This window comes from Phalacrocorax aristotelis, chromosome 1 (genome assembly GCF_949628215.1).
Source record: "Phalacrocorax aristotelis chromosome 1, bGulAri2.1, whole genome shotgun sequence".
Lineage (NCBI taxonomy): Eukaryota > Metazoa > Chordata > Aves > Suliformes > Phalacrocoracidae > Phalacrocorax > Phalacrocorax aristotelis.
The window spans coordinates 79,555,379-79,627,467 of NC_134276.1; the positions used below are offsets into that span (position 1 = coordinate 79,555,379).

The window sequence follows — 72,089 nt, forward strand, 5'->3', positions numbered from 1 at the left end:
GTCATCCTTGTAGTTATCATTAGTTCTACTTTCAGCCACCATTTCACAGGAACCAGACTGTGTAGGTGGATGATGTCCGAAAAAAGAACTTTGTACCAGATTAATAAATTATTTTATTATGTAGAACTGCTTGATGAATACATGGTGAAACAGCTGTTATCTTGGTGACAGGAGCTGTCTGAACTCCGCTAACTCTACGCAGTAAATTTCAGGACAGAATGAGGCATTATAACAAGAGAAATTAGGTATTCAGAGGGACTATCCAAACCATTTAAATCTGCCATAAAATATAGTAACTATTAATAGTCCTGTAGCAAAGGAGAGAATCAGACATTATTTTGACCAGTTTCTGGTGTGCTTCTCGTGCACCTGAGAAGTCTGAAAGATGTAGAACTTCTCTCTAAGCTCCACACTTTGTATTATAAATAGACAAAATGTTTTGGCCTAGTATTTATGAAGCAGAATCCTGCGGGTTTCTTCATGCTCCTAGGAACAGTTGGTAGACAACCGTGTGCCCACACATCCTTTATTATTTTAAACACACTTAAAGGCTACAAAGGCATAGAAGGTATCAGCACTAATTTTGCACTGCATATCCTTGGTTTACTTTCTTGGTATTCTTCCAGTGAGTTACAAGCAAAAAATGTAACTATAAAAGGATAGAAAGTCATGGCTACAGCACAGTTTGGGAAGAGGTCATTTGTACTCATCAGGTAAAAGTTGCATACATAGAGTGCTGAAACTGAGGGACTAAGATTAAAAACATTCTGAATACGTAAAATTTTCCCAAATAGGTGGCAACAAGGCTGTGCCCTCAGTGGTAGTTCAGGGAGAGTAGATGGATTGAAGTGCAAACCCTGAAGAATAGTGTTTAGGCAGGTAGGTTGACCTTAGCTCTGGTGGAGATAGCAATCTTCATATGAAGGTATAAATACATGAGTTTGTTTGCACTTGTTCTTTAACTCCTCTCTCGGTGTGATGTGTTCCTTTGAGAAAATGTTCTGTAAAGCAATCTAGATGGTCTCCATGGCCAATGTTACCAGGCACAAGAGTGAAATATCCTATGGGTAGCTGGGTAGATGCTTTTTGAAAACTAACAGAACACAAGTATGGTCAGTTTTTTATCAGCACAGTAAGGCTGCAGGAGTCCATGAAGAAAGCAAAGTATATACTGTTCACTTAGGTGTGGTGAAGTTACAATCTTCAATTAAAAGGGACTGGAATGAAATCAGATGTGTTTGTTTCCTGTTTCATCAAAACTTTCACAGTTTTGTGCGAGTACCCAATCCTATACAGAAGATGGTTCTACAATACCGTACTGCAAATAGGAGATGAGTGAAGGCTTCAGTGTGTAAAATGTCAGCACAAGCTAAGTAAAAAGAGTGTATGAACTGAAATTCCTGAGATGAAAAATGTAATGCCCAGAATGTTCAACTAAATCCCTACAAACTTTGAAAGACTATATAATAAATTATGTTAAGAAATAATTATTTCAGTTTTGTGAAAAACTGTTGTAACACTGTTGATTCATAGATTTATTTTTTTTTAACACACAACCTCAATAAAAATTTTATTGTCATTCTCGTACGCTGTGATATTTTATGAAATTTAATGAACTTAGGTGTCCACTACTACAGGATTTAGAACTTGAAAAAACCTGAGAGTGTTTGTGGCCAACCATCCTCCTGTCCTAACTGACCTAGATGTGTTGTGGATCATAAAAAAACCCACACATTGCCCACATATTTAGAGCCCAAATTAAAAAATCGTTCTGACTAACTTCTGTAATAAAATGACTGGATTTTTAGCCACAGGGGGATCAGTCATTGTCCACTCTATCTTGAATTTAGCAAGGCTTTTGGCACTGCCTCTTAGAGCATTTTCATGTACAACTTAGGTCATTGTGTTCTGGATGGGTGGGCACTCAGACAGGTAACAATCTGATCAGATAGTTTGACCCAGAGAGCCATGGTCCTGTGGCAAGTGCTGTACCGGACACCAATCTGTCCTGAGACCTGTGTCATTTAGCATCTTTAATCAGTGATGTTGAGGCAATGGTGAAGAACACACTCATCACAGACTGATGGTGACACTAAAATGCAGGGTGGGAGTGGGACGTACTGACTGATATGTTAGAGGGCACAGAGCTGCCATCCAAAGGAACCCAAAGAGGCTGAAGGAATTGGCCAACAGGAACCCCATGAAGTTCAACAAGGGCAAATGTCAAGGCATTACCTCAGGGAGGGAAAAGCTCCTGCAAAAACACTGGCTGGGGACAGCAGGGCTGGGGAGTAGCTCTGCAGGAAGACCTTTGGGGTGGTGGTGGACAGTGAGTTGAACATGAACCCATGGTGTGCCATGGCAGCAAGGGTGTCCAACAGCTCCTGAGCTGTATGAACAGGGGCACAGCCTGTAGATTGAAGGAAAAGATTATCCCTTCATATATGGCACTTGTCAGGCCACATCTAGATGCTGCATTCAGCTGTGGGCCCCAGCACAGGAAAGACATGGACATACTGGAGGGAGCTCAGTGGAGGACCCCTAAGGTGCTGGGGCCAGAGCACTTGCCCCATAACTAGATGCTGGAGGAGCAGGGTTGGTTCAACCTAGAGAAGGGGTGGCTTTAGAGGCACCTAACAGCCCCTCCGTGCTTATGAAGGGTCATTGAGGAGCCAGAGTCAGGCTCCTCATGGTGCTGCAGGGGATGTTGAGACACAACAGGCACAAGTTGCAGCAAAAGAGGTTCAGACTTGGTATAAGGAGTAAATTTTCCTCATGAGGCTAGTGAGACAGTGGAGCAGGTTACCCCAAGATTCTGTGTTTTTTCTGTCGTCAGAGAAGGCACTGACTGGATTAAGTTGCGAACAGCCTGATCGTTCCCCAGAGCTGGTCCTGACTTGGTGGGGGGTGCACTAGAGACCTCCTGAGCTCCTGTCCTGCTTGAGTTATCCTGTGATTTCTATGATCATTCAGACACCGAAGAAAGTGGAACATGTTCGCTGTTCTTTTGGCTCTGGATAGCAGATATAATCTTGCATATGTCAGAAGATCCTATTACAGATGCTAAAGTTGTCACTCATTAATTCCAAAGTTGTGTAAAGAATCTAAGCAGCACAGAAGTGGAGAGGATCCAACCTGTCCTTAGAAAAGAAAACTATGCCAGGTAATTTTAAAAGGTGTTAAAAGATTATGCTTCCAAGGAGATTTAATAACTACCTGTTTTCAATGAATGAAATGTATATATAAGAAAATAAATATATATATATAAAAGTAATAATCTGTTAGGGAAAGTTTTGAATAAGACTGTTTTATTCAAAATAAATCCCCTTTACAGACTCTGTAATAGATTGTGCTCCCTAAAAATACATCCTTTTTAGGTTTTTGTTTCCTTTTCTATGCTTCTATCTTCCTAGTCTATCCTATTCTGTTATTTCATTTGCCGTACTTCTCCCTTCTCCCTCTCCTCTTTCCATTGTTTCTCTGCATATTTACTTGTTGCTACAAGTTATTGATAATTTCGAGCTATAATTTTGTACAACTCTTAATAATGATGCCATTCAACTTATATCAGTAATTGTTTGCTATGTAATGATCATTTGTTTCTCTTTTTTTTTTTAATTGCAGAAAACAGACAGCATGTATGTACTTAACAGCTACTTATTAACCCCAGGGTATTAGAGAAAATGAATGCTTAACGGTCACAAATTTCGCAAGTCATTACTTGGTTTCTATTTGATATTCATTAGTAAGATTTTAAAGGCCTGTCCACAAGCAATGAAAATGTATTACTACATGAATAATTTTCATGCATGGCAATGTCTTAAGAACTGTTCAGCATTGTAAATGTGTTCTTCTTAGTGCAATTTTAAAACTTACAAAGAGCACCATTAGTGAGATATTTTTACATAAGTTCATATTGTTCAGTTATTTTATTGTAGAAGGTAAAAATAGGTATTATAGCAGAAAATCCAGGGAGCAAAAAAATAGGTAAAAATCTTGTACAATTCCCCTCAGCTATGTGGGGTATGGGGGACTGTTCTTCATAGAGGCTACTGTGCAATAGCACTGAAGATCTCAGCCAAAGTCTTGGAACATAGCTGGAAATGGGAACCTGTAGAAATTTGTCATTTGAAGATTCAAACAGAGATAGTATTTTGGGTTTTGCATATTGTAGATAACAATTTTGATGTGCAGATAGATCCAGACAATATTCTTATGCTGAAGATTGGTTATTACAAGTGCCCTTGACAAAAACATAACTTCGAAACATATATTCAGATGAATTTTTCTATTTACAGACATGTATTTTACTTTCTCTTAGTTTTCCAGCCCATATTGCTAAAATTCAGAAAAAAAATCTAGGTACAATCCTATAATCCAGCATTTCTTCCAAAAAGAATTTAAGATAAATATTTCAATATGTTACTTTTCCAAAAAGAAAATCAGACAGACACTAATTTTCCCTGTGAGTAGAAGGATGCTAGATTTCAAATTAGATACCAATGAAATTGTCTATATTTTTGCATTTGTAAAGCATAGCACACATCATAATCTGTTGCTCACTGAACCAATGTTTCAAAAATTCTTGTAACAGAAGTGAGAGAACCACATATAATAAAAAATAAATACTTTTAAACCTCAGTTTATTATGACTCATATCCCCCTGACTCTTCAAAACTGGTTTAGAGGGTGGACCTTGCTATCAGGGTGTTATAAATAACCAATCAGCTCTGAAGAAAAATGCTGTCTGTACAAAAATGAAGGGGAGACAATTCTGACTGGATTCTAGAGGATTCTAAGTTTTGGTTAGTTTTGGTCAAATGTCCCAGTTAACTATCTGAATTTATGAGACTTTTTCAAGAATTATGAAACATTGCTGTTGTAGTTAAAAATTAGAAAGGTATATCAGAAATAATTTCTAAAATATGTTCTTAACTGAGATAGTCAACCTGTGCTATCTAACAAAAGATAAAACAGAAGTGATGAGGACAGATTGTTTTCTCATCCAGACTTACAATTTAAGCTCAATGCCACATTTTTCCACCATCTTTCACTTGGATGCTTAAATAAACAAAATTAATTGTTGTTTAATGTCACTTAAAAATACATGTCTGTCTTTCTATATCCTAAATGAGGCCTTAGAAGGACTGTAAGGGTAATTTTTAATTTTAGAGGAAATGCCAAGCCTACATTACACTGGTTCAACGCAGCAAGCTCTCTCTAAAAGAGGATATAAACTGCATATTCAGAATATAGCATATAAGCCCATGCAAACCTGTTTTTTACTCCATGCTTGACATATTTTTAACTCTATGTAATACTACTTGTCTGATCTATGCTTGATCTTGTTATGAAATAAGAGCTTGCTTGGATCAGGTGGAACCAGATGAAATTCACTTAGAGTGAGGCAGGGGTACCATGGCTCATCCCACCAGTGACACACATCTGTGACAGAAGAATGGGACAAGACCAATCCACACAAACCCAGACTTCTTCCCTTCCAGGACCAGGACAAGCCCGATCACCTGACTTGCCTGCAGGGAAACTCACTTCTTCACATAGCTACAAAGACAAAACATCTGTAGCAATTAGATGCGTATGGCTATGACTAAATATAACTACAAATATATGTATGTGTTTATAAAATAAAGTAGTGCATGCTGGCTATATGATTGTGTCATTTGGGCTCATTTTCCCTCATGAGCCAGTACTGTAATCTCATACATAACAAGAAGAAGGTACAAGAAATTTTCTTACAGCAGTGGTTCATTATCTCCAGTTAATGAAGTCTGATGGCCTCTTGTAATATTATAACACATCTCTGTAATGCCACCTTCAGGCTTCAGTTACCTACAGTGAATAAAATTCCCACGGCACATCTTTTTGGTTTGTATCTTCCTATAGCAGAACAGGTTGAAAACGTGGAATCTGAATATTTAATTATACTCACTAACATAAGGAATGTAAGAGCCAATTAAACTCAGATTGTCACATATTTTTACTCTTAATTGATGCCTTTGTTTTTTGAGTTTTTTTGATCCATATAAATTCAATTTTTTTTGTTTCAAGTAATTTTCGTCACTTTTTATGACATCTTTCTTTTCTTTCCTGAACAGATGGAAGATGCAGTCCCTTTTCTGAAGATTTTGTCCTTCTAGATGTAGCATAAAAGACATAACCAGAATCATCTAAGACATTCCAGTCTCTATTCCCTTATTCTCTTACATCATATTGGCTAGGCCATTCAAAAGTAACCCAGTATTTAAAAACACAAAAATCATACCATATTTCAGGAAAATATGAGGAATATTCCAGTTGATTCAACTCAAGTAATTCCTTTTATATATTTCTATCAAATGGAGAGAAGAAAAAGAAACACTTGGTGATGAAAAGAAAAGAATTAAAAGAAAAATAAACCAAATCTTCATTTTAGATGCTGCATTTTATTCAACTGCTGTGAGTTGAGAATGGTTACAAGTCTGTTAATAAAATGAGGTGAATGAATAGAGCTTAGATACTATCTTGCAAATGAAGTACCAGTTATGCTCCATAGTCACATTTTCCCATTATTTAACTTATGCTTGCCATATGACTCCTTCATTGCTGATTTCTTTGCTGACTTTCTTTCCATATCTGTTGTTTAGCAGCACATTTTTATGAATACCAAGTCACAAGTTTGCTTTCTGCACATCCTTGACCTAGAAATTCCTTACTAAATGATGACTAAAGGATAAAAACTATGTTCTCATGCCAATGGTTCTAGATTAAGCTGTCCAGATTGTATTCTTATTGTCACTGAAATACTATAAAAAATATTTAAAATGCTTCTGATACTCTATTGTATTCACAGAATTGACTGAGAAGTGTTAAATCCATTGGGCAATTAGAGAGTGGTCTGTGTCAGCCATAACTCCTTGTCATCTTCATACATAATCTGCTCAGCAAATCAATGCAAAACAAGCTGATTTCTAGTTATTGATCGAAACCACTTTACATATAACAAAAAACTGATTCTGACAAATGATAGTGAAAAAGGAAAAGGATGTGTAAATTGCTGTCATTTGACAGCTAGCACCTATATTATTCCCCTACTTACAGAACAGAGCAGGTCATTTTTCATAGTGTTTAAAAGACTAACTGCTGTTTGAATGTTTGTGGATATTAAGCAAAATGATGTGCATTGATGTCCATAACCTTATAGCTTATGTCATTGACCCTATAAGCTACAGAGACCTATGTGATTCCTGTCCTGTAGTTCATGGGCAGTCTCTTAGATTCAAAGCTTATCCTGTTGCCAATGCTGAGATCTTTCTCTCATAAAGTTATAGGAAGGCTGAGGCAACTGAAACTCCAGCTTTGTGATTTTCAGTATCCCGTCAAAAAAGCAGATACTTTCCACCAAATTAAGCTTTGAAGATTTTACAGATGAATGCACAATGATTACAGACAGAAAAAAAAAGGTGATGATAGTGGTTAATTATGACAGATTTCAGTTTCCAATTGAAATTTTAATTTAATGTATCCTGAAGATGGCAAGACATTCCTTCCTCTCTCGTGAGTTTCTCTCTGATGGTAAGCAATTACTGTAAACTGGCAGATAAAGTATCATTTAAGACATTTCAGTTTTCAATAACTGTCATCAAAATCAAAGGGAAAAGAAGAGTCTAGTTTATAGCTGGTAGACTTTGAGTCTATCCATTGCATGCCTCAAAAATGCTGACTACTGAAAACATGAGGTTTTGGGTCATTCTGCCAAATAGTCTTCCCTGTAGTACAATAAAAACTTCAGCCACTGTCACTGCATATCAAAGTCTGCTCTAAAGCCAGGGTATTCCTGAGGTAACCCTTCCTTCATCCCTAGCTTACAGGGCTTTTTTATTTCAGACTCAAGTATTTACACTAACCTAAATGTTACTTCTATAATCTTACTGATTTTGCATATAAATATAAGTGTATACTTCCCTTCCCCTTATGCAGTGCATCTGTGGATTTGTCCCTGACAGCAGGATAATTGACTAGCTGGGATTCAGGGCACATGACTCTAAACAGACATTTCCAGAACTACACTCTACCTCTAAAGACTCTCATCATCCATGAGAAAAGAAACCTAACAATCTCAGGAGTCCAGGCAGTGTACCCTGATGAAAATCAAATACAGTTAAGTGAAAAAGGTTAATAACTACCTTTAAAAGTACCATAAATTGAGACATGTTAACATTTTAATAAGAAGTAGTTAGAAAGGCACTCTACATGCATTTATATTCTTTTAGAAAGGCACTGTACATGCATTCATATTCTTCAACTATTGTTATGTGACATCAATTTCCAGGAAATTGGGAAAATAGGAAATGGGAAAACTAGGAGCGCAGAATAATATATGTTTAGCCAAATATACATTGAAGCTATTTTAAACCACACTTGAAACAATATGTGAAAGATCCCATGCTTTGAAAGAATGCAAATGTGTATCTGAGAAAAAAATACCCTGATTTCATCCACAGATAGAAAGGTTATCTGAGAAAATAAACAGTCCACATATGAAGAAGTTATGTGAAAATGGATGGGCTACAAAATAAGCAGTTTATCTAAGAAAACATACACTGCTGAACAGACCACATTAAAGATAATGAATAGGTCAGGTAGAACCAGCTTTGAACTAAGTATATGAGCATAACAAATCCCACTGAATTTTGCACTTGCCCCTTTTCTTCTGCACAGATTTTTCAAGGTCCTGTAGTATACAGTGACATAAGCATTATTTTACTTTTTATTAAGTGGATTTCTTAAGTGTCTTGTTGAATGTTTTGTTGGCTGGGATTAATTGGTCTGGTTACATTCCTTTAAGAGATGATTTATAAACCTGGGTATAACACGAGACCTAACTCCTGGTTAGACGATACGGAGACCAAGGCTTTAGAGCTCACAACCCATATTGGCTCTGAAGGTTAAATGCAGACTTAGTTTCCTAGTTCTGCTGTGAACCTAGGACTCAGAGCCTGAAATCTCTTGCGCTGGTGGCTTCAGGAAAACCTGTGTCACTGATTTCATCTAAGGGTAAAGCAAAGGACTTCTGTACTATGATCTGACAGAAGGGACGAAGGAAACTGTGTGTCCATGAAACCCATTTTTCTTGGTCCAGAGTCATCCCTCCTTTAGTCACGTTCCTTCTTTCACAATTACTTATTCTACTTTTACAGCAAGATGCAAAATACTGAACCTCAGTTCAGCTAGGGCACAAACTATCATCAGAAAATAGCTTCATTTTTAAAAGCTCTAATTTCTCAGTCTCTACTGCTGGTGGGTGATTCCCAGAAAAAAAAAAATAATCTTTGGTAGTAAATAGCACAAACAGCATTAAAAATATAAGAAGAAAATGAAGAGGCAGTTGTTTTTTTTAAGACAGTGTCTCTGTGTCTCTGCATTGTCCTTGCAAAACTGTTGTCTTAATCCACTTTTCCAGTCACAATTGTTTTAGCCCTTAACAGGACTTCCCTCATTTCTTCCACTTTAACTTGATTTTCCCTTAATAGTTGAAGGACGCTTAGACAGCATCACATTAATTTCAGTGGACATTGAGTTTTATCTAATTCAGCAAGCCAGCCTTTGTTAATTAGGCCTCACAGGACGAGTGATTGTGAAGAACATCTCTAACTGTCACTGATCAATACCCGCAACAGAAGCAGTTCTAGCAGTCAATTACTTGTGTTTCTAAGAAGGAAGAAGGGTCCTATTCTTGTTAACTTCCTACACTTTTTTAAAATCACAAGGCCCCTCAGCCTACCTTCCTATCTGGTTCAACCAGCTGCATACAAATTTCATTTCTTCGTTTTAACGCTACAGCAGGTGAATTTGCAGCAAAGTCCTCTGCATCCCAGCAGTGCTGTTTAGCAACATCTTATGCTTCCAAAGCTGTGAGCTTGACTGATGGGGAAGTCAACGCTCCAACAATGCTAGCAGAGATTCACTGTTTAAGCCTAGAGACACGGGCTCTGTTTGATTAGGTCCCAGAAGAATAAGTATATGGAAAGTAATTTAATGTAATGCTACCCTGCAATCCTTCAGAGAAAGGAGGGAGCAGGGAAGAAACTAGATCACAGCCATTAGCATTTGCTGGTCATTTATTTCAGTGAGAATGTATAAATATATATGCATTTGTATAGAACTTTGGGCACTTCCAATGACTGAAAATATTCCTTTCTGCCTTCTAGAACCTGCTTTTCAACAAGCTCCTGGTCTTTTCTGGAGGGATTATGAAGCTGTCATTCTTGCCATTGAGGACTTAGGGTTAAAAACCCCCACTTTCTAAAACCATCGCTGAGTTGTTATAATATGAGATAAACAGCTAATCACTTTAAAAGAGCTGGGGGGGAAATTTTTTCTTTGTTCATGGGAGAGTCCTGAGAATTTAGAAGTTTTCTCATTGCACATCATGCATTTTCAAAATCAGCTGGTGACAAACCAAAGTGCAAGACTGTAAAGAAACTGACTCTTCACTTCTACACTGAAAAGTCAAAGTTTAAAGTGGAATTAACAGTGGAGAGATATTTTCTTTTTTTCTGTTGAGTCCCCTTTGTAGCCTCCTCTTAACAGCTGTTTTTAAGGGCATACAGAAAAACATTGTTAAGTTGTAGGTGAGAGATTATATATTCCGTTGCAATACTAAATGGAGGTATTAGCAGAAGGCTAAACATTCAGTGGAAGATAAACACACCTAACTTTGGATGTTTACATGTGAGCAAGCCAAAGTGCCTAGCAAAGTCAAAGGATTCCTAAGCAATACACTTAACTGAGTTTAGAGCAAAATTCAGCCATTAGACACTCAATTCAGTTGCCCAAACATAGGGTCTGAATGCAGAAATCTGACATGTCTAAGGTATCCTGCCAATCCTCCAGCTGCTGCCCCGGAAGAGCATGTCTCCCACCGTTTTGTGTCACACCTGGACAACTTGTGCTGATGTCCTGGGTGCTGTAGGGCACAGCTCTAGACACACTTTTCTGGGCAATAGCATTGAACCAAACATGCTTGCTTGAGAGTAAGGTGAAATATCCTCTCATCTCCATTGACTTTATTTGTTAGTGGTGGGATCCATTTGATATTTATATCATCATTTGAAATTCTCTAGGCTTTCTAAGACATCTGCACAAAAATCTAAGATATCTGGCTACAAGACTTACAGACGTCAGGCACCTTTTTGAGCAGCAACCCTTGGCCAGGCGGGACACCTGCAACATATGAAAAGATTGAATCTTTTCCTATGTCTCTTGACTGTAGTAGGAGCATAGATGCATAATTTACATGTGACAACTCAATTTAGTTATCTTAGCATTGACCTGAATTCCTCTTAGTGAGACAGAAAAGTAAGCAGTTATGTGCATTACAGTAGTGTCTATAATATCCATCTACTGGAGTATGTGGCTTTATGACAGCTTCACGGTGATCCTCCCAGGACTGATTGATCAGGCTGGGGCTATTCAGGCTCTGTATCACATTATAGCCAAAGATCTGTTGTAGCTCTGATATCTATATGTCATACTAGCAGCAGTTAGAGTAATAGTAGAAATTCTAAATCTAAAAGGGGTTGAAGCTATAGATACTCTGGAACACGTTGGTGCTGACAACAGAATGAGAACTCAAACCTGAGAAGAGAAGAACATTAGAGAAAGGTCAAATTTAAAACTATAGTACAACCTGAAAATTGTTGATACGTATAACAGGTAGTGTAGAAATGAAAGAGGTGACAGGTAATAATTATAAGAAGCTATTTTAAATGGAAGAGCCATACCCTTGACTGCTGTACGTTAGCATGACAATTTTTCAAGATAAGGTCAGGCCAACTGTCCACCAAAATCTAATTATTTATGCAATTTAGGAATTTTGGAGGCTTAAATTTATGAAATTGTTAATGCATAAAATCTTCTACCTACAAGTTTGTGTATCTAGTTTAAATCCCTTCAATACACAAATTCAGATAGAGAATTCCACTTTTCACTAAGGCATGGATGTTATGATGGACTACTGGTATTTTTTACACATCTGCCCATTTAATTTTATCCAAAAGCCACTTATTTTAAACTTCTTACTCTCACCACACCCCTAGTTTCATAAATATTTTGTATCTTATGTGTTAAATGTAAGCTATATTTAAGTTTCAGCATGTAGCTGAAACATTTTTTGGTTTTCATAATTTACCTTCACTTGCCTGTTGTCTGTTTGCTCATCTCTCATTCATGTCTCTTTAGCCCTTTTTCCCAGTCTATGTCACCCTTCCCCTACCACTGAATGATCCTCTATCTCTGATATGTCCCTACAGCCCATTTTCTCTGAGAATCATCTCAGCCATTTTCTCCTTAATAATGATCAACCTGTTCCATCTGCACAATTTTTCCTTACATATCATCTTTGTTACGCCTTTCACTCTAACCTATGTGTGTCATGGAACAGCTGGTGACATCACTGTATTAGCCCTCAGACATTTAAAAATAAAAAAGAATGCTGGAGACTGATATTTAATGTCTCAGTAGTTCAGCAGTTCAAAGCATTTGTTTTAAGAAAAATAAGCTGTTCAGAGTATCTATAGTTGAAAGGTAAGACGCTCATTCAAAAGTATGTTTTTCCCAAATGAAAAGTTACCTTCCTGTTTTATCTATGTCTAACTTCAGAGAACGGTATTTCCTGTCTCTTCCATAACGGTTGCATATCACAAGCAACTATGATGGATTAAAGAAATGCTTTCCATGTTTTATAGGTGTTAACAACTCCATTTACTCATGCAAGTTAACACAAACCCATCCTCTCAAACCTTAAAACAAAAAAACAGTTCTCAAAACACCTTCCAAAGCAATTAAATACTATATTCAAAGGTACCTGCAAAGAACTCTAAGCCAACAACTATTTTCTTATACCCTGTGTTAAATTTTTCAAATCCAAGTTGACCTTAAATTGCTACGTAGTATTATGATTGTAAATAGAGCTATTACACTATTTACAATACTTACCACAACAGAATATATGATCTTGAGAGCCTGAGAGATCTAAAAAATTCTTTGCCAAGTCATTGCTGGCATAAAAAGCTATCAAAAAAAAAAAAAAAAAAGACTGATATTTATTATGGTAATGAGCAGACGTTTTGACAGTAGTGTCAAATGTTTCACATCTGAAATAAAATAAAAGTTTCAGTAATTCCTCTTTTAAAACAAATCAAATTTTATAGTACTGTTGTTATGCAAATTAGCTCTATTAAAAGCACCACTTGCAAGCTTCAGGGGTTTGCAACTTCAACACAAAATCTTACTATATTAAAGAAGTGAAAAATATTGTATTATGTGCCTTTATGTCTTAGAAGTTCACAGTGTGGTAAAGGCAAATAAAATATTCAAAGGGATTTTGATTTGAAACAATATAGCCTTTTTTCATTTTTAAGACAATTAAGACCAGGATATGAAGAAAATAAATTGCAACAGAGAAATAATTTATAGTGGTTATATAAATTTGATTCCTTGGCATTCAGTTTCATGTATGAGATAATGCACACATTATGACTGAAGAAACATGGAGAACGATGAATGATTTAGGACTTAGGAACATTGTTTGCAGAATTCTTAAAAATACATTTTAAATGTCTAAATATAAAAATACATATATAAATATATGAATATATAAAACATATATAAATATATATAACCTAGTAAAGGAGTTTTGATATAATTTGAAAGTAATATTTTGGCAATGTAAATATGATAGAGTAATAATTATTTTAATCATATCTCAGGGGTGATCTGAGCACTGTGTCAGGGGCCAGAATATCAGTTTTTAAAAATTCTAAATAAAATGTGCCGTGCAGAGACTAATCACCCCAACACCCCAGTCCTCTGTCCAAGATTTTTCTCTGAAAAGAGTCTGACTTTTTAAACACAGAAATACTACAGACAAAGTTTCAGCAGTATAACCCAGAACCTGTACGCTAATCTTGGCCTTTAGGCTACACTTAGTTACCGTAGATTCCAAGAACTATTTATTATGAAAAATTTTGTAAGGCAACAAATGGCTTCTACAGATGACTACATCAGAGCAAAGCAGATAATCACAAAAAAGTTTCATACTAAGTACATCTAAAAACCACGAACATTGTAATAAGACATCAAAAAAGAAAATTCAGTTAACATAAAAATCTGCCATGATTGTTTCCTTGTCTTTGATAGTAGTGTTTGAAGGTTCAAAGAGCAAAACTTCATTCAGCAGAATGGCCTGTGTGGAAACCGCTTTGTCTGACAAATCAAAGAGAGAGTCACTAAGGGTGCTAGCAAGAGTGGAAACAGGACAGAGATTCAGTTCTGATCAAAACAGATCTTGTTTGGCAGAAAATGGGCCTTGTTTTCAGAGGTGGAGTAGGGGATAATCTGTAATACTGAAGTTATAAAAAACTCAAGGGTTTGTGGGTTTTTTTACGAGGAGAAAACTGAATTTTATGTCATAGTTGCTAAACATCTACCTTGAGTTTATACTCTCTCATAAACAGCCTCTGCAAAATAATATAAGACTGCATACGAGCAACTAAGCTTAGTGTACTACCCTGATCATTTAATGAATTATTTCATAGTTTCCAAAAACTTCAGAAAATAAGCCACCAAAGAATAAAAGTTAGAAGCTGCCCCACCACAACAAGAGATTTTAAAAAAGCCCAGAGAAGTGAGTTGCCATCTAACTCTTGAATTAGGTTTTTAAATTTTTTGCACATATAAGGCTTTCAAAAAAAGCACAAGGAAGTTCCAACCCTCCCTAAGAGGTTTATGATGCACTCCTAGAACTGCAGCTGTTATTAACATTTTGATAGTAAGTTTATAAATGAAAATATTGGAAAGATTAATTATGACATTAAAACAGTATCCAGTTATGCACCATCACTTTTTCTGTCACTTAAAAGGAGTGAAGAACAGCAACTGTCATTCTCATACTTCAAGAAAAAAGAAAGACCGTAAGGCATGTTGGTAAAAATATTTTACTACTATGTAAAATGAAATTTCTTTATGGGATGATACCGTCTTTCATGGAATCACATATTAAGGAGAAGAAAATTAGCATTAGAGGTTTGAATAGCTGATGAATTGTTTGAAGTTGGATAAGATTTAGCAATACATTTTATATAAAGAAAACATAGTGTTTACTTTTGAGAACTCAACTAGCAGCATTCGTCCTCTGATAAAGAATGTCATCTGCAGAGCTGTTACTAAAGGATCATAGGATCATATATCTTCATCTGTAACTATGAAGATAGATTGCATGAAAAACATCTTATTGCCATTGTTTCTTCATTACTTTCTTCTCCGAGGTCATAGCAACTTCTTACTCCATCTGATACTGTTCGTATGGGATACTATTGAATGTTTAATTTGAAAACAAAAGCATCGTAAATAAGTACTAATTCCAAGTGAACAACTGAAATTGTCTTTCTTTCTATAAGTTTATGTGGAAAGAACATAGAAGAGAATGTTTTCCATTAGAATATCCTCAAGTAAGATTTCTGTTTCAATGTTATTAATGATTCTACATTATCCAACAAACTTCTTGTGAGTAAAGATTATTTTCTATACTTGCATAGCTTTTATCAGCTAGAAGTTATAATAAAACTAATCACACATTTTTATTCTCAGTTATGCTATTTTTTATCTTCTTTTTTGTTTTAAGCCATTTTTGGAAGCTGTTAATCTTCAGTGGAAAATCTGACACTCAAATAGACAAACTGTTGTCCTTTTCTTCAATAATATTTAAGAAACATTACAGTGCAACAAACACCTACTCTGGAGCAGCAAGACTATTTTGAACTGTTCTTGAAACTCAGCAGTTCCAAATGCACACACTGAGCAAATTCTAAATAAGGTTGACAGAGTGGAGAAAGGTCTGCAAGATTATCAGTCTAATGACCTTGTTTATGTTTTACTTTCATCCCAAAATGTCTGTGATACATGAAGTTAGTAGTACAACATAATATTTTGCCCTTATGCAGCAGTTTTAATCTGAGGTGTCAAAGAAGTTTAGCAACATACAATTCATCTCTGTAAAATTGCTTAAGTAAATCTTGTTCCAACCAATTACTTAGGTAAACTGAGGCACATAAGAATATCTACTCTGCAGACAAAAAGAATGGAAAACAATGCACGAAGGAGATCTAGGATGTATCCCTGCCTCTAAATTCATTACCAGCTATATCTGAACTATTCCTATGAGATATTCATCTATTCCGTTTTATTATGTATGTATAAGTCTCCTGCAGGATACTCTACAACATCCCTGTGCAAGCTAATTTGCTGGTTAACTAGAGTTTTGATTAGGAGGTTTCCCTTAAATGTGAAAACTAAATACCTCTTGGAGTGATTGATTTCAATGGCAACTTCTATCTTCTTTGAACATGGAAAATAATTCATTCCTCCTATTTTAACAGCTTTTTCATTTATTTAAAACCTATTAGGTCACCATTTGGTCTTTTATTTCCTAAGATTCCATTGATCATACTTTTTGTTTTCCTGAAGACATTTTCAAATTTTTGACCTTCAGAATTCTTCAGATATTCAGTCCAATCTTGGTATAGTATAAATTTTGCAATAACATTGGTATTTGTATATGTATATATCAGCTGAATATTTGTTTCTTCACAACAGCATGATATTGCTAATGCTGCAAATTACTATAACTACTAGATTGTTTTCTATTGGGAAGACCTGGGTAACATCTCAACAATAAACATCCTGAGTATTTACCCAGTTTTATACCCTTTTAGAATTTTCATTTAAAATATGTTTCTTTACATTCCTTATCTTACATCATGTATGAAAACAGTCAGAATCCTAAGAAACTCAAAATATAAAGTACATCGTTCTTCTTAATTTTCTGAAAACCCTCTTGTGTTTTTTGTAGGAAGAAATTAAGTTTAACGTTGTTTTACATTACTCGGGTTCTTGTTAGCTGTCCTTTATATCTTTTCTAAAATAGGCACTAGGTTTATCCTTCAGTATTCCTCCTTTTATCTTTGAATTCTCCCTCATAACTGTAATTATTTTATTTAGTTTTCTTAGTACTCAAGGGTGAATTAATCACATTAAGATGACTTGAGTGTTTTAAATTTACCAGAGCACTCTCTTCCCATTTCTTATATGTATAGTTCAGACCCCTCACTGTTTTAGCTGTATGATCAGAGCTCAGAACAGTCTCAAGAAAACTAAAACTCATTCAATATTTCAGCCATTCAGCTTAATCTTCAATAGCTTTCCTTCTCCACTGTGTAATGAACTATATCTTTTCCTGTTGTTTTGGTTTTTTCTTCTAATACACTAAGAATGCCGGTTCAGTCCTCTTCTGATGTCTTTGGCTTGAAGTACCTCAGTTTGTGCCTTTCTGATTTTGCTAATATTTTGCTGCTGTTCAATTAGTAAGTCTTAGCCTTTTGTTATGCCTATTTAGCAACTCTATTCCTTTAGTAATTTAGCCTACTATCTAATTTCTGTGTACCTTTTTTTCCTTAGTCTAAGGTTATGCAAGATCTTACATTTTACTCTATCTAAACACATTACATTTCCTATCATTCTTCTTCACAGCAATTTTTTCTGTGTCCCTAATATTGTTTTGTTAAGGAATTACCAGTTCTTTAAAACATCTTATCCCTTAGAATTCCTTCCTATGGCATCTTGCTTCCCAGAGCTCCTTTGCATCTATAGAAACCTATTGTCCATTGTCATTAGTTTGCTTTTTCTTTCTTTCCTTTATAAGGATCAATAATTCTTTTATTTCAAAATTATTCTCATCCAAGTTACTCTTATTTTCAAATTTCCAATATTTCTCCCTAGTGTTTTCAGTTAAGCCTATAAAAACCTTATTTTTGTCCTCCATTTCTCCTTTCAGTATATAAAAAGATCATTCATGCATTTTTGAAACCCAAAGTCTGGTTATATCTACATATATGGAAATACTTCCAGAAATGTATAAGATGCATTTGTCGAGCTGAATAGATCTTCAGACTCCGCTCAGCATGACTCACTTGTGTAGAAGGAAGAACTGGTGCTTCTTTTTAAGATATCCTCATGTAATCTATCAGGACTTTAGTTAGGTGCATATTTAAAAGGGACTGAATTAGTATATCACTACACTGACTAGGTCTCCAATAACAGTGGGACTGCAGGCACCTAGCTCATATAATACTAAATCATATGCTGATAACTACATTATAAATGCCTAAGTCTATGAGCCTCATCCATTGCTGCCCAATGCACAATTCATCTGCAGAAGTATAAGTAATCTAATATTACTTTTGGTGCTCTTGCCTGCTGACCTTCAGCTGCTGCCTCAGATGGGCAGGGTAGTTCCTAAGTCACGTCTACTATTCCAATGCTGCTATCTCAGATATAGCAGGGTGCCTTCAATGGCACTAGACACAGATAGTTTGGGAAATTAATTTATTCCTAAAATTAAATGGGATAAATCTGTCCATTATTCTTCATCACACCAACTCAGTTCCAGTATTGATTATGTAATAAGCATTCTACTTCTTCCTACAACTGTTCCTCATCCTTTTTTATTGGTAAATAAAGAACTGAGGTTGGCAGTAAATTTACTGACTATCACTTCTCTTCCTCATCTACATAGTCAATATCATTATTCCTCTTGGCTTTTAGGTCTTTGTCCAGATTTGTGTTGGGTTCATTCTAGTATTTCCTTATCTGATACAATTTATTATTTCCTCATTGGGTTCATCTATATTTCTGAATGTTGCAGCACAAAGTGGGAATGACAAGTGTCAGATTGGTGTTAACACTGTTAAATCCATAACGGTTCTAGCATTGTGTATAACTATTGCATATTTATAGCAGCAAAATCTACAAAAAGTTGCCAGTGCTAGATACATACCATGTCTATAAAAAGCAAAGGGACAGCTGTATAGACAGGTAATGCAAAACAGATTACCTTGCTATTACTGCCAGCATCAGATCATCTTTGGTTGCTGATGTTGCTACAGACCTCTCAATAAGCTATTATGTAAGTGCTCAAAAATTTCCTTTATACCTGTGATGTGATTATATTTCCCAATGCTTCTCAGACCGGCTTCTTGCTCTGGTTGTCTTCCAGCCCACTTCTTCAGAGAATCTATCACCAACAACTAGGTGTGCCAGTTTTTATTAATCCACTCTTCCAGGGACTTGCTGGCATGAAAATATAGGCTATAGTCCTTACAAATGCAGACAGAATCCAGGCTAAAGCAGCAAGGCTTGGTTGTAACCCTCACAAATGTAGTTAGAATACTAGATGGGAGACAAGGTCCTCATGTTACCGCACACATTTAAATATCCTGCTATGAATTCTGTTCACAGTTCCTCTCCTCAGGTTTCTGCAAATTGATTCTCTCTCTGTTTTAGACCTTCTTGTCCGGATCAGACCTCTTCTGTCATGGAGGACAATGCCTTCTGCAAAAAGCATTTCAGTGCAGCACAAGCATACCCAAACCTGTTAGCAGTATGCCGTCTTAGGGGCTGAGAACAGTCCAGATGTATGAGCAAAGACGATCATAGATTAATTTACCATGATAAGCAAAGCAGAAGCTGTAGATGCATTGGTGTAGGCTTAATTGCAGAGAAAATAAGTGTCTTTTTCTATAGTTCAGCCTTGAGAAAAGGAGGCTCAGACGGGATCTCATCACCATGTACCAGTACTTAAGGGGTAACTACAAATAAGATGGAGACTCCCTTTTTACACGGAGTCCCATGGAGAGGACAAGGGGGAATGGACACAGGTTGCTCTTGGGGAGATTCTGATTGGACACGAGAGGGAAATTTTTCACAGTGAGGACAGTCACCATTGGAATAATCTCCCCAGGGAAGTTGTTGACTTGGCCACGTTGGACACCTCCAAGAGTCGTCTGGACAGGGTGCTGGGCCACCTTGTCTAGACTCTGCTCTTTCTAGAAGGTTGGACTAGAGGATCCCTGAGGTCCCTTCCAACCTGTGATTCTCTGAGTCTGTGATTTTGGTGGCATATTCAAAAACAAAAGTTTTCCTCCTTAGATGTTAGCAATTAATTAGGGCATAATGCATTTTAGGCAAGTGATGCACAAGGGATATATATTTTTCTCCAATTTAATTTAATCAGTTTATCAAAAAGCTGCAGTTCTATTTTCCAATAAGGGAAGAGTGTTCTTCCCTATTGATTAACTTTTCTTTGTGGCAGATACCTTATTGCTTCTGTTGACAAAACAAGCCACACTTGGGTGTTAATATAATATTCACCACGTTCTCTCCCTTTGAAGTAATCAAGTGGGGTTTGTTGGCATTTTTTGCAGACAGCTGGTCAGAAAATTATTCTCAGAACATACTTAAATTTCCAGTTTCCCATCCTCTTTATACTTCAGGTAACTATGTATTGGCAGACGATATAATATACAGGTCTACAGGTAAAATATCTTTCTGCTAATGAAAGCAGAAAAGGTGTGCAAATGTAAATATTATAAGTTCAATTCCCTTCCACAACTGTATGGAAAATTTTAACCTGATTGAGGGGAAAAATAGGCCTATAAGGTTTGAAAGAGTGAAGTAGTACTTCCTACATAACTGCTAATAGTCATAAATGTATCAGGAACATAAGAATCCAGACTGGAATTTTTTGCCAGTAACCACTTCTGTCCTGACTTGTACATGAAAAATAGCTCAGAGAACAAAGGGAAAATAGCACTTTTTTTTCCTAAACCACTCTATTGCAAACACAAAAAGTACAAAATAACTCAAATTCTTTTCTCACTTCTATTTAACTAGTCCTGCTGAATTTCATTGGTGTTAATTATTGCTTTTTGGACACCAGCAGAAAATAGGGAATGTGAGGGTGAAAAAATGACAGTAAGTGAAGTCACATTTGTGAAGACATAAGGCCAGACTTCTAAAAAACTATCATATGTGACAATTTCTCTGTATGCAACAAGCAACTATGAGTCATACTTGGGTCATGAAGCTGTTCTCCAAATGTCCTCACCTCCCGTGACACCTCCCATCTGTCATGACAAGTGGAAGTCTGACAGCAATGACGATACTGGTTTCGTGCTTCCAAATTAAATCTGTGTGGAGAAAGCAACAGACAAGCACAAGCAAAATGGTGAAGTTTAATTTGCAACTTACCCAGACCTTTGACTTTAGCAACAATCAAAATTCAGTGGCTATGTCTAGGCTAATTCTATATCTACCAATAAAGGAACATGGTGTTGATGTAAGCAAGTCTGTACTCCTTGATTTCAGAGCCAGGAACTAATATTTGTTCTTTTTATCTTACAAAATAGATGTAACTTAAGGAATGTTTCATGGTTATAGGCTGGGGTGTGCACTCCATTTGTATTCTGGCTCTATATCTAATTAAAACATACAGCAACTTATCTTCTGTACCATCTATTCTGTACTGTTACACACCATGGCAGAAAATATTGGAACATTTTAAAGTACAAGCAACTTACTTTGCTCTGTTTTTGACAGTTGTTCTGTTTGTCCATAATATATTAATTCATTTATTTGTAGGTTCTTCGAGTTCTGTTGTAATTTTTGCACAGCACCTGTTTTCCTTCTGTTGACATAACGGATTTTTTTCTGGTTTTGAATACAGGAGGTTTTATTTCAACAATTAAGAGCTACAGCTGTCTGAATATCTTACAAAACAAAATAAAACAGAAAACCAAAACAACTTTTGGTGATCTTCATTTTTCATTTTACTAAAAGTGACATCTCACTTTTTATTTCCCTGACTCAGAAGGAAAGGACAATTAATTTGGCATAAACTTACTTGTCTCTCCATTTCCGGCTGGCACATTGCCAAAGGATATTAATTCATTAAGTCTACGCTCATTAGAATAATTGCTTTTGTATTTAAAAAAATTGATCTATTAATCAAGTTTGAACACAAGCCTGTATTTTACCCCAAACTTTAGTAGTTCTATATTTCACGTCACACCTCCTGACTTTCCAAGATCAATACTTTGCCAGCACTGTATGTTGCTGAACTATACATTACTACACCATGGGTATGTAATGGTGTAGCCCACAAAATGAGTGATAATTTTCAGTTCTATATGATCATTAGAACTGCTTTGAGATAATTATCTTTAACAATTTCACATTCATCATTGCTTCAGCAAGTTAGAAATGTTTTATTTTTAAAGTTCCACTAGTTGTCCCAAAGATTTTACTCAGGATTTCCTATTCAGTCCCTCCCTACACTGTGCCTTATAGAATGGTATGGGTTGGAAGGGACCTTCAAAGATCGTCTAGTCCAACCCCCATGCTGGGGGCAAAGGCATCTTTCACTAGATCAGATTGCTCAAAGCCCCATCTAGCCTGACTTTGAACATTTCCAATGGGGCTTTCACAACTTCTCCGGGCAACCTGTTCTAGTGTCCCAGCACCCTAATTTTTTAAAAAAATTCCTTCCTTTTGTCCAAACTAAAGGTACCCTTTTTCACTTTAAAACCATTGCTCCTTGTCCTGTCACTACAGGCCTCAGTATCTCTCTTTCTTTTAAGCCTCCTTCATATAATGAAAGGACAAAATAAAGTGTCTCCCCAGAGCTTTTTCTTCTCCAGGCTGAAAACCCTCAATTCTCTCAGCCTTTCCTCAGAGGAGAGGTGCTCCAGGCCACTGATCAATTTTGTGACCCTCCTCTGGACCCACTCTAACAGGTCTGTGCTCTTCTTGTTCTGGGGAACCCAGAGCTGGATGCAGCACTCCAGGTGGGGTCTCACGAGAGTGGAGTAGAGGGGCAGAATCACCTCCCTTGACCTGCTGGCCAGGTTTCTTTTTATGCAGCCCAGGATACAACTGGCTTTCTGGGTTGCAGGCACACATTGCCCGCTCATGTCCAATATACTAGAAGTAGTCAGCATTTTTGTTGATCAAAAGTTTTATTAAAAGGTTTTCCAGGTGGAAAATGTTCTGTAAAGATTTAATTTTCATGAATATTTTCTGAATGTCTGTAAAACTAAACATTACTATTTTACTATATTTATTGTTATTTTGTTTTGAGGAAAAAAATATATTACCTAATGTAGTAATACTCCATAGCTTTTTCTTTTAGTTGAACTGATCACTCTTCTCCCATATCACAGAAATCAGTAAAATTAAAGACTTCTTTCTGCCTCAAAAGATTGGAGTATCAGAGAATGAATCTATGTGAAGTATATATTTCTTTGCCAAAGTACCAATCCTCCACATGTTGTTTTGAAGATACTAATGTGGAAGGGTCCTTTTCTGGCTTTACCCCACATTTCACTTAGCTTTTGTCCCATTTTTCTTTCTGGAACACATTGTTAATGTATTTCATTTCCAGCATGCCACTCGGCAAGGATTTCACACGCTCACCATATGACAGACGTCCTTAATGATGCATGATCTTTCCAGACTCATTTCATTAAAGTTTTAATACCAGATCTTTGTAACCTTAAATTATCCTTATATGACATCACACACTTACACACTTAAAAGAAGGCGTATTCAGACACTTAAACATTTCCAATGCTCATCTTCTCTTACCATTAGACTTACATATGTCTATATGTTTCTCCCCCTTGAAATTAGGCTTAAGTAAACGGGTCAACCTATGTATTCTCTGGAAAGAGCCAGAAATTATAACTCTAAAACAGCAATTCCAGTAATAATATTTGTTCACAAGTTCTAAGAATGTTTAAAACCAGTTACTTAAACTCTGTTAAAAAATTATCATTAGGTTTTTTTTTCCTCCACATAGTTCATACTTGCAATCCGTAACTGTCATGTATCCTTACTACAAAGTATTTCATAGGACTCTGTCAGTTATGCCTAGTAGTTACAGCTCAAGTAAGAGATCCTAAGGTTCTTTGAAGTCATTGTCTTAATGTGTGCAAGCTAACAAAGAAAGGTAGCAAAATGTTGTGCATCCACAGAAAGAGACAACAAAAGAGAGGACCTCACTATAAAAACCTTGTTGGACTGATTTATTTGGTACTGTGTAAAGGTTTGTTCTATGCATCTCAAGAGGGATAAAATGGAGTAGACTGGAGTTAAAGAATGTAAAGAGGAGAGCAGCAAACAAGCGGATAGCAGTACTACTTTACAAGAGAGAAAAAAATATCTGATATTCTTAAATTTGAAGAGAAGAAGGCTGAGGGATCAAGACTTCTAAAAACATGAAGGTGATGGATAGGAAGAATGAAGAATCATAATTTATCAAAAGACAGAATACCAGAACTTATTGCATGTATTGAAACTTGTGAGAGACAGTTGAGAACAAATATGAGAAAGAAGTTTTTTCTTCCCAGCAGATAGTGAACTTCCAGAATTTATTGCCACAGGAAGCTGCAGAGATATCAGCAGGTTTATTAACAAGAAGTCCATGAACAGATGATAAAGGGATTAGGCACAGTCATACCTTTTAGAATCCCTGTTCCAACAGTTGTAGATGCTGGGGGTGTTAAAAGGAGATGGACCAAGGAAAGTGCCAGACTTACATGCTCTCCTGAATTAGCATCTCCTTCTGCAACTTTCTAATCCATGGGAAACTTCTTGTGTTCACATGTGTAAAGGCAAACACTGAAGTTAAAACTCAGTACATAGCAAAAGTGTCTAGCAAACAATATTTTTTTTTCCTGAATGTCTGCTTACTGATGAATGGAACAACTGAAAGAAAGTAAGAGAAAACACAACTGTCCAGAAATGTGAAAGATAATTGAAGGAGTTCTAAATGAAGCTTGATATATAAGCAATGCATGTCAGCTAAAAGGAGAATAGCCGTACGATAACCTGAAAAAATGAGCGTAACTCAGTCACTTAAGAGTTGGCATCCAGTGCCATTCTAGACGCACTAGAATATCTCAGCTATTTCTACTGGGTTGGCAAATACATCCCAGTAAATAACTGTGCTATCCTAGAATGAGAGCTGAAGAGCATAAGGAATTAATGGCCTACAGGTATTTAAAATGGTACAAGAGTCATGTGTTTAGATACATCAGTCAGTTTTCTTTCATCTTTAATGGAACACTACCAGTAAATCTACAGTGCAAAAATTTGGAATATATAACAGTCTTTGTAAAGATGAAATATGTGAGTGATGTATTCTTAAAGAGAAATATTGCAAAAAATACGGAAGCCTTAGTGATTGTAATAGCCAGTAACTGGCAGTGCTTGTAAAGCCACTCACTCCAAAATTGTACATGACTACAAATTCCTTCAAAGTGCTTTTTATTAACATCTTGAAGTAATCTGTTTTACTCTACACATGGTAATGAATGCTTTCTGGAAAGTTGAGGAATGTTTTGTAGTTGTTATATGTATTTTTGTTGTGCTTAATGTTATTTTGCCTGTTTGTGGCAAGATATTGTCTAGTATAAATTGGTCCAGCATGGAGGTAAAGGAAATACAAACAGGAAATGCAGCAAGAACTACAGAGAAAATAGTGGTAGAAATGCCAACCAAGCTTCCTAACTTCCTGGTTTTGCACAAACCAGGAAGTTCATTTGGAAAATTCCAAAGTTCAAATGAAAATTTCGAAGTCAAATTTAGCAGAAGAGAAACACCAACTATTGATTGAAAAGCAATCAAGTTTGGAAGACTTTAACTATCTAGTACATGTTGAAAAAATATTATCACAGGACTGGAAGTATCAGGTGAGTTCTTGGAACACATTGTGGATGACTTTTTATTGCAAAAAGTACAAGAATCAGCTCACAAAATTTTTAGAGTTAATTCTGCACAATGATTTACAATTTGAAGACAGAGAGAAAAGTAAGCAAAAGGGATGAAGAAAGTAAAGAAAATGCATTTTGTGTACCTCAGGAAAGTGGGCTTGAACAACCCTGAGAGCTCATTTGTGAAGAAAGTAATCTAAAGGAAAAAGGATAGAAAAATGGATATTTCTAAAAAAGACAATATTAAAAATTTTGAGGTAAATTATCCACATACAAAGGAAAGGTAAGATTAAGAGGTCAGAAACCAATGTATTTAAATGAAAAATTCTTTAATAATCTGAAAAGCAAAAGGCAATCATAGAAAAAGTGGAAACAGTAACATAACAAAATGCTCTAGGAAAGAACAATAAAAGCACATAAGGTGCAAATTCAGAAAACCTAAGGAGTTAAAACTAGCAGAGAATATTAGTAGGAATAAAATGTTCTCTAAGCACAGTATAAGTTAAAAAGAGATTAAAGGAAATGCTGAGGCGTTCCTTTATGAGGTAAGTTACTGAATGAGACAGAAAACATTTAAATGTTCAAAGCCTTTTTGACTTCAGCTCTAACAAAAAGAATATCATGAGCCAATATTGCAAAAATTACAAGTAAAAGAAAGCAAGGGCATAAGTGAACACAGCCAATGGTAGCAAGACATGTCTAATCCTGGAAATGTGTCAATGAAATTTTACTTGCTGCCTTGACAGGAAGAAATCCACTCAACATAATCTCATAGTTTCCCAGACAGTCAAAAGATAACTTGTTCATTTAAGTTATGTTCCTCCTTTCTCCCCAAGAGTCTATGGAACTTACATTGGGGATTTTCGGTGCTGTTAAATCCTCTTATGTCACATATCCCTCTCTTTCACTGAGAACACAGACAACTAATGAGAATTGCTTCACCATCACTCACTTGGAGCCTCAGTTGATATCAGAATGGCTTTCTGAAAAATAACAAGGGTCTTGTAAAACAGAGACAGAAATTAGGGGTCCCAGGTACTTGACTAAGGCTGTAAGAATATAATGGAATGAACTTATAGATGTCGTCAACAGGACATGAAATGCTGCAAGTGAAAATCTTCCTCCTGAAGCAGAGGGCTTCATGAGCAAGAAAAAACTTCTAATCTTGTGATGATGACCCTTCAGAACATACCACAAAGCATACTTTGATGAACTAAAATTAAATGTCTGGGGAATGTCCAGGCTAGGAGTCCTGTGCTGGATTAAGTACTTTGTTAATGAGTACATTTCATGACTGTAAATATTTTATTAAAAAAAAATTATTTTAGAGTTAACAAAATTGGAACAATTATCTGAAATCTGTGCCTGGAGGCAGAGTTCAAGGAAGAAAGACAATAACAGTGTATGAGATCAAGTCATGAATTAACTGAAAGTCCAAGGAACCTGACAGACCGCACCTAAGGCAGATATGCCCAATGTCTTCACAAGACCACCCCCCATTATCTCTGAAAATCTATGAAGATTGGAAGATATTTCTTACAAATAGAACAAAGCAAATGTTCACAGTCAACTTCAGAAGGCCAGAAGGTCAATCTGGGCAACTACAGGCCAGACAGTCCCAATTTCATTCCTGAAAAACTCATTGTACATGAGTGAGTATCCTTGAAGCCCAGGAAGGAGAAGGTGACTGGGAACAGTCAACATGGGTTTATCAAAGTTATATTGTACCTGACCAACTTGACTGCCTTCTATGATAAAATGACTGGATGTGTAGGTGAGAAGATAGGAGTGCATGTCCAATACCTTGACTTCAGCAATGTTTTTGACACTCTCTCCCATAAGATTCCTGTGGAAAAATTAGGATATTACAGTGGTTAAGTGAACAATTAGATGGGTAAAAATATATTTTGGTGGTTGGACCCAGATGATAATGGGTTGTACTCTACCAAGATGCTTCTAACAAAAGTCATACTACAGGAGTTTATCCTGGGTCCTCTTATGTTTAAAGCCTTCATCAGCAAACTAAAAGATGTAATGGAGAGCATGCCCATCAGGTTTGCAGATGACATCAAACTGAGGTGATCAGTTGATATGCTTGAGGGCAGAGTTGCGATTCAGATGGACCAACGAGGCTGGAGGAATGGAACAGCTCTGTGGAAAAGGTTCTGGGGTGGTGATAGGAATATCTATCACAGTGTGCCCAGATGTCGTGGTTTGGCCCAGTCAGCAACTAAGCACCACACAGCCACCTGGTCGCTCATTCCCCCCTCAGTGGGATGGGGGAGAGAAATGGAAGAGTAAAAGTGAGAAGACTTGTGGGTTGAGATAAAGACAGTTTAATAGTAAAGCAAAAGCCACATGTGCAAGCAAAGCAAAACAAGGAATTCATTCACTACTTCCCATGGGCAGGCAGGTGCTCAGCCATCTCCAGGAAAGCAGGGCTCCATCACACGTACGGTTGCTTGGGAAGACAAATGCCACCACTCCAAACGTCCCCCCCTTCCTTCTTCTTCCCCCAGCTTTACATGCTGAGCATGATGTCATATGGTGTGGGATATCCCTTTGGTCAGTTGGAGTCAGCTGTCCTGGCTGTGTCCCCTCCCAGCTTCTTGTGCACCTGGCAGAGCCTGGGGAGCTGAAAAAGTCCTTGACTAGTGTAAGCACTGCTCAGCAACAACTAAAACATTTCCACGTTATCAACACTGTTTTTAGCACAAATCCTAAACATAGCCCTATACTAGCTACTAGGAAGAAAATTAACTCTGTCCCAGTTGAAACTAGGACACTGGGCAGCTCTGGGAATATACAAATGGGGCACAGCCCATACATAAAACAAGGAAAAGGACTGCGACCCTCATTAGATCACATCTACTACAAATGTTAGAAGAATTATTTATTAACAAAGAGATGTATGGATGGAAAAATCCTGTAAAGTCAGAAATCTGATTATCATGTTTGTAACAGAAAAATACAATTGTGGGCACTTGTAACAGTATATCTTTCAGATTAAGTATAGATAATTTCACCCTGGTTTCTCAAGGATTGAGAAGAGTAATTTCCAATAGAATTTACTTCAAAATTAAGAATAGTACTTGCTGCTGTAAATAATAAAACACATGATTCATAAACACTTACTGAGACGATATAGAAATATATTTTGTTACAGAGCCTTAACAATGAAAGGGTCTTTAAGCAGTCATGTAGTCTATTCTCCCACTAGCAAGCAGATGAATTAAACTTAAAAAATTCCTGACAGATATTTTTCTAAGCTGTTCTTGGAATTCTTCTGTTCCACAGCCTCCTCTAAACCATTTACTCTAATGTTGCATTAGTGTTTTCCTGTAGGTGAAGCTAGGTGTCCTTTGCTTCAGTTTGACTACCACTTCTTTTCCTATCTCAAATGCTACAAGATGGTTTTGAGCTAACAGTGTAACAAACCTTTTAAAAAAGCACCACACTTCTAGGAAGCAACAGAAAAGACAGATGGGGGCGGGGAAAAACACTTCTATATTCATAACACTCTAAAAAATAGAGTTAAGACTTCATAAAGAATGTAATGCACAGTTTTGGTTACCTACATTAACGAACTTAAATTGAAACAGGTTCAGCAAAATGCCAAAATAATTACAGTAATGGAAAACCAAGCTTATGAAAAGCAGTTAAAGGACTTGACTTGTTTATATGAGGAGTCATTCAATTTTGGTAAGCTAAACATTTGGGGCTTTGGAAGAAGTGAGAAAGAACTAATTAAATTGAAAGATAATGCTTGTGCAAAGCAAACAGCTACAAATTGATTATGAATACATTTCCAGACACAATAAGAAAAAAATATTTACAATCATGAAGTAAATTTTCAGAGAAGCCTATATGCAGGACTGTGGGGACAATCAGTTTAATTGCTCTCGGATAGTATTTGATAAAATACTATCTGGGCTACAACAAAAGAAGTGTATCCACCAGGTTGAGGCGGGTGATTCTGCCCCTCTACCCCGCTCTGGTGAGACCCCACCTGCAGTGCTGCGTCCAGCTCTGGAGTCCTCAGCACAGGAAAGACATGGACCTCTTAGAGTGGGTCCAGAGGAGGGCCTGGATCAATAATGATTAGGGGACGGAACACCTTTCCTGTGAGGAAAGGCTGAGAGAGTTGGGGGTGTTCCACCTGGAGAAGAGAAGGCTCTGGAGAGACCTTATTGTGACCTTTCAGTACTTCAGAGGGGCTTATAAGAAAGATGGGGACAGACTTTAACAGGGCCTACTGCGATAGGACTAAGGGCAATGGTTTTAAACTAAAAGAGGGTACATTTAGACTAGATATAAGGAAGAAGTTTTTTACAATGAGGGTGGTGAAACACTGGTATTACAGTCATGTAACAGTTTTTACTGTTATAATTAATATTAAATTTTTGTTTAACTTATTAACATATAATAACATATATCATAATATGTTTTGATTGTTAAATAAATCAAAAAGAAATTATATTTCTATATAAACATAAATGCAATAATAATATATATTGTATACACATATACAAAACATAATTAGCATATAACACAAAAATGTTAAAATTAATATTGAATATTTTTTTAAAAGATTGTTACATCCACAATGGTGGAACAGGTTGCCCAGAGAGGTGGTAGATGCCTCATCCCTGCAAACATTCAAGGTCAGGTTGGACGGAGCTCTGAGCAACCTGATCTAGTTGAAGATGTCCCTGCTTATCACAGGAGGGGTTGAACTGGATGACATTTAAAGGTCCCTTCCAACCCAAACCATTCTATAATTGTATGATTTTATGAAAGTTTATGGAGAAGATTTTGATGATCGTAGAATTATAAAGTTCAGATAAGCATCTTTTGATATCAAACCTGAATGTAGCCAAAATAAATATTTTTATTTTAATGATTGTATATGTTTTGTCTCCATCATTTTGTGTGACTTCCTTGTTTCAACAATTCCAATAATTACCATAGGAAACAGAAGTTGTTTTTTTGCAGATTCATTTCTGGTGTCCTTTTTGCCTTAATAGGCAAGTGTAAGGATGCACTGTTATTAACAGTGCACTGATTCTCCTACGGTTCTCCATTTGCTTGCAACATCTCTTGCTGATAACTAACCAATCCCAAGTATGAAGTCAAATCAAGAAAGACCCTTCCCTACCCCAAGAACAACTACAAGGTTATTTAGCTAGTTCTTGAGATATTATTTATTTGGTGTTGATAAATGATTTGGTTTGTTTTCTTGCATAGCTGAATAATATATGATATTATGACAGGATCATTCACATATTTATATAAATTAATTTCCTGTTGATGCAGAGATATAGGAAATCAACAGCGGTCTTGACCCCTCCCGTTCTATGCAATGTATTTGATGTTGCTGTTGCTTGCAATGCATTTCTTAAATTTCTTATGGGCTAGAGGAAAACTTTTAGCACTTTGTGATTTGTAGGATTTGTTTTATGTTCCTTCTGTCCTAATGTTTTTTTCTTTCACAATTTCCTGTGATTATGAGGATTTAGATGAATGAAAGTAGGGGGGAAAGGAGGTGAAATCTGAATTCCCACATGCTAATGTTCTCAAATCTCGGTTTGACATAATCTCAGATTCTCAAAAAACCGTGGATCATCTAGACCAATTTAGTCACTTTCAGACAAAAACTTTGGTGTCACTGCTGGCTCAACATGGGTATGTGACATATTTCAATAGCTGAAATTGCCTGATCTAAGGAAATAAAATGGGTTGTGAATATATAATTAGTTCATTCTCTATATCTGAACTGTAGTGATTAATCTGTAGAAAAAATATAAATCTGTTTGTCTGACCCAAGGGCTAGAAACTAATAAAAGGAACTAAACTTCTAGCATTACATTTTCAATAACTGTAGTATCACTTAGCTAGTCCTTTTTTTTTAATGCACATTTTTTAGCAACACCCAGTTGCTAATGATAGGGGATCCTGTGAGACATGTTACCAAACAAACAAAAAAAAATTACTATCTTTGTCAGAGATAGAAAAATTAATATTTGAAGTCTCTGTTTTGGAGATAGACCTGCCTGGTGAGATTTATTATACTGGATGGAGTTAGATTTGTTTGCTTGCTTGTTTTTAAGAACTCCAGTTGAGAACAAAACTGGAATATTCTTTCAAACATCATGTAAAGTCTCTATTTAATATGTAAGCCCTTAGAAATTAATATTTTGGATTGTATATGCAAAGCTTTGCACTGATTCTTTTTTTAACATTATTCATTTAGAAATGTGAACACCTACTTAGCTAATTTTAAAGGCACCAATTTTAAAGGCTAAACAGAAAAAAGAAAGGCTTCAGTTCTACTATTTCAATAGAAAACAGGTCACAATATAATGTCACATGTAAGCCTACGCTATCTCAAAATATGCCGTCAGAAATTGATATTTTATCACAGTAATCTGTCTTCACCAAGAAATATGAATAACATCATGTAGAGCTGAACCTTCATTGATGAGCCAATCAAGAGGCTAGTACTTAGCAATTCTTTCAATTTTCTTTGGTTGGCTCTGAATGAGGCTGAAATTGCCCACAATATATATTTTTAATCAGGAAGAAAATGAGTCTCATGCCGTTTGAATTAACATATGGAAAATTCCATTGTTTAATTGAAAGCAGGACTTGAGATTTTGAGATCTAGTATTAATGTCTGCTTCCTTTGTATTTGATAACAAACATCATTAAATGCTTACATTATTGGGTTTTTTTATTAATGAATGCTGGACTGGAATAATAGTAGCAAATGCAGTAGTTACCACCATCAAATACTCTTCAGTAACTCTAAAATGATAAAACTATACCTGTTCTTACTGGAAAGCTGAGAAATTATAAACTGTAAAAATAACAATTAATTTCAAAACTATAATGAATCATACTAGACATAACAATAAATAAATCTTGTTTAAAAAAAAAAAGCAAAATTAGAGAAAGTCCTTTAAAACTTCACTGCTACATATCTGAACTTATTCTATAGCCTGTGATATAATCTTTTCTGTCTTACTACTAGAAATCTCCATACAGTCCTCGTCACTCTAACGGTAATCCTTATTTGGTTCAGATTCAGAAAGAAATGTTCAATTATATTATTGCAGATATTCATGTAGACCTCCACTGTTTGGGGTTTTTTTTTTAAGTGATTAGTACTACATTTATTTTTATTTATTTATTTATTCATTATGTAGGATGCCTAGAGGTACACGTAATTCTACAGGACTTTTTATCCTATAACCCATTCCAAGGAATTAAATAGATTCAAATCCTGAAAAAAATAGTTTCATAGCTATCATAACATTATCCAAGGAGTATTGTAGTCCCTACACACTTCCTACTCACAGTTCACGAGAAACAGGACGTACATGTAAGGAATAAAATATTTAAACGACACCAGCCTCCACATTCTCTTTTCATCCAGGAATGACAGGATTTGATCTTGGGGGCGGGGGGGCCGGGGTGTCCCTTGTGCATATGAAAGATAGGACTTTTTTTTTATTCGACTTTTTTTTTAATGTTCTTTAAAAAAAATCATTTTTTTCTCATAACAAAAGTTATGTTCAGCAGACAAGATCTGCGATCTTGAGATATGTCCATTAGTATTACATTTTCCAATGCATTAACTCGTAACAGTCACCAAGGAGCCCTCATATTGGTAGAAGGGTTCAGGGAATAGGAGTGTGAGAGCAGAGTGAAAAAGGAAAAAAAAAGAAAAAAAAAGAAACAAGATTAAAATTTTCTTTGGAAAGTCACAGGAGCCAAAAAGGAAGAGGCTGTGCACAGCAGATTTTCCTATCCAGAAATATTAGTACTAAAATACTTATTTTGTTCTGCTGCAAAAATAAACCCATCCCCTAATGAAGGACCATTTAGTTCTGTATGACTCAGAGAAACCTCATTTTTATCACAGGTTAAATTCTGCAGTTGTCTGAAATTTAGATTAATCAGAGGTTTATGCTAAGTTAATACATTACCAGAGCGTAACTGTGAGATTATAGGCAAATGACAATAAAACCAAACAAAAATAAATTAATCTCATAATTGTAGAGAGATAACACATTTCATGTATTAACATATTAGTATGATACCCTTTAATATGAAGGGAAGATGTAATAGATTATGACCTCTTGGAAACAGATGATTGAGTCATAAAAGGAGAAAAAGATAATACAACTTTCAAGGTCCCAGTAAGAATTATCTTCCAAGGTTTAGTTAACCAGCCAACGTATCTATAACAGTTGTATAAGAATAAGCACCTAGTATGAGAGACCACTTATCTGAAAGTAATAGACCACTCTCAGGATGGTAGGTTCAGAGGACAGGTTACTAGGCATTATGAAAAATTAATTTTTAATCATTAATATTTCCAGCAAGGCAAGTTATGTATTTTATATTTACAAAAAGCAAGAAAAGCTTATCTACCTTTGAATACAGCTATTTCTAGGGTATCACAGGAATTTATGTAAAGCAAACAAGTTAAGAAGTACCTCATTTTAACAGAAATAAAAGTAATCAAAAATAAGCCAGCTATCAAAAATGTGTCCTGGCTTTATAGAATTGTGACAGTGCTTCTCCCATGAAAGCTTGTAGGTCTTTCAGGATATAGTATGGTGCCAGATGTTAAAATTTATCCAAGAATCTCTGGAGTCAAAAAAGCAATTATACTTTATCCTTCATCTCTCCTGTTTCAGAATCTCATTACCAGAGTTTACAGAAATGTTTGTGCTATAAATATTACAGGTGTTACTTTAGGAAAAAGTTTTGATTGCAGAAAAGTTTTTTCAGAGATGTGAAATTGCTTTGATACGTACAAACACAGGCATAAATAGTATATGTAGTAGAAAACAAAATTAACATTTTACTTATGTCTCTGAATTGTTTGCTGATATTAAGCTTAGTGTTTACTACAGTTTTAATGCTCTTCCATTACAAATCTCCCCAAAGCCTCTGTCTCACAGACGTTTATGTTTGTGCCTAACTTCTTTGAACAAGCTCATTCCTTTAGCAAAATTGGGATGGTAAAATCAGGTACTACTGAACAGATTAAATTCTTGCACATTTGTGTTTGAATGCAGTTTCTGCTAAACCTGGTCAGTTACTCAAAGATGTAGTATGGTCCATAGGCCAGAGAACTAAACATGGTGCCCCTCCAGAAGCAATATGACTTCTGAGAATGGTTTATGAGATTACCTATTTGCATTATGCCTCCAAAGAACCCTTTATTTAAGAGCAGCAAATAGAAACTTGATAAATTCTAATTTTGTTCATGAGAAATTAGTACATTAGAAATCCATTTTATGTCTTCAAAATTGATCTTGTTTGATCTACACTATCATATTAAGAGACTATACTCATAACTCACTCCTGCTCTTCTGCCCACTCTATTTCATGTTAACCCATCTGAGAAAACACCTTAATCTATGTATTGCTTTCAGTTTTCATCTAAAACTGTAATTCAAACCACATCTAATTATATAAGCAAGAATATTTGAATAAGCTAGATGCCTGGTGAGCAAGTTGAAGACCTAAGATTTTCTAAGAGAATTAGTCTGTCCTGACAGTCATAAAGATCCAGACGACACCAACCTCCAGTCCCCTCCCGCACTTTCCTGTGCTGCCATATTATTGCAGTTCCATGACTTCAGCTTCATAGCTCCATATTTGAAATGCCTTTTCCAAAGGCTGCTGAGCGCTGCTCAAGTATAAACTTTCAGTACTGGTCTGAAAGCATTAACTATTCAAAAGTGGTTAAGTGGTCCAAAAGTGCTAACCTTTTGGTGATCTATGCTAAGATCACCTCACCTCCAAGCAGTATAGACTCCACAACATGTGCTGTAATGGGTTTGTGAATTTATGCTCATATGAGGTGTGGTTAAAGTTTGTGCATCTAGATTGCCACACAATTACCTGGTAGAGTACAAATAATCATAAAGCAATGAGAATGACAGCATATCTGTTCTAAATAACCATGTAAAGAACAAGCGATTGCACTCTCTGAGTAAGAATGCACATATGGTAAGTCCACTGAATCCTCGCTTGGGTAAATACCAATAGGTTTTAGTGGTAAGGAGAGTGGTTTTGTTTCACTACATGGTTAGGTGGAAAAGCAAAGACCATCTTATACTTCATTACTTTACTAGAAAGCAATGCTATCTGAAACACACATTTTGTATGTAACTGTTTCTGCAGCAGTTGCTAAGTTCTTTGACTTGTTTTGCACTAGACGAACTAATATATAAAGAATTAATCTTTTTTTACTTGCATAATTAGCTACATTTTGGATCTTCTGGTTTATTAAGAGGAAACACTAGTAGTACATGAAGCTGATATAAGTTCACTGATATAATTCTGCTTGAGATGGATGGTTTTCTGACTACTTTAGAAATCAAAGAAAAGGTTTTCTGTGAAGGATCTACATCCTCTTTCGGTTTATTTTTCAGTTGGTAGGTAATTTGACAAACCCCTCCAGACAATAAAGACCTACTAGATCATCTAAAACATCATGGGTAAGATTAGCTTCCTAGCAAGACAGTTGAAGAGCAACACAATATAAATGTATAAGTCGATAGCAAAAGGTGTCTATATGCAGTCATTATGTCTAAGCCAGTGGAGATCTAATTAAAAGAACACAGAAAGATATTTTGTTGTCCAGGAGTCAATATCTAGATTTTATCAGATTAATGGTTTTCTAGCTACCAGTTATAATTTGACTACAGTCTGAGCTTAGTGGGTTTCCCATAGGTATGTAGTGCCACTCAGGACGTATATAGATATTTGAGATACTTAAACAGGACTAGCAGACATAAAATATGTGGGAAACCTGTGCTTTTCTGAAAGCTGTTATGAGGTCAAGGTGGGATAGCTCACACCATCTAAACTGGCACTGAAGACCACCAGAGATGTTCATTGACTTTGATGAGAGATAAACAAGAATGACACGTAGAAATCTATACTGCAGACACGGGAAATTAGGTGACTGCATCTGGTTCTAACTGACCCAAAATGTAATTTTACCCTAAGATATTTTCTGAAAACCCATCCTTCTAGTCACATTGTCACTCATGTGACTCTGTAATGAGCCTCTTTGGGAAGCTGACACAGCTTTTTATCCTGCTTTCTTTACCCCTTTCTTTTTACTGGGATAGTTACCAACTATCCCAGTAGCACTGCAAGGTCAGAAGTGGAATGAGAGGACAGGAACATGGAAGCTGTGATGATCCAACCAATCACGTAGAGGTTAGCTGATTCAATGTATTGCTATACTTGAAAGAAGGCTGTTAGACTAACCCAGACATCTTACAGAATTGCATCAGATCTCTTCCAGAGACACACAGCTTCTCTCAGATCCACTTTCTGTCTTTCCTCATCTTTGACTTTGGACTCCTCACTCCCAGGGTTTCATTTGGCCTCATGACCAGGCAGGAGGTTTCCAATGTTTTGGCTACCAATGAGCAAAAATATGGTTTAATAAGTGTATGCCCATCTATGCATCCCTTTGTCCCACTATGGAAAATTAATATCTTTTTCCTCTTGTAGTTCATGTGTCCTCAAACTCCTCCTCTTAGTTAAACACACTTAAGGTCCAATAGCCATCTTAATTTGAATCCAGTTTGCAAATTGTTACAGAAGGCCTATAGAGTAAAAAATATATAGGCCTATAGAAGGCCTATATGAGTAAAACATTAATAGTGCTATGCAAAACCTGATTTTTTAAGCTATTTGAAGAAGGAAGGTTGTTTAGTTTAAGCATGGTTTTGCACTGCATCCCTCCAAAAATTATTTTTTTCACACTCATTATTTCCCTATTCCACTAAATACAATTCTCATTATATCTTAGAGATTTTTATTATTCTATTTCAAGAAGAAACAGATGTTTAACTAAACTTAATCAAAATGAAATTTTAAAGTTTGTAAGTATCGTAATAAATGTTTTTCTACTTTTCTTCAGTTATTTTTATTTGTAAATATTTTTCAAAATTTATCAAAGCTCAGTAATATATTTTGTATTCCAAATTCTGCTCTCCAATATAGATCGGACTCAAAAATTTTACATATCGTATAGGAACTGCTGCATGAATTTCTATTAGCACTTATGGTTCTGTTTTACATGAGCTAAAAATCGTGGCCCCATTTTCTAATATCGAAAACTTTTGCCATCCCAATGGTAAAATAATAATACACTTTTGTACAGGAATCTGGGAAATCTTCTGGAAGATGAGATTTATTTCTTAAGAGATATAAAGTTAACTAGAACCATGTCACTGAGAAAGAGCATGGTTTTCAGGATTAAGGCAGTTTAGGTAACATGTCCCTGAATACTCCCCTTGAATGACAATTTTTTTAATGAGTTCTACTATTGCAGAGGTGACAGCTGGTAAATCTGAGAGCAAGCAAGAAGCAAGAGAATTGAAATTATATCAGAACTCCTGGATCAGTTAAGATCAGCAAAAGAGGTGAAAGATTTTATGGACAGGTGAGAGACTTTATATACAACTAGAACTTGAGAGAGCTAAATTCAAAACTTTTAAATAAACCATATAATTTCTGCACCAGTGCTTGCATTGAGAAGAGTGTAACAATGTTATATTCCTCTCTCTCAACTTTTTTCTTTAAACTGGAAGAATTAGAGTGTGTCTTACAAAGTGTTTGTTCAATGTCTATAACAACACTACCTTTGGCTTTCTTTGTGATTGTATGCATTGTTGACATACAAATACTGCAACTGGAACTTTAGTATAGGAGTTTGACTATCAGATATTTATTTTTTGCATATACTTTTTTCTCAGATGAAAAATTAATGTTCTTGTTTTCAGAGTATCACTGTTTTTATTAAATTTTGTACCCAAATATTTCAAAGACACAAAAGTGGGGGAAAAGTCTACGTCACAGGAAACGTGATTTATAAAGCAATAGTTTACTATTTGTTTCACACTTGTTAGACATCATCTCCTGAGTAATTCTCTGCACATGCCCACTGTTCCTCCAAGATACTTATGGCACATTGAAGAAAAGGTCACAGCAAGAAAATCTGAGGTGTATGAAAGAAGTTACATTTGAAACCTGGCTTCACAATGAACTATAGGGGTTTTTTTTATGGTAGTATAAGGACAATTAAGTTTTTAGTTAACAACTTTACAGTAATAGCTGAGAAACCCTCTTATTAGATTCCTTTTTCAGGTGCTTGTAACTTTGCAAAAGAAAAGCTCTTTGGGGTAAACATGTCCTCAGTTCGTGTCCTTTTTCAGTTTTTTCATTTTCTTGATAATAATTTTCTATTAACAGTACACTGAACTGTTAGCAAGTTACATATCCTCCCAGCGCTTTTTATTTCCCTTTCACATTTTTCCTAGATGGCTGCAGTTATGCATTTTGGGCAGCACTGAGCATCACATATTAAAATGTAATAAGTACTGGTTAGCTTACCACTGTGTCTCTCAGCTAACCTACCAACTTACCCTATCTCATCGTTGCTACTTTTATGTGCACTTATTACCATTAATCAGTCACTAGGGGTCCTATTACTACCTGCTAGTCACTGGATTAGCAACTAGTTGCTCAAACATAAGCTCTTAGATCCATCTTAGACATCCAATAATATCCCGCCTGGCCTTTACCTGTTGCTCAGGACATAGGTTTTCTATAGAACCTATGTCATATGAGCTACACAGTTGTCTCAAATATCCTACCCTTAAATAGTACTAACTACCTACATATGGTCTTCTGACTCATGTATTCCACATCTAGTCAGCCAAGTAATTTCCAGACTGAACAAGCCCAACTCTCCCAGCTTCTTAGCCTTTCCTCATGAGGCAAGCGCTCCAGCCCTCCACTGCCTTGGTGGCCATCCTCTGAGCTCACTTCATTTTGTAGGTATCTTTCCTGTACTGGGGAGACCAGAACTGGGCACATTATTCCATATATTGTCTCTGCTTAGTAGAGGAGAATAATCAATTCCTTCGATATACAGGTGACTGTCCTTTTAATACAGCCCATGGTGCTGTTAGCCCTCATTGCTGAGAGGATGCACTGTTCACTCAAGGTCAGTTTGCACTTTTCAGCAAACCTGCTCCCAAGTTAGTCAGTCCCCATCCCAACTACTGTAAAAGTTTAGTCCATCCCAGGTGCAGAACTTAACAAAGATAAGTGAAGTTTAATAATTTAAAATGTTTCTGTTGGCCCATTCCTCCAGCTTGATGAGTTCCCTTTGAATGGTGGCCCTGCCCTCAAGTGTATTGCCTGTGTCTCCTAGTACAGTGCCATCTGCAAACTTGATGAGGATATCTATATTTCATACCCCACAAGGTCCTTCATAAGGATATTAAACACCATAGATCCAAGCACTCCCGAGGAACTCCACTTGTAACTGACCTTCAGGTAGAGGGTGAACCATTAATCACTCCACTTGAACCACAACAATCCAATAAGTTTTTCATCTGATTTTTTCACCTACTTAGTAGTCCACCTAGTTAGACCATAACAACCCAGCTTAGATAGAAAGAAGCTTTTACAGATCATGCTAACGTCAAGGCAGATGATATTGGCTGCTCTCCCTTCATACATACAATCACCTTAGAGTTCAATTTAGAGTCTATCTCAAACCAAACCTCACTTGTCATGTTCTTCACACTATAGGCATGTGTGTAACAAGTTGTGCCTTTACAGAATCCAAGAAAGCAATGACAGCCAGTTTGAAAATAAGACATTGTTTCACAGTGGATACTATTAATATTTTTATAATTTCTTCTTTTCAAAATTGATCAATCCATTCATTTATATATCTGAGCTTTGAATCAGACTTCAGAACATACATACATACATACTCAAAAGTAACTTTCATAAAGGATCAGTTCTTCATAATGCAAATTGTCTAACCCTAGAGGTTCAAAACTGAATTTTAAGCAGTAGGCCAAATTAATCTTTAATGTAATTTCACTGATGTCAGTATGCATAACATCAACTATTAATTTGACCTAATTTATTAGGAAGACTTTGGGCAGATTGTAAATGCTTCTGAGTTTGCACTTTGTATAAACATGCATTATGTATGATCATGAAGCTGAGTGATTTTTATTTGTGGCCACAGCCACTTGGTTAAAATCGACACATTTGTCCTTAAAAAAAAAAAAAAAAAAGAAGAAATATTTGATTCATCGTGATTCCATATCAGGAGAACACTTAAAAATACAGTTCAGGCTGAAGACATGCTTAAATATTTGACTCTGTTGGGGTCAATGATTGTTTGGTGTCTGTACTGTCTAACATTTTAAAAAAATTTACTATCAGATCCACAAGTAAAGAAATGCTAACCTAAAAAGGTGAAATTCACCAAAACACAAAGCGTATTCACATATCTTCTCACAAATATGGGTAAATATTAACTATTCTACCTGGGGATTACTTGCAATTTTATTCACGAAAGGGTGCTATAAAAATAGTCTTCTAGGAAAAATAAAGAAGAAGAAAATGTGACATTCTGGTTGCATAATTCTGAGTGAATACAAAAGCAAGCTTAAGTAATAAATAAATGCTGAAATGTCTCAGAGAGTACTACAACAACAATGACATCCAATTTTAGCTTCTCTCCAAAGATATTGACATGGCTTTAGGCAAAAACCTGAAGTATCAGGCAGATGGATATCAAGTATTTTCTGCGGTACCACTGTGATCTCTCTCCTTTTTCTTCACTGATGCATGAGACTATAGCTTCCACCTCCTCCTCTTTCATTAGCCAAAACAGGTTACTGCACTGATCCTGTACCACTGAAGACTTTTGTGCCTCAATTAAGACTAACTTTGAGTTTCACTAAGTTGAGTCCTATTTCTGAAAGCCTGAACTTTTCTCAAAATTCATGATTATTTAGTAATTTCTTTTTTTTTTTCAGGTCAGTCTTCCCATCCTCAGAACCCTTAACTGTTGTGACAGTAGAGGGCAGTGGGCTTTGTAAATTTTGTATACTCAAGGATAAAAAAGCTGCCATTGTTATGAGAAAATACAATAAACTGGCTGCCTTTTCTGTAATTCACTGATAAATTTATATATTGAAGTTTGGCATTTTTGTCTGCTACCAAATGAAGTCCTTGATCTCTAAAGTCCTATATATTTTTCACAGCAATTTCTAGCTATTGGTGCTGTCTAGATTACATGGCATTTTTCTGGATTTTCTAACATATGCCACAAGTTTGTAACTCATTTACCTTCCCACACTCATTTTCCTTTCTGAGAATATCTAGGATCCACAGGATTCACAGAAGACATAATAAATTGCCGGTCTTATTTTACATATGAAACTATACAGAACAATTTTCAGAGACTGTTTCTTAAAGCACAGTTGCCAGCAGTTCCAGGAGAAGCAGTTCTGCATTCACAGTGGACATTAGTCAGTGTCTCAGCTGAATTTACAGGATTTAATGCAGATGAACATCGCAGCTCATCATCTCCTATATCATAAAGTTCACATTGTATGTCATAAATTATGAGAACTGGTAGTTACAGAATTTTTAACCTCCCTGGTGATAAACACAACTTTGAAGTTGAAGGGTTGGAGTTGGTTTTCATTTCTTACTGATGAGGTGTTCTGTCTTCTAATTGAAAAAAACAAAGTAGGCAGTTTCGTCTGATTTTCAGGGAGACAATATTAAGTCACCACTGTCATATCTTCTCAAGTCACAACTCTCATATTCTCAAATTTAAACTGGCATTCACACTGCTTGTAAGACTGGACGCACACAAGGGAGAAAGCAATTTTATGGCAGCTGCAGGTGCAACACATGATACTCTTGTGTCTCTGTTACTCTGGACAGGAAAAGTTATTCAACATTGCCACTCTGGTAAAACAGAAAGCTGCAGAAAAATGTTAACTTTCTTTGTTCAATATTTATTATTCTTTCAACCATCTTGAAATAGAAACTGTAAACACTTTGATGAACAGCCTGAAAGATCATCTAGTTTTGTTGCTGCTTCAAAACCTACCACTGTGTCTTTAGCTGTATGATATTTTATAGCCCCTTCTAGGAGGTGCTCTTTCATGACTCGAAACAAATACCTGCTCCAAAAGAAAAAATACATTTGACTATTAATTATCCCAGTCTTCCTGTCTGTTGGATTAATGCACTGTTATTTCAATTTCATGTTAAAATCAGTGGAAAGACAGTATACATGCATAGTGATAATCTTGGACCTTGAACAGAAATGTAAACTTAGGGCATCTTAACACTGTTATGAGCAGGCCAGAACCAATGACTCAGGCCCTAACTTGTCTTGCATTTAAACTGTCAGACTGGCTCTCCTAATTATGCTTTCAAAGCCCAGTACTCCCTCTAGGACAGTGGTGTGCCAGTATAATGCTAAAACTCCTTGTACTTTTAAGGTGGCTTCACCTAAGGCTACTCTATTTCAGCTGCCTCCTGTCTGGGACCTCTAGTCTCAGGCTGCTTTTCTTTTAATGTTTCTCCAGCTTCTTGCTTCTTGGTGATAAAAATACCATGTCAGTCCTGATTTGTCACTTCACAAGCTGTGTAATAGGTACTAAAACACTGAAAACCCCAGAAGTCTCCATAGAGTTAGAAGATAGAAAAAACTTGAAAATTAGCAATAATGTCCACATTTCCCAAGGCAAAGACAGCAAAAATTAACATTTTGCTGAATGATAGGATAGCCTTTCAAACAAATTTTTCCCTTACTACCACTACTTCTGAACACAGCTGGTTCCACACCTGAACCTTTGAATTCAGCTTAGCAATCTGTTATCACAGCAATTAGTTCAAAAGCAGCATTTGGCAAATGTCAATTCCTCAGCAGCAAAAAAACATCGTTTATTGGTTCATACTACACAGTCAGCAACGTTCACAGGGATTTTACAACATATCTGTCATCTTTCTGTTGTCCTGTAGGGAGTCAGCACTAAAAGAAGACTTTGACATGGAATATCAGTAGGTATATTTTTATTTTGTATTATGTCTTAGAAGAGGAAATCGAGTTACTTCTACATCAGTGATGCCTGGTAAGTTTCCAGTTCTGAACTAGCTTAGACCTTTTTTTCCGCATAATATTTCATTAAGCCTGAGTCCTGTAACCAGACAGAAAAAAAATGGTTACTATCTTTTGGTTAAGTAGTTTAGTGTAATTACTATCACTAGTATTTAAAAAAGACAATGACAGAAAACCTAATCTGAACAGAGGGTTTCTACCTTTTATCCTGATTTCAGTGAAAACATTAAGATTATAACCTCACAGGCCTCACGAAACCTGATTTGACTGATTGATATTTTTAAAATGCTGCTTCTTTTTACCTTTCCAAAATTTAAAATTTTTACAGTTTATTCTCTTTTTATATACAGAATGCAAGATATCTAATATGAGACCTGTCAAACCCAAAGCATTCAAAGGAAACAAATGGCTACAACTAGCTGCACCCATTCTTTAAAGAAGGAAAATATTGGATAGAACTCTTCAGAATTAAATAGAAGAAAACTTATGACATCAGAGTAATGCCAGGAAAAAATTTATCCTTAACAAATTATATGTCATGATTAGGGTCTCGGTAATTTCATGGGTTTTTTTCCATGCTGTTGAATATTCAAGTATGGTGTGTTTGTTTGTTTTGGTGGGGTTTTTTAAGCTGAAACAAATAGGGAGGTATTTATAACCATCTGACTGTATTTCAGATGCTGGCATTGCTGTATAATTTTGACATCCTTTTCTGTATTTACACATAGGTCAGATCCAGTGCAATTCTCAGTCGCATTTGTAACAATCTTTCTTGTCATAACTGTACTACTTTGTGTTCTTGGTAACAGCCTTTTGTGGAGAAATTATAAATTATATGCATGTGATTGTGATGCTCATGTTTGCCTCAGCACACACACCAAAATGTTGATTCCTATTTTAAGGCAGACCATACCAAAATTCCCAGTCACAGAGAATGCACTATGATCTTGGTAAGTTGTTCTTCTCATTATCTTCATTGTTAAAGGGGAGAATAGAATGGTCCTGTTTTGAAACTGCCTGGCTTTAGTACAGCATACCTTGGTTTATGTTCCAGTTTCATAGATTAAAAGCTCCTATCACCACCTCCATCTATTTTTCTGTCTAAAGATATTAAAATTCTCAACAACTGACTACAGGATATTGTCTTTTCTGAACATGGGCAACCTTCGCCTACAGCAAATGGTATTCCCACCCTGATTGACTTAATTCAGTCCAAGGACTGTAGCATGCTTTAGGTTTACAGGTTTTTGGTCGCCATAGCAGGCCATGCGCAATCATGCTTTTAGAATTCAATTCTCAAGCATGTGTCACTTCCCATTGCTTCTATAATTGATGTGCTACCATAAATTAAGATGTCTACATATCTTATGGTAACCTTTCTGTAATGCCATGCCGGCGTTGTGTTTCCTTATGCAAAGTATATAACTTTTGCTTGACAGATTGTCCTACTGAATCCGTAAACTTCGTGGCCATTCTGAAACCCTGTAGTTATAAACTTAGACTATAATTACTAATGTGACTAGAAAAAGTAGCTTATTCTGGCTAAAATATCTTACTCTGATGAGAAGACATAGTCTTACACATAAATTGCAAAAATCTTTCCCTAAAGAAATGAAACCGTTGAAGAAGAAAAAAACACGCTTTGTCTTCTTAAGCATGCCATAACAGTGGTTACTGGATACAAATTTATGGGCTTAAATTTAAAATACGTGTTAATATACAATACTATTGAACATGTAACATTGCATGACTTCTTTGTTGTTGAAATGGGGAAAAGAGGTCAATGTTGCAAAGAAAAGAGAAAAAAGGAACAGCAACAGCGGATGAACATCACACTGCTGGAATAAAATATGGAAATCTAGACTCTACTAGCCTTTTTATTTCAATGACATTTAAATTGGCATTAAATATTTTTTATAGTATACATCAGGGACAAGAGAATTTTTAAAACTGATTCAGATTTTTTAGTAAAGAAGGGCGGTAAAACTATACAAAAGCTCAATAGTATTTGATTAATATTTCTTTCTTTTATTTCCAGTCTTAAGGGTGTACTCAGAGTTTAAAATTCATAACAAGTTTTCCTCTTTTACAGTAGATCAGCATGGACACTAAGAAAACAACCGCTTTCAACAGACGTTAAATTAGATTAGTAGCTCTTCATTGTTTTAAAATAATGGCTTGCAAGTCAGTCTTAGACACCAATGACAGTTGACGGAAGAGAGAGTAGAGTACTCCACAAGCTCCAGAGAAAAGACACTGGCAAAATTACAAGCTCAGGCAACTTGACATGGATGTTGAGCAAAATCACAGGAAGGATGATATGGTCTACATATCCCTCTGGAATTAAACATGAGAAGCATTATTAATGTCAACTTCATGACATCTTGGAGAAACAATCTTGCCAACACACTAGGCATTCTTATTGAAGAAGATTACACATTTGATTGACAATGGTATTGATCATTCAAGGCTTGTTCTCTTTCCTATGTGTGAGGCATTTTGTTTGAGAATAAGTTAGATATGCTACTAAAGACAAGGTCAGACTAGATTATCAGAAAAGTATTAAAAAGTAGATTTGCAGCCTTGAAAGAAAGTATGTCAATACAATATCACTGCTGCCAGTGTATTTAATTTTTTTAAATTTTTCTTCACCTTTTTAGTTTGTCAATAAAAACCATAACACATTCCTACAAATCTTGCTCTGCTTGGGCCTATTTTAAACCATCATTGTCTATGCTCAACATTGTTTTTTTCCTTATATTCATTCAACATTAAACTTACTGCTTTCAGTTCTTCACAGATTTAGGAAACTTTAATAACAACTATAGAAGTTTCAGTATGAAGTTTCAGTAGCATAATTTCTAACTGTACAATACTAGAAATATGCCTAATAATTATTTTATCCTATAGATCGTTTATTTGGTGCTATTTCATTACTAAATATTTGTACTGCAGCAGCTGTCATACAATATACTGATTACTTCAAATAGAAATGCAGATTATGCATAACAAAGTTTTGTGGAAAGCAGAACAAACATTTTTATTTTAGGAATACTTATTTCTCATTTTTGGAAATGAGGCAATTTTTAGTCTTGTGTGTGATAAATATTGTACTTCTTGAGTCTATAAAGAAAACAAAATCAAGAAAAAAGAAAAAATCCCAAGACCGATTTCAGCATGGGAACTCAACTCCTGAATGAGTTTAATCTAAGGGCAACCTTTAGTAGTTTGGAATAACTGTGATCTAGTATTTCAGTTACTTTATCTCTGCAAAGTATACACATAAGGAACCTTGTAATCTACTCATTCTGAACTCTTAGTATGTACTAGATGCTATTACATAGTACCTATGAAGCTAAAATTGGCGGCAGCAACTAGTATTTTTGTACACAACATTCCAAAAAGTCACAATATTGGCATTGGTTTTGGAAGCAGCTTCCTCCTGAAATACATAGACATGCATTATAATGACTTACTAAACTGATTTTCCTGAGAAAAAGATTACTTAAGGTATCTGTTCCTGTATAATTTCACTTTTAATAAAACCAGGTGATATTTATCTGACCTTATAGTATCCGACCTCACAGTATCTACAAAGCTAAAACTGGCAGCAGCAACCAGTATCTCCAGTATAATGTATATCTTGTTCATTACATATTGTACACAATTTCTTAAAACAATTTTGAAAGGTTATAAATAATATTGGTTGTCATAAGATTCAGTGCAGCAGAACACCACACTGTACTGTTTAAAAAGCCTAATAGTGGTAAAAAAGAGATTATATATATCCCATTTTCTTAAATCCCATGTCATACATGAAAAGCTGAGGATGGTATGGTCAGAATGAGAAAATAAGCTCCCTGTAGTAAATCCTAACAATGAAAAAAATTTTAAATTATAAGCTAACATCTGTAGGGTCCCAGAGTTCCATGACAGCACTCTCTGATATTACTGAACCACTTTCTGCATGCTAGCCACAATATTAACAGGAGGTGTTGGGAATGGAAGACCCTGTGCCAAAGTATTTCAGCTTGTATAATGTATCTAAACTGTTAAAATAGTTTTGAAAATAAATTGGCTACATATTCTCATATGCCTATTCAATGTTAAAAAGACCTACTGAAAGACAATCATGTGTCCACTCTCTGGGTGAGATTATAATTGGAAATGGATCTATGACAAAACATTAGACTCAAATATTCAACCTCAGGGCTGACCAGAAGATGAACTGGTACAAGCTCTACATTTTGTTTCTAACCGCTCCTCATACAAAAACATGCTGAGACAAATCAAACTCTTTTATAAAAATCTCTGATCTAAAACCATGCCTAGTTTCTCTTTGGGATTCAAAATCACAGTTGTATGTCTTGGATACACCTCTAATTGCAGGTTTAAATGTTTAAAAAGAATACTTTGGCATCGTTTTAAGCTTTTACAGAAACCTTTAACTCTGATTATGTAAAGCTTCTAGTTTCTTGTCTTTCTGTTAAAGAAAAAAATGTATTAGAATATTAGACCTTGTTATATTCCACTTCCTAATGCACTGTAGCATGCTGCATTGCACAAACTGTGATAAGACTGACCTTTTGCATTAATCCATAACATTTTCTAATAAGGTAACATGCAAAGTGTTCCACTTGCTGGAGTCTCACATCAGAGTCACCCTGGATATCTGATGCTGCACAACTTCGAGGCAAACCAGATTGGAATAATCCACTGCTTATTCTTAGCAACCAGTTCAGAAAGTATATACATGTTAACATTATATAGAACAAAAGCTCTTCAAAGACAAGGTTGTTAAAATACATAAAAATGGTATGAAAATATGTATGGCAGATTATGCAATAGAATTGAACAAGTTTTGAATATTTCCTTCTAGGTGGAGCTGATATACATTAGCTAAAAAAATTCTCTTTATGATTTAATATAGCTACCAGTCAGTAAAAAAATTAAGGCTTCAGTAAGACAATCAGTTTGTGACTATTTAAAATTCCTAAACACTCAGCAGTAGATCCATGAACGCTGACTGAGGTTTAGTATTGCAACTTTTAGATGCCCTCCAGTAGTGGAATCTTGAACTCAAATTTAGCTAGCCATGTTATAAACCAAATTAAGATTCACAGTGAAAGAGCTGGGAAACTCGAGGTTCATGTACTCACGGACGCATCAGGTATAACATGCTAATTCTGCCTCTGCTGTCCAGCCTGGCTGCCCATAAGTCAGCTCCAGCCCAGAAAGCATTGACAGGATATGATGGGGGCTCACAGTTACCAAAGTTAACTACCACTGGAAGCTACAGCATGAAGGTGGTACAACTCTGACCAGAGTCAGTTTGTATATCAGAGCAAAGGTGAAGCATATATCTGCAACACCAACCGGTCAACGAACAACCTAAGGATAGGATCCATTCTGTGAAGCCTACCTAACTGACTGGATGTTGCCTTCAGCAGAAAATGCCAAGAGTTTAAGTCTTACCCTTACAAGGAAATATAGACCATAATTCCAAATTGATCACAAATATTTCTGCTGAACAGTATCATTTTGATAACTGTATAGCTTAGTTTCCAATTAACTTGATGAAATTTGTAATCATCCTGCCTAAGTGATTAATTATGTCATATTTCATTCTTGTTTATTTGACGTGGTTTAACCCCAGCCAGCAAATAAAGACTATACAGCCGCTCGCTTATCCCCCCCTCATTGGGACTGGGGGAACTGGAAGGGGAAAAGTGAGAAAACTTGTGGGTTGAGATAAAAGCAGTTTAATAATTGAAATAAAATATTATAATAATAATCATAGTAATAGTGATAGTAATGAAAGGAAAACAACAAAAGAGAGAGTGAGGAAAAAAAAACCAGGAAAAAAAAGAGATGCAACAGCTCCCCATCCACCGACCGATGCCCAGCCAGTCCCTGAGCAGCAGTTGCTGGCCCCTGGCCAACTCTCCCCAGCTTATATACAAGCATGATGTCATATGGTATGGAATACCCCTTCGTCCAGTGTGGGTCAGTTGTCCTGCCTATAATCCCTCCCAGCTTCTTGTGCACCTCCTTGCTGGCAGAGTATGGGAAGCTCAAGGAAAAGCACTTCATGTATGCACTGCTTAGCAGCAACTAAAACATCAGTGTGTTATCACATTTTTCTCATGCTAAATCCAAAGCACAGCAATATACCAGCTACTAGGAGGAAAAATAACTCTATCCCAGCTGAAACTAGGACATTATTATAGTTCATAACATTTATAAAAAGTACATTTAAGTAATCTTTTCTGTCAGTAATGAATTGGGCACAGACTTAGGGAGACCACCCAAGAGAATCAGCAGTTCTACCTGAGATGCTAGGCATTACTTTCTATTCAGCCCACTAGTTCTCACATTCATCACCCTGTAGCACTGCCAACCATTAAAATTTGCATTTCTAATGTTAGCTAAAGGAGCAAATGGAAGCCAAACAGGGAGTAAAAAAGACTAGATTCAAAATTTATTCCCTTGTGGCATGGCTATCATTTTGTATGAAGGACTGATAGTTTATCTTGCTAACATTTTAGGGAATATGAATTTCTTGAATTAAATGCATGGGTGCTACACTTAACACTAGAGAGAGTTCTCAGGGTGGGACCTATAACATACCACCTGTGGAATACAAAGGAAGAAATTACACAGTGGTTAGTAGGTTCTAAGCATACATTTTAAAAGCATGACAGCTTCCTTTGGTTTGCTTTGATAAAATAGAGAATATTAGGTTTCTGTTCACCAGAAATAATTTCCTTGATTTGGTGGTGTTTCTCAAAAAAAATAAAAATTAAGGTGGTGGAAGAACTTAGAAAACACTACAGACCTCTATAATTTTAAGAGCCTCAGGGATTTGTGGAAAAATTTAATAGGGTTTTTTCGAATTACATTAAGAACTTTTCATGATTGCATACAGAAGCCATCCAGTGTTCCTCAGAATCCTCTTTTTTGTGAAGCACAACAGTTGTCAAGCAAAGGCAAATGAATGGCAACATTAATATTCTTGACATGCTCCAATATTGTGATGATGAATGCCACAAAGGAGCCTATAAATAAAAAACATAATGAAGCAATAACGTAAATGGAGGTCATGGGTGTTCTTTCCCCCTCCTTCACTGTTATTAGCAAAGCACTTAAGCATGTCCTTAGCTTTAGGTATGTGAATAGTCCCATCAAAGTTAATAGTACTATTCACATGTTTAAAATTAAACATTTGCATAAGTGCTTTGCAGACTTAAAGGCTTCAAGTAAAATGTTTTACCAAAACTGAACTCATCTTGGATTTAACAAGAGCAGTGACACAAAAATAAGTTTCCAAGCCCTATGTTATCAGCCACTCTGACCTGCCACCCAGAAAAGCACTGATGACAGGTAGAATAATCCATCAGAGGTCACACACGAAGTCTATCACAGATATTTTTTTCTTATCCTTTAGAAACTCACTGACTACAAAAAGTTTTCTTCTCAAGGAACGCTGCTGAGAAGGAGGAACTGTAGATCTGCAGCCTTTTTACTTTAGAATGGTGGTGGGTAGTTACCACTTTGTGTAGGGCAAGGTCTGAAATGCTGCGGTTCAGGAAACAGCCACAGCCACAGATTCCTGCCTTTTCAGTGTCTCACTGATACTTCTCTAGACCCCTCAGGGTCAACAGCTACTTTAAGAGCTCGTTGTCATGGTAGACTTCCATCATTATGGTATTATTTATCGGATCAAGACATGTAAATACCTGCAGGGGGATTACAGATGTATTGTTTGTCTGAATAACTGAGCAACTCATTTACACACATGGGGGGGAGGGGGGGCTAAGGAAATTAAAGCCTAATGAGCAAAGATGGCGAGAACTGACAAATTCCTCCCCTGTGTACATCTTCTGATATCAATCTTTCTCTGAGATGTTTCAGTTCTTAAAAAGTTTACTGAAATAAGAACTTCTTTTGTTTCTGGTGATATTTCAGAAACTTGTTTTCCAATCCAACACGTCAAGGATGGTTTTAGTTTTGACAGAATCTAAATGCCTGCATATTGTACACATCCTCTGTACAATTCCTTAAATAAAGTGTTAATCTTGCAACATAGTTATCACGTTTGAGCACTGTAACAAACATTTATGAGTTAAAAAAATTAATATATTACTATTAAACTATTAAGAAACCCAATAAAACACTACTATCACCCATTGTTTTCACTGCTGCAATACATTGGGTGTTCAGAAGAGTATAAAGCATTCCTCCTCAAAGAATGACAGACCTGCTTGTGCTTATTCTGTTGCACCACTATAGGTTAAACAGACTTTTGGAAAGCAGTCAGATGAGCTTTGTAGATTTGATCAATCATTGCATTAGTTAACTGTAATAACATGAAGGTCTTGATCACCAGACCTTTAAAGGGTAGTGAGTTACATAGCTCTTAGGCCTGCAGCTGCTGTTCACAGCCTGACTCAATAATTACTAGAAAATTTTATAAATATAATTCAGCATGTAAGATATTCTTAATATGAACATTTTAAAAAGCTAACTTGAATTAATTTATTTAAGAAAGTCATATCAAGGAAAAATATACATGTGGAAAGTAATAATTTGGACCAAATCTGGCTTCTGTTGACCAAATCAGAAGACTGTGTAACTCTGGAGGAAAAAAGAAGGTGACTTGTGTCATGAGATTTTATCTCATTTCTAAGTTGGATTTTTTTTTCTCCATGGGAGAGAGTCATATTCCAAGTCAGAGTGCAGCTCTTTAACTTTTCATGCTCATTTTATTCTAAACAATTTTAGGCTGAAAACTCTTCTTCCTTTTATTATATAAAAGCATCTTATTCAATATGGCTTGATACCCCATGACTCACATCCCACCCTAGGATCTATTTATATATGGAACACACTTCAGTTTCAGATTTTACGATAGGACCACTATATCATGGGCTCCAAGAAAATGGCAATGTTCACACATTGAAGGAACAGCTGGCAGCTGGTGTTTTTAAGTTGGTGATGTATGAACTTCTCCTCTTCAGAATATCTCTGTGAATTAGTTCAGTTTCAAACTACACTGAAGGCCAACAAAGATATTAAAGAGGAGCATAATAACTAGGACTCACTTAAGCCAGCAAAGTCCATTGGGGTATCTGACTTGAACCAGCTGAGGCACCAGCCTCTAATTTTTGAGATACATGCTGTAGTAATTTTGGAAGCATAAGCTTTGCAAACTGTAGTGTATAATCATGATATTACATATAGTTTATTCAAAGACAAGACACCTTGAGAAAATTATGTTACTTTTGATCATATTCTCAATGAAATTTTATGTGTTGTTTAATTAGTACTTTACAATTACAGTTCAGCAATTTTATGGGAGCTTAAATTTCTTGGTGTGTCTTTCCAACTGGGTAGGAAGAAGAAAGCAAAATACATTATTTTTCTTATTTTCTTTCCACTGCTGTATGGACTTTAGAGACCAGTAACCAAAAAGAACTTCTGAAACATCAACTTTTCTGAGCAGCTTGAATAAAAATATTGTTTATTATACTAAATCCAAAAGCTGCCTGCAGTTTAAAAGTGAAAAACAATTCCTAACAATTAAGTATGCACTTCAGAAAAGAAGACATCATCCAGACTAACAACACCTTTCTATGTCTTCTGCTTCACTAACTGGTATTCCACCATACTTACCTTTTTTCTGCTGTTTGATTTAATGTTTTTATACAAGGTAATAGTTATGGGAGAAAAACAAAACAAAACAAAACCAGAAATAAGAAGAGAAAAATATAGCCAAGCGATCAGATAGCATAATGGCACCTTAAAGAAACATAGTGAGAACACAGCTATGAACTAGTACTTTTGCACTACAACATGGTCTGTTGCTACAGGCTAGTATTAGTCCAAGTATTAATATTCTACTGTCACAGGTACAAGCAATCAGGCAAATTATATGAGTTTAAAAGACTTGCTAGTTAACCTACAGAAAACAATAAAAATGACAAAAATAGAGTATCTGAAAGGAAGACCCATGGCCACAATACAGAGTTTTCTTATCACTTATCTCTGCTATTCTTTTATTCTCATCTTCACCTAAAATCATGCCCCAAAATGTCAAGTATCAACAAGTGGTAGAATTTTTAAAAATATGTGTGAAGTAAGATCTAGTGGGTCGTAAAATATAGTATTACAAGGAAAACCACAAAATAATAGAATCACAGAATCACAGAATGGCAGGGGTTGGAAGGGACCTCTGGACATCATCTTGTCCAACCCCCCTGCTTGACCTGGCACACCCAGAGCAGGGGGCACAGGAACGCATCCACGCGGGGTTTGAATGTCTCCAGGGAAGGAGGCTCTACAACCTCCCTGGGCAGCCTGTGCCACTGCTCTGGCACCCTCACAGGAAAGAAGTTTTTTCTCATATTGAATACGTGTATACATACAGTTTTTCCAGAATATTTCTCTCCACTTCCAACTTGCCTTTATTTTTTCCCCTTGCATTTGACTTCTGAAATGTTTTGGTTTGCTTTTTCTTTGCTATTCTCACAATGTGTCTTTGATATATGCTAAATTGAAAGAAAATATAAATCTTATTAAATCTGTGATTTCACTGTCCTGTTAAGCTGTAATTTTAAAATTTTATTTTAAATTGACGTTCATTCTTTAAATATATTTTACACATGCTGGGAGTAAGTCAAGAGAAAATGAAAATCTAACTGGCAATATTTTCACTTAAATGTACTTATTCGCAATCATGTGACAAAGTTCATTAAAGCTAAAAAAACCATGTCAGCCTACCAGGTCCTAAGAATGTCCCTGAGGCTATCCCTCACTCAGATTTAATAAAGCTATTTAAAAAATCGAGGAAGGATGTTATATTTTAAATGTTTTTCCTTCTTTTTGTTTTGAATTTCCACCTGTACTTTACACTGGAAATTAATAGAAAGAAAAGCACAGTCTCTTGATTATCATCATGTCAGTCATTTAATCTGGTGACGAGTTTTCTCTTTCAAAATTCCCATTTTTAAGGTGTTGACATTTATGGTCTTCAGACAGTTTTAATGAGGAAGAATTCAATATACTATGAGATACTAAGATTTTAGCTTTTCCTGTTCAGGAATTCATACTGCCTGTAATGAAAGTGAAAACATATTTTCCCACAACTCCTCCCATCCTCAAATTTGGCCACAGATGTATAGATGAATGATGGTATATTTTCTTTTCTGAACACAAGTAGCAAAGGTGGAAAGAATTAAATTGTAATACTTGCAATATAATCATTCAGACAATTATAAATGTCTGTGGTATATAGTGATAAAATAATCACCATAGGTTTCTGGAGAAATCATAAAATACCTGGTTTGCTTCTTTTGATCAGATAACAAACCCAAGTGCAAACAGGAGAATACCAGATGTGGTCGTCATACCTTGACTTTAGGAGTAGCTAACTTACAGGATATTTTTCATAATCGTTCTAAAATGTATGGTCTGACTAAAACCACCATAAATTAAATGCACAACTGCTTGAATATATCACATTCACTGGTTTGCTATCTAAGTGGACAGGTAACTGAAGTGGGCTCTCCAAAGAGTCAGAATAATTCAATATCTTCAGTAATAACTTTGATGATGGAGAGCTGAAAACAGTTACAAAACGTTACCACAGTAAACGGTTAATAAATCACAAGTTGTATTTGAAGGCACTACTGTGATTGATTCTACTGGAAAAAAAATTACAAATCTCACATAGAAGAAACAAAAGGCAGTTATGTCATTTGATACATTGCTAATGAAGCCTTGAAATATTGCATCGGGTTTTGGGCATCACTTTTCAAGATTTTGAACAAGCTAGGTAATGTCTGCATTACATTACTGACTAGTACCTAGTTAACAAAAAATAGCTAAGAAAAGAAGCTGAAAAAACCAGGCTTTTAAAGTTTAAATATGCAAAGATTAAAGACCAGGGACATCATAATAGTTTTCCACTAACTAGATAATATATGGAGACAAAACTGTGAAAGATTTTTTTCCGAGGTCATGGAGGACCAGAGGAAAACTATCCTTTTTTTTTTTTCTCTTGTAAGAAAAATTCAGAATACATAAGGCTTTTTGAACTGTTCCAGATATTAATGAGAAAGGTTATACCTTCATAAAAGGTTATCAAAAAGAGGTTAGATAAATATCTTCCAGAAAGGTGTAACTGTACTTGATACTAGTTCAGTGCACACACATAGCTAAATTATCTGTAATTGTCTCTTTTCCAGCTGTGATTTTCCTGACACTGTAACCCAACAATTATCCAAATTATCAGAAAAATGTTCATTAAAGGAAAGAAATACTAAACAGTATCCACAAACCCCCAAGGTTCATAACATTATAATCTGGGATGCTAATGATGCCTGTCAAAATTGGCCAGTTTTTAAAATCCTATTGCCTGTTTTTGTTTTCTTTTAATTTTGCTCAACTTAAATTGATGGCATTTTCATGATGATGTTTTAACAGATCAGCTAAAATGGTTCTGTCTTTTAGATAAAGGATGGGGGATTTTCTCCATTCTGAAAATATTATCCTGAATGGGTTTGGTTTTTTTTAACTGTCTGAAGAGGTTTAGAAGTCTCCCCTATTTCTGAAAATGAAGTTTACATAATGGACACTGATATGAATTTTTTTCAGTTACAGCTCATTGTTATTTGACAGTGAAACTCATTTAGGTTCTGGCCTCTACATTGAGAAGAGGGAACCTGCTTTTCCTGTGCCTTTAATATCTTTCTCTTACACCTTATTTGCTTCGCAACACACTCACCACTTCCCCTTCCTCTACAAGATGGTACAGTGAAAGAAGCCATCACCAGAATAAAATGCAGAAGAGGGGCCACACTTGGAATATGCTTGGAGACAGCGTCCTTCATAGCAACTGAGAACAGCAGCCGAGAGGAAGCTGTGGCAGAAAAAGCTCTCCAGTCCAGTGTTGGGCTCCCCGGTACAGGAAACACATGGACATACCGGAGAGAGTCCAACAAAGGGCCAGAGTTCTGACTAAGGGACTGGAGCATCTCCCCTGTGAGAAAAGGCTGAGACAGATGGGACTGTTTGGCCTGAAGAAGAGAAGGCTCAGAGGAGATCTCATCAGTGACTATAAATACCTGAAAGGAGGGTGTAAAGGAGATGAAGCCAGGTTCTTCATGGTGCCCAGAGACAGGACCAGAGGCAATGGGCACAAACTGAAACACAGGAGGCTCTGTCTGAGCATCAGGAAACACACTTTCACTCTGAGGGTGACTGAGCACTCGCAGAGGTTGCCCAGGGATGTTGTGGAGTCTCCATCCTTGGAGATACTCAAAAGCCATCTGGACATGGTCCTGGGCAACCGGCTGAAGATGGCCATCCTTGAGCAAGGGAGTTGGACCAGATGACTTCCAGAGGTCCCTTCCAACCTCAGCCATCCTGTGATTCTGCAATACTGTGACAGGGAACAAAGCCCAAGTGGGCCCTGGCTGCTGCCACCCACCCCACTGCTGGGAGCCTCCCACCCCCTCTCAGCCCTTGACAGGAAGAGGAAAAAAGGAAACAAGCATGCTTCAAATGTGACTCTTGTGGATTTCGTCTGAATTCAACACAACTACTTTTGTTTTGTTTTGTTGTTGTCACTTGTTATAAGGGAAACATACAGCTTCTGCAAAAACAGTCTTTTCAAGTATCACAGTATATTTTCTCAGGTTATAATTGCATGTAGACATCAAGTAAGAATGGGGGAGGCGGAATATGGAAAAATCACTCAAATTAGCTAACAACAACACCCTGATGGTCTTAATTGCTTGTTCAAATAAATCCCCATGATATGTACTCTTGTCACAATTCATATATCTGTCCCTAATATTTTAGAGGACTAAATAAATGTAATCAAAATTATTCCCATATTCTTTACTACCAATTTCTGAGAGACCAAAAGCAGATCAGATGAAAATATTCAGAAAGAGATTGCTTTTCCAAAATTCCCAGACCACTTAGGCAGACAAAATATTTCTTGGACTTTTGGAACAAGAGACTAACACAGATTCAGAATTCATTTCCATAATTTGTGCTACAAGACATATTTCTACTTATTTCCACTAAATTTTGCCAAGCGGCTGATCCCACACACACAATTTATCCTTCATTTCAGATATTGAATTGCACTATTTATTTTCCTTTTCAGACTCTCTCTTTCTAAAGAAAAAAAAAAGGTATAAAGCAACTTGTTGACCTCAAAATGACAAGAGGTTTAAAGCTGAAGAAAAGTAGTGACAAACATTGATAGCATTAAGCTAACAGGCTAAAGCTAAAATATTTTACCATGTTAGGAAGTCTCAAAGGAATATGTGTAAAGTCTCAAAATCCATATGAAATTCACATATTTCAACACTCTGAAAGTTTCTATGCCGCTACTGCATAAAATTCAGTTTCATCGTACAGACAGTTGATAGTAAGTGTGGACCAAATGAAGTGGCTTGAAAATAATCTGTACTGAGCCAAAAAAGCCTGTTTATACTATGCTTAATCTCTTTCCAGATTCAGGGGAGTATCACTCCTTATCACAAACAAAAAACAAAAATGAGCTCAAATAATATCTTGGAATTCCACCACTCAAAATGTTTTTGTTTTGTATAGTACATTTGTTATAATACAATAAAACAGCAAGCTAAACAAATAATAAAGTTACCAAACAGTTAAAAAATGTGCATGTTAGTTTTCCAAGTAAAACATGGAAACATTCTTTGAGATTAAGAGTTAAAAGTCCAAAACCAAGTTTTCTCATATAAAATAATTAAAATGTTATCCTTTTCACTTATGTCTCTTTAAGGGTTAAAACTGATTATTGAAATAAACCTTATTTTCTATGTTTTAGTATTTATTAATTCTTTGTTTTATTTATACCCAGCTGTTCAACATAATTTAGACTGCTTAGACATAAGATGTGTGAAGATCTGATCTGACTCTCAATACCTTATAGGTTGTATCCAGTTAGCTAAAGAAACCTTTAAATCAAGCATTGTGGTTTAATGTCAAGCCTTTAACATATACCTAGTCTGTTCACTGCCAAGCAACATTTCTGTCAGATGAGTTTGCCTGATTTTTTTTTTATTATTTTAGCATCAATCAAAGAAAAAGAATCTTAGTCAGGCACAATAAGACCTGAAAAAAAGATGGAATGATTTGATAAGAAATTAAACTTACAAAAGGGAACTTACTCTACTGAGATAACACCAGCTGAATTTTAAAAGTGGGATTCAAGATACAGTAACAACTGAAGCAGTCAGAAGGTGTGGAATTTGTAATAAGGTCATGGCATTCATGCAAATATGTAAAGAAAGTGACTGGAATGAGTGAACATCAAAATACTTTGCTAAAATCTTTTCCAAATGCTAAAGTGTTGGTTTGGGTTTTTTTCTTTTTCTTCTTCTTTTATAGCCCTGATGGAGATGTCATGTCCCTCTTTCCACCTCATCCCCATTCGGAGCAAGGACATTAGGAAACACTCAGCCATGACTGATCCCTTAATCCAGTGCTCAGACTGGTGGAAATAGACTTCCAAATCCTAACTTTTATTTTATTTCCCGTAAAACTGCTGAGGAGTTCCTTCTTTTGCCTAAGATGTAGACTTGATAATTAAAGTCTGCTAGGTTGATACTAACAGAGATAGTTTTAACAAACACAATTTTAGTCATTATCAGTTTGCCTTGAAGTCCCTAGCATTTGATCTCAGTCTCACAAAATAAACCCGTCTTTTGCTAACAGCTATTTATGAAACTGAAGCTGCCACACCTAGATCTCTGACAGATACATGATAATAGAATTTCAATCAAAAGCTTTTCACACACTGACATGGCTGAGCTTTGGAGCCATTTGGATCTAAACCCAAATGTTGTGACTAAGAATGGAGGTAATTGATCACAGAAGTTCAAAACTCTCAGCTTCACCCAGCTGTTCTGCCTCCTGTTTCCTGCACTATTGTTTGAATGATATTCTTTTTTCTTTCTGCCAGCTATGTTTTATGTTTAGACTTTAATCACATTTTAACAGTTGTTACATACATATCTTCTGACTTACTATCTTAATTTACTTTCTTTTTTGGAGGAGTATTCAATAAATCTAGTTTCCTGTTCTGACATTACTACTGTTTCACAGATCTTATACAGAGTTGTTTTTAAGTGCCCATTGTTGTTATAATGATTAATCTTTATCTCTCCAGCTTTTTCTTTTAAACTGATTTTAGAAATTTATAACAAAAATTTTGTGATACTCCTCATGATGCATGTTTCCTATCAGATAAGGATATTAATGCCTAATCACTGAGTTGGTTGGAACTCTGGCTTCATCTATACTTGTTAATTAATTATGGACAGATCACAGCCCCAGATACTGTCAATGGGTATTCATATAATTATTTTTTATCACTGTTTGAAGGACATTTTTGGCCTGGACTACCTAGCGCCCTCTCAGGAGGTGCTTGGGCATGGACAGTGCTTAAACTAATGGGACTGTGTGGGTCAGGAATCATATTAACCCACTTTATTGACTGGTATACAGGTTGCTCATAAATCTATGAGGTGTTAGAGAAGAAGATTTACCAGAAAGGTGATTTTTTTCACCTATTTTCACTTCCTGGTGCAAAGTCTCCTGGGGTCCACTGGGCAACCATAACAGGAGACCATGTTCCAAATGCAACTTCATCAGTACCAAGTAGAAGGGAATAAACCCTTTTTCTCATGAGGGTTACTGTGAGTTTCCACTTAGTGCTTCTCAAATCCATACAACATATACATTCATGAACACCTTAATTAGTCTTTGCAAAGATGCTGAAAAGAGGTGTGAAATCAGTATTGCAATTTGATACACCATTAATCCTAAATAATATCTCTGATGACAACCTTATAGGATATTTATAGAAATTCAATTGTAATTCAGAAGTAGTCCAACAGATAAAAGGATCTGTCTTAACTCCATTTAAAGTCTGTGAAAAATCATACCTAAACCATATGATTGTAGGATAATTCAGGTTGCAATGACCTCAGGAGGTTATTTAGCCCCAACTTCTGCCCAAAGTAAGGACAGCTTGAGGTCAGACCAGGTTCCTTAGGTAACTTAAATGAAAAGTATGTTGGACTTGTTTTTCAGTTTGGTACCCCTCCTTCTCCAGAAACCTTTCAACTGAGATTGAAGCAAGAAAATAATCTTCCATTTTCTCACAGCATTATTAGTGCTTTTCAAAAATAAGTCTTTCTGAATACTTTAACTTGATATTGCTACTATTTTAACCTAAAATAAAAGCAAAATAGTATCTGTAATACAAAAATAAATTCCACCTGCAAGGTGCACTTCTCCATAACGCTGGGTTTTCTAAAAACAGCTTGATTTATTTCTCATCAATCTCAGTCATTTACCAAAGAGTGTTAGAGGTAATACACAATGTTCTTGTGAATACTTATTTTAAAGATCACTTTTCTATCAGTTAATTGCTTGTTTATAAATTACCTGAGGTATGCTTTTATGGTAACTTGAAAAAAAGTTTTAAGTAAAGACATAGACAAGAAAAAAGATCTAGAGGAGGAAAAAATCTCCACTTAGTGGGGTACTTGGTGCTAGTACTTCAATAAGTGAGGGAACAACGTACAGTGTAAGTCTGATTCTGATTATCCCCTCAGCTACATGAAATAATGTCAGAATCCTCTGAGACACATGTGAATCCATCCTCTAAATGTAATATGTGTTGCTGTCAAGGGCAACTGGAAATGATGCATTATTTGTAAATATGTATTTGTATTTGTAATGCAAACAAAAAACCACACACACAGACCAAGAAACTGTGATTCATAGAGGATCTTTTGATGGTACATAAAAGTTCTAGCTTTGTTAATATTATCTCATGGTATTGTTCTTTTAGCTATATGAAGCATAAAGTATGCCTTATATATGCTTTTTGGATTCTTGCATTTCTATCTGCATATATATAATTCATATAGATATATATATAATCCATATACATATGAATTATATGAATAGTAATTTTATAGTAGATAAGATGCTACCTTCGTATCTTCAGGTACAGTAGAAATTTTCTTGCCATGGGTGATATTGTCATAGAAATTAATTACTGCTACAAAAAAAAAAAAAAGAAAGGAAGGAAGGAAATTCTTTCAAAGTGAGTTTATTCAAAGCAGAAAAAGATTTCCCAAGGAGGAAGATTCACTCTAGAAGAGTTGTGTCCCAGATCATATCACAGTGAGGCATACACACTCATCAGTATAGTGCATGCTCCCAACCCTTTTACAGAACTACAGATATGAATGGATTAAAGTCAAATGTATCACAGAAAAAGAACATTTCAAAACAAATAATTTCTTACTTTTTTAATCTATTCTGCTCTATAGGTGACAAAGAATAACATGAGTTTCTAAGTCCAAGCCTTTTATTTAATCTACTGATAGATAATAAATGGAGTACCATTTTAGAGAAATCACGTTGACCTGTCAAAATTTCATATAAAAAGCTTAGCCCTGTTCTGAGTAGATTTAGGCAAATCTCATAGAGCTACAAAGTCAAACCAGGACACTGGGATTTTGAGCCCCATGCTTAGAATCAACTGGACTCTGTAATAGGTTCTCTGGCTGGAAGATACTCAGAAAAGCTGTGTAGAAGCAAAAACCAAGGCTAAAATTCATTATGGAGTATATCCTTGAAGCTAAAATTTAGGAAATTTTTTTTTAAACCCTTGAATCAAAACTTTAGGGAAAGATGTTCCTTTAGTCTTCCACTGGCCTTAGCCAAAAAAAAAAGGTTCTTGTGCAGACTGGAAGTACAAGCAGTTTAATACAAAATATCATTTATACATTCAGCAGTCTTGATATATCACAGACGCTGCATATTCAGCAAATGAAGAAGGTAAGATACAGGAACAACAAAATAATAAATCTTTTATATTATTTCAATACAAAAGGATCTTGAGGATCTTGACAGGAGTTAAATACATCATTTAAATCTAATAATATCCTTCAATGCAATAGTATACAATTCAATACTCAATAATATTTAATTAAATAGTGTCATAGGAAGGAAAAACAGTGCTAAAGTATTGGATTTACAGCTTGGTTAACCAAGGCAAAAAAGGTTAATAGATTTGCCCCAAATCACAGAACACCACATTACCAACAGTTTATTTAGGATATACACAGCCATACTATTCAAAGAAGTTTCCTTCACTTACACTTAAGGTAGCTTCCCATGATATCTTGTGAATGATGAAGATACAGTTATGCTGAAGACTTATGAATGCCTTAATGTATCTTAAAGGCTCTTACATCCTAGAGGCCCGGTCCTACAAAACAGTCAGTATCTCATAACACATTTCTGCTAGCCAGAGCCCGTACATCTATCTATTCTTACACAAATGTGAGAATGATTATACATAGCAATGTATTTATGTAGACTGTGGGAGAAATGAGCAAGTCCCTGAAAGACCTCTTAAGGAATTAACTCTGGAGCCTTAGACTCCTGAAGATTACCTCTACTGGGACTTCAGGCCTACCTGTGTTTAAGGGTCGTCTTTTCATTCTTTAGTTTCTAGGATTCCCATTCACTGAGGCTTCTGATGGGACTTGTCCTGAAACTTAGTTAAAGCTGCCTGAGCTGTAAGATGTCCCAGTTGTAGCTTCCTTGCTACGTATTTTGTGCGATTCATCACAGATACAGTAGAACATGGCAGAGTATAAACACTCCTGAGTTTACTGTAAAAACAAACAACAACAACAACAAAACCTGTGTGGCTCCGCTGCTGGCTAAGGCACAGGAGATCTTAGGAGATTGCCTTCTTTTCTTGCCACAGAATTCACACCAGATGCTGTGCACTCAGCTGTGGGCACATTCAAAGTATGGATGAGGACTTTATTTTTCTCTGTGATACAAATCATGCTCCTTACATAAGAATTATACAGAAATCTTACCCAGAAATAAGAGGGGTGTCTTGCAGCCAACATTGTATGAACGTCTGCAGTAAAAAAGGCAAGGTCAGGGAAGCATAGACAATGTGGTTTGGACTTGAGAGTATGGGAAGACATGAGAGGAGCACTGTGAACTGCCTTTAATCAGTATGGTTCTGGTCATCATACAGTGTGCAGGGAAAAGACTTGAATGTAATCCCTGATTTTCCTGCCAAGGAAGCCATCCGGCTCACTCAAAAGTAGAATCTGAATGTCAGCTGACATATCAGAATATGGGTGACTGGGGCGTGGGTCTGAAGAAAAACTGGAACCCACATTAGTATAAACATGTAGCAGCTGTGCAATCAGCTGTAGCGTAGGTTAAATTCACCATAAAATTCACGATTGTGTAAGTTTCTGCAGCTGAATAATTTTGATTGCGAATTTCTTCTCTTTCCTTTCCATATTGAAAGAAGAAAAGATCTGAAGATTACCTGAAAACGCAAACTCCCAAAGCAATTGCCTAAACTGAAAGATAAGCCTCACTGGGCAGAAAATACAAATAGCTTGGCTATGACAAAAGCTTTCAAGAGAAATTGCAGAGATTTTCTTTGAAGAGAAAAAAGTTAAAAGAACAATACTGAAATAAAATTAATGAGATTAAGCTCCTGAAACAACAGTGGTGTTCAAAATACTGTTGAAGTAAATGTCTAGCTGTAATCAATGAGAGAAAAGCACCTTATGCTTTTACAGTTTGGAGCAGGCTCTATCTGAGTAGATTAGAAATGATGTCATTTTGCTTTAGAAACTAGATAGAAATTTGGGGTTAGCAAGTAAAACAGACTCCTCTGGCTACTTAACCTAAAACAGAGTTAAAACCAATCATTCCTGAAGCATTTCAAACTCATGCACAAACATTCATAAATTATAGACAGAGTGAAAATAGCACAGAACAGCTCTCTTGTGCTCTAAGGTTCAACAGGATTTTGGGGAAATTGACAGGGAATTAACCTATCAGAGACCAAAGAATATTGATAGGACCTCATCAGAGAAAGATTTTCCTGTCCTCTCTCTTCCCACACTGTTACAGAGCAACTTTCATCCCTAGGAGTACCATTTCCCTCAGAACTTAGGTCTTAGATTCACAAGTTTCACCAGCCTTAAAGGTGGGAAATAAGCCAATGTGTTGTATAGGAAACATTATTAAGATACTATTTGTTTAAAAAAATGGACTGGACAAAGTAGTGAAAACTGTATTATTGAGACCAATCCTCTCTTAGCAGGGGTATGGCATGGAGATATTGCATTAGTACTGAATGGCTATTTTACATAGCTGAAATTTTGCAAATGCAAAGAAGGAATTTATAAAAATAAATGCTGGGGAAAAACATACATACTCCTTTAATATAAATCAATATTGTTGACAGTTCACTTGGACTTGTTACCAAAGAGTTTCACCAATGAAGGTGGCATATTCTAGGAAGATGTCAGTTCAGACAGGAAAGAAAGAAATACAAAAGGATTGAAATGGGATGCTCTAACAAGATAATTCCATAAACTTTGTGAGCTGCAAGCCAAATCAGATCATTTAACATCATCCAGTACTAGTAGCTCTTTGCACCTAGCTCTAAATTTGTCAGTGGTGAAATAAACTGTTTGCAGCCTAATCTTCTGCCTCTGTGAGGTTTTGTTTTGGTTTGGTTTTTTGTTTATTTTTTTTCTTTCTGATACTAACATCTAATCCTCCACCTCTAATAAAAGGATCTCTCTACAAACAAAGCACGAGCTCTGACTAAGCCTAGTATTACTGCCAGTGACAGTGTCTCATCTCCAAAATTGGATCCAGAGAAGAAAAGAGCAATAGGGGTCTGTAAAACTCAAAGGAATATGATTTTATTATAGCAGAGAAGGGTAAGTGCTTGACTTACTGTTCTCTGACATCTTTACCAGCTGTTGCAAAGAGTGTGATCCATTCTCTAGGCCCTGACACAGGGCCTAGGATGTTAGTTTCTGGTCCTAATCCTGCCCTGAAGTGATCAAAATGCTTTAAGGACTGTTTTCCACTATTTTTTTCCTGCCATACTTTTTACCTTATCACCTCTCTGTTGAGGATATAGTGATCTCATTGCAATAGGAAAAAAAATGCTAGTAATACATATAACCAAAGTAGCGAGTTGCTAGTTTAGCAACTTAAGGCAAATAAATTTCAAACAACAATCCTAAGTTAGTACTATTATGCTCATGCTCTCATATACAAAAGCCAACAGTATTTCTAATGAAAATGAAATGCATATGATGTTTGCTGGTGTTAACACAACTGTAATACACTTTTAATTTTGTTCTCATACTTCAGCCACTAGATTTTTAAAGCTGCGCTGAAGCTAAGAGTAAAATCTTGTAAAATAGCTAGGGAGGCTTCTTCTGCTCGAAGATCATAGGATTTACTAACCTTTATAAGAAGTATCTGCTGCTGGCTGCATTTGTAAATGATACACTATGTTAGATAGTGTTTCATTCTTATCAAATATGGCAATTACTGTGCATTTCTTCCCTGCAGAGTGACTAGGGCTGCTCAGGTAAGTAGCAATTCACTGTTATGAAGCCATGGCCCCTTATAAAATAATTTAAGACTATTGAAAAATAGTAGCATCCATCACTAAATGGATTAATAGTAGCTACTTCCAAGTTTACTGTTCATTCATAGTATTGGAAAATAGCACCTTTAGACATTCTTATTTTCATCTGCTAGAAGAAGCGTGTTTACTGCCAGTTGACATTACAGTAGCTCTTGTACATTTGCCAAACTCAAACTTCGTCTCTCTTCAGTGGCTATTCCAGAACGTCATCATATATCTCAGTTAAATGAAGAATACCTAATCCATTACACTGAGAATTAACGTGAAGCAAGTGTGCGAAAGTTCAGTACAAGTACATTACTTATAAAGAGCAACAGGAGAAAGTATTTTAGAAGTAGTTGGTGTGTCAACATATAGTAACTGACGAGCCTGAGAAGAAGTAGCACTGGGAATCTCAGATTCTTGCAGATGCTTCCAAATGTCATCTGCAGAGGTTGATGATGGACGATACAACTGCTACCTTCTAGCACAGGGTTCAGTATCCTTTTTGTGTTCACTGGCCTGATGCAGTTGCACTAGTATGTGTACATTACACCTTTAGTATGCACTACACAACTTGCTTCTATGAACATTGCTTCCAAAGCATCATAATTTAAAAGAATGTAGCTTCTGGACACAGACAGTGTACTGTTTAAAAGCATAGGTTCTGTTTCTGTCACTGGAATATACCATGTTAAAGGACATGTTATTCCTTCTCCACAATTGCACTTCCCATCTTAAAATACACAGAAAGATAATGGCTTCCTCTGTAAACAAGCAAACAATGGCAAAGTGCAATGTAAGTATTGACTTATTTTAAGAAAGTGTCTAGAATTGTGTCCACAACATAAGAACATCGAAAACAAATAAACACCCTGCTCTAATAGGGAGCTGTGAAGCTTGCGCGGTCTGGTTCAAAGACTTTGACCTTTTTCTTGTTGTAGCTGTAAAGTCCAAGAAGATATTTTGCCTTCAAAATCCCTACAGTCTCACTGCCTGACATTAGCTAGAGAACAACATCCTTTGTCCCTAGAGAAGACCCTGCCCTCAGTGTCATATATTGCATAGTGCAGAGCACATTGTTGGCAATGAATGATCGTAATAAAGGCATTTGACTTCCGAATGCAGCAGCTAAATGTGTAAAAGACTAACTCTACTGGGAAAAGAGGAATAGGCAATTTCCAAAATGTTCTGCTCCTGATGCGTGTTAAGCTTTCTGGCTGTATAGGTTGAGTGGACCGCAGCTCCCACACAACCTTGTGCCAGAAGGCACTGATGAATGCAAGTTTGGGAGCAAGCTTCAGGGGAAAAGAATGAAGTGTTTTCAAAGGTATTCCAGATGACTGAGGATCTACATGACACGTCCTTCTGAAAGTCACAGTAGTCAGCAGAATATCCCCCACAAACATCTTGCTGCTGGAGACATAGATGTATGTATATGTATACATACTCACTCCTCATCTTAAGCATTTTTGCTCATTGTTCTTCTCATTAATTAGGTAATTAGAGGTGAAATCTTTGACACTGAAGCATCTAAAAGCTGCATCTCTGGGTATAAGTTAGCGTGTCTTGATTTCCTTGATAATTTGTAGTGAGAATTAAATAACGAGAACTCCTTGTCCTTTCTTAAAATAAAATGAATGTAATACTGTGTAACTAGTTATTTTTTGAAATGTTAATAGAGCCTGAGGGACCAACTAAGACTTACCCATCTCAGTTGGGGCAGGCAGACTAGGCAAGATGAATCCCACCAGGCATCTTTAAATTCACGTGAAGAACAAGACCTCAGCAACTGAGGTAGACAAGCAAGCAGAAATCTATGAAAACATGAATGAATGACAAAGCTGAAAGCATAAACCTGAAATGTGATAGATAGTAGGAGAGGCATGCAAACAAGAAATCAATGACTTTAAAGAAAGTTATCAGAAACATGGCAAATTTATCCTAAATGATTTTTAGTTAAATTTCTCATTGTTGAGGTAAGGCTTATAGCAGTTTCTGTGGTTTTGGAGGTTTTTTACATTTGAGATATAATTTGTTATGTGTTAACCCGATTCTTGTGTCCAGGTGCAAAATGAGATGAAGTTTTGCTTTTTTCTCTGTGTGTAAACTGCCCTACTTTTGCTGAAATCAGCAGAGCTATTCCAACTAACTTCTGCTAAGGATCTCTCTACAGCCCTGAAATAGGAGGAAGGACCACAGGTGGAAAAAAACCTATAAGTGTAAGGAAAAAAAAGACAATATTCAAACACAAGAATAACCATAACAAAAATCTATTAATAACCAAAGCACCATAGGAAACGGATGTTAGTGATGTATTTTAAAGAAATCATCCTATCAACACAAAAGGGAATCAGCTAAGAGATATGGAAAGATAACTATTACATGGAAATGTAAATTTTATTTTATTTGATACATAGTTGCTATGATATTTTCATGGAAGGAACACTTTTCAAAGGTTAAATCAAAGCTGAATAATTCTTACCAACTCTGATGAAACTGCACATGCTATAGTGATGCACATGAAGGGGCACAATGGAAAGCAGAAAGGTGCTTGGGGGAAAACTGGACTAGTCCAGAAAGCTGTCTACCTTTGCTGGAAGAGTAGAAGCAAGAGCATTTAGCAAGCACACATTTGTGAGTGCTTGTTTATGTAAATGTTTGAAAGTGAAGCATAATCCAAAAGTGGATATGCCCTACTAAATCCCTTATTAACTCTCCCAGGTATAGCAACCTTAATGTTTCACGTGAGCAGATACCTCTTCAGACTCATGCAGAGAAACAGGCTCTCCTGTGTCCCATCATCTACCATAATCCATGTCTCTCTGATGATAAATCGCTCTCACCAAAAGGGAATCTATTGTTGATTAAATGTGATGTGCATATTTCAGCAGTTTGTAGCACTTAAAGCCTGAAGTTTTGTACGCTTTCTGATTTATCCCCTCACTCTCTTCAGAAATACTGAACATATTCTTGAAGTGATATTTTTTACCTTCATTTCTAATCCTCAGAGATACTGTGCCAGCTTATCTAGTCAGTTACATTATAGTATCAAATCAAGGTTACTGTCACAGTGACACAGAGGACAGAAAACTTATAAAGAGTAAGAAGCTATCCTTCGTAAGTCAAAAGGCCCCATGATTTATAGCAGTATAAGATATGCCTTTATGGAAACTAACTTTGCTTTTCAGGTGCCTTTTTCTAACATGATGAGGCTAAAAAGCATAAAGGTGAAATTGAGTTAAAAATGAATTCTTTATGCAAATGCAACATTTTACTTTCAAATTCCTAAGTACAATTATCCGTCATGTTCCAGAAAAATGGTGATAACTAAAAAAAAGCAGATAATGGATAAGTACTGTAGCAGACCAATTATAGTGAATGCTAAAAATTACTTCTTTACAAACTCATTCTCATCCCCTTCTGTTCTTTTGATTTATGTGTCATATGACTTTTTAATCTCTAGATTTTATCCTTTTTTGAGATACCCCACTAAGCGGCTTACATTTAAGGGAGGTTGGGAAATAGAATTGGCTTTATTTCTCTATAAGGCAGATTGTATCTTTCCCAAAGACTTTTTTATGGTAGTTCTTTGCAAAAGATATTGCTTGTGCTCTGTGGATACCTGCAGTATTCATCCAAATTAGTCTTGATGTTATACAAGAAGTTTCTCATTAAAGGTATAGGCAATAACTGTTTGCTTTTTCCTCCAAGATTATATCAGCAACATAGCATACCAAAGCTATCTGGCAAAACTGTGATGTTTCTGTGAAATGAGGAGGAGACAGATGAAGGAAAGATTGTGGTTGAAAGGATGAACAGTAGCTCTCAAAATTTCATGGAACAAACAGATACCTTAAACCTCTTTTAGCACAGAACTTCCAGAACCGTATCAGGTTATAACTGTGTACAAAGATCCAACGCTGAGGCCAAAAGGCTGTGCTACAATCAAGTTTAGAACAGCTGACCATACAAAACACAGCTCCATGTATCTTTGCAAATATCTCTTTCCACAGTGCTTGTTACATCTTAAAAAATTCTAAAGAATTATTTTTTCTTATATATTTCATTTTTATAAAATTAGAATTAGCATTTACTGGATAGACATTTCATCTGATTCCAGTTAAAAAGCAAGAGAAACATTCCAAGTCAATTAACAGCAGGTGGATTACGTCATGTGTATTTTGTCAAGTTATCATCTCATAGAACCTAACAGATAATGGGGAAAAGCATTTTCATTCAGATACTTTAATTTAGCATTAGTAAAGAAATCCTGTGTGTCTGTATTTTATGACTCCCTATAACACTTCCTAAGGGTATAACATTAAAAAAAAGGTTGCAGAAAAGAGGGCAAGCTTCACATTAAGGCTCTCTGGGACTTTTGTCAATACCTTGCAATTGTAGACAGATACTAGATTCTCAAAATCTCATTCCTATGACATGTTCTGCCCGCTGCATCAGCATTTATTACTGAAGCAGTCACAACAACTTGTTTAATGAATTCATGAAACCACCATATCTATTATGTGAGGATTCACCAAAAGCAGAGAGGTTTTAGACTGAAACAAAATTGAAAAGCAATGATTGTTTTCTGTGACAATGTTTGTTTTCTCTGTGGTCATCAGCAATGGCTGCTATATGGGAGCTCTATGTAAAAAAAAAAAAAAAAAAAAAGAAAACACACCCCTACCAACTCCCAACTATAATTAGAACAAGAATTATCTTATTGAGCAGATAATTTTGTAATGGTCTTTCCATTCATGAATGGAGTTATAACCCACAAACATTAAAACATTTCCACTATGAAAAGTAAAAGCAGTAAATTTCAGTGATCCTAGTTATGGTGAGCCCTGAAACAACTGCAGTTTGCACCAGTCAAAAGTTAAGATTAATATTTGCTAGCAAATCTGAACTCTTAAAAAAACCAAACCAAAACAGAAAAGCCCAAGCTTCTCACTATGTCTTGATGAAGTGGGTTTAATTTGTGACTAAGTGGTGATGAGGAACACTTGCTCATTAACATTCTAGTGGGAATTTTCTAATTATCCACAGGAAAGAATATTAACCAGGTCAAGCCCAAATCACACAAGTTGCATGATACCACTACAGTATTCAACCTTCCCAACATAATACCCTGTGTCCAGTTCTTAGAATGATCCCGTTCTTTCCCTTCACTACTTCTCATGAAATATGACGCAGGTACAGGCAGCACCTGATTTTTGTAAAAAATAGTGCAATTTCTGCTACAGTCTTTGCAGCGTTTTTAAATGGACAATTTGAAATCCAGAGAAAAGAAAAAATAAAAACAATCTAGGGCAGGAAAGTTGTAGTTAGTTGTAGACATACCACATAATCATTTGGTGCGATATTCTGCATACAAACTGTGGTACTTATTCATATTTCCAGTGTTGAAATGATTTATCCTGACTGCTAAAGCCCCTCCTTCATGTTACACAGAAGCTCAGTATATACTGACAAAATGCAGAGCAAAGAAACCCATTTGCTTTGTGGCTAAAATATTCTGAATTCTGTATAACTGTGCCATGAGAGAAGGTATACCAGTAATTATATTGTAACTAGTTTTTTACCTTCTTAGGCATTGCTTTGATCAGTTGTCACTGTTATTTTTTGTTTAAATAGTTTAGGGAAAGCAACAACAAAAAATGTATGCAATTATTTTTTAACATTGCAGAGAAGTCTGTATTACTGAAAACTGGTTTTCAGTACAGATACTTGGTATTTCTTATTCTTATTGCTTACTCTCTATTTTATTTCTGAAAGTATGCAAGTAGTGAGAAAGAAGGAAAACTTAAAATCAATAAACCAGAAATTAATACATTACTACTTTGCTTTTCTGTTTCTTAGT

General features: G+C 35.9%; 1 long non-coding RNA gene across 1 annotated transcript; it reads right to left on the bottom strand.

Annotated features, from left to right (window-relative positions):
- Positions 1 to 20,761: 20,761 nt before the first annotated feature.
- Positions 20,762 to 49,786, bottom strand: LOC142052117 (uncharacterized). The gene is made up of 4 exons (XR_012658720.1): positions 48,831 to 49,786; positions 27,396 to 27,513; positions 26,520 to 26,650; positions 20,762 to 21,083 (listed from the first exon to the last, which is right to left on the bottom strand). It is a non-coding gene; the product is annotated as an uncharacterized LOC142052117 (long non-coding RNA).
- Between the last annotated feature and the right edge of the window lie 22,303 nt (positions 49,787 to 72,089).